We start from the raw sequence: 72,089 nt of genomic DNA, 5'->3' as shown, positions 1-72,089 counted from the left end.
TTGCTAAGGAAGATTTTCTTCCTTTTAACACATGCCACAAAAATGTCATTGGCTGCTCCCTTCACTCTTCTGAGAATGGTTTTCCTCTCTGCCTGTTTGGGGGGGCACTGTAGAGAATACATCCCTGATCCCTTTTTGACCTGTGTGATTCCTGAAAGGGACTGGGTGTTAAAATTCTTTGGGTTTAATTGAGTGTAAATATACCTTATAATTATCATTATAGTTTTCCTTATTCTTTTTTTTTTTTTGCGGTACGCAGGCCTCTCACTGTTGTGGCCTCTCCCTTTGCGGAGCGCAGGCTCAGCGGCTATGGCTCACGGGCCCAGCCACTCCGCAGCATGTGGGATCTTCCCAGACCGGGGCACGAACCCGTGTCCCCTGCATCGGCAGGCGGACTCTCAACCACTGCGCCACCAAGGAAGCCCTTCCTTATTCTTTGTTAAATATTTCAATGACTTATCTTACAGCTTCTGTAATTTTGAGTAAATCAATGCTATGCACTGATGGGGACCTTAGCTAGCTGAGAATGTTTATCTTTCACTGAATCAAAGGTGATTATAATTATTTTCAGGGAAAGCTAATGAAATTACCACGTGCTTGAAAAGGAACTCTAACAAGTCCTGAGTTTCAGAGAATAGAATCAGATCCTCGAGTTATAAACAGAAGAAAAAAATCCTCAGGGGTCCTGTGAACAATAATTTCCAAAAATAAAGCTCGTGTCTTTAATAATGTGTCAAAATTGTACCATAGAGTTGGTAACAGTGCAGAGAAAAGAATGAAACAGTTTTAAGAATACTTTAGTGCTTGAGGACATTTCAAGATGAAAGTCCTTGAGGATGTTGTCACATTGGTAGAATTCCAACGTTATAGTTCCTTTATGAAATGTCACCATCAGAGAGATTAATCTTAGAAGTATAGGATCACAGAAATGTTTCCTTGATGTAGGTTACTTTGTTGAACTCCAAAAATGTGTCAAGAGTAACAAATCTATCTGACATGTCCGGTCAAGGACCTGTTTTAAGCAGAAACCATGGCTTGCAGGACACTGTTACATTTTAATTTTGTTTTTCAACCACAAAAAGGAGTCTTTGTTTGTAGTCAGGATGAACACCTGTGGAATCCTAAAACATTTACAGACATGTCTTTAAAAGCTCTATGGTACAGCTAAGATTTAATCTATCAAAGTGGTATAAATAATGTAGACATAGCCTTAGGTGCCAATTCTCCCCATAGCAGATAGAAAAACATAACAGTAAGAACTTCTTTACTGATTTTTATATAGCTCAAATTAACACTGCCAAGGGCAGGCGGGAGCAGCGTTATCTGGAGATAAAAACTTCTTGATATTAGTAATAATGTGCTGAAGCCTAGAAATGGGAAATAATCAGGATTCTGGCAAAGCTAAAGTTATGCAGAAGAAATAAAATTCAGATAGTTTCATGCTTGAAACCTTGGTTATCATTTTGAAACTCTTATAATTAAAAAGGAAGCGATAAAAGAATGGTCAAGCAGTTCTGGGACTAAGCATTGACCTTCCATATCCTTTTAATCTAAAGGTATTTCAATATTTATTCATGCCATTCAAACACCTCTGGAATAGAGGTGAATAGAATAGAATGTGGAGATTCAATCTAAAATTTAAACATTTATTTATTAAACACGCAGTAGAGTGTGCAAAGCACTGCACTGGCTACCATAAGGGATAGAAAAAAAGTGTAAGATGTGGTTCTAATTCCAAATATGATTAAGATCTAGTAGGAAAGATGAGAAAATATTTCAGCAGTAACTAAGATTCAAGGTGGTATATTTGAAAGGGGAATTTATTTTTGGTTGGGTTGTTCTGGAAATTCTCCTTGGTAGAAGAGAAAGTGAGACTTAATGAAGGCAAAGTTTTGCACAGGTCAGTGTGATGAGGGAAGGAAGTTCTTGACAGCAATACTAATATAGAGCTGGAGAAACCAAGAGACAGTTACCAATTTTAGCTGGAGGGATAGATGTGTTAGAGGAATAGAGAAATAAGTTTAGAGATTTTTCCCCCAGAATGTGGAGGGACTGGAATCCCAAAGAAGTGTAGTCATTTGAAGAAAATGGGTCTTGGGAAAGACTACCTTTATAGATAGAAACCACCATAAGGTAGATGTTTAATGGGTATTTATTGAATGAATGAATTGGGAGACCATCACTGGATATTTATTACCAGTCTTAACAATAAGGTCCCTTATAAAATCAAACAGATAAACCCAAAGCGGATACATTAGAAAAGAGGTCTTTATTCCATTTAGAATAGAATTAGAGTCAAGGTGAGTTACTAAAGAAAAAGGAACTGCCTTTCTGTGGCTATACAACAAGAAAGGTAATAAGCTAGTAATCCAATTCTCTTTTTTTGAGGTGAAAGAACTCTGTTTCCTTGCACTACCTATTTCATCTAGTACCTCCCAAACTCTGTTGTTCCTTACATAATCTTCCATTACGAAATACTTTATCCTTCTTCCCTTTTCTTCTGTCTTTACTGGAGGACAGATGTCTGTGTTCCAGGTCACCTTGTTGGGAAGCATCCCTTGATCCCTTTCAGGCAGTGTCAGTTCCCTCCTCTTCAGTACAACAAAGGTGTGCACTACTCTTGTTATATTGTGCATTCCAAGTACAGTTCATTCCTTCACATGTTTGTCTCATGCTTTACTCTGTTCCTATTAATCTATTTCTAGCATAGTGTGATTGCCAAATATCTAGTGAATTAAATAAATCATTTCCAGTATCATAATTCTGACAATAGAGTAGCAAACTTACAAAGCAATTCATTATCTCTAGAAAAATGAAAAAAAAAATTGGTCAAGGGATTTCTGGCTCTCTGATGATGCTTCCTTAGTACCTGGAGGGAATAGAGAGGTGGTGATTCTAAGTGATTTAGACGTTTAGTCTTAGACATTTCATATCTCTCTCTATGCGCACACACACACACACACACACACACACATATATACTCACATACATATGTTCATATATAATATATATTACATATAATTTTAATGATCTCTTTTTCTACACACATACACACACACACACACACACACACACACACGTACATTCTTAGTTGATGGGAGTATCTTCCAAAATTCCATGCTTCAGCCAACATGGCTTTCCAAACAGGTTCCACAGAAACAAATGAAATAATCAAAACAAATCTTATTCTTCCTTCAGCCACACTCTTACTTAATTACCTGTTAATTATTCTGTGGGGAATTTGTGAATTTTAATAATTAGAAATGAGCAGTAAGTAGATATCCTATGGAACAAATCATACAGTAAAGATACAGTAATTTACAAGAAGATAATTTTCCAGCAGTTTCCTACTTAAAGTTAAGCTTTTCATATCTTTGGGCATTTTTATTTGTTTTATTTCATTCTGGAAATCCACAGTTGGACTTAAAAGAGTCCGTGTGCTCCTGAAATTGTGTGCTATGTTTTGTGATGTGAGCATTTTTCTTGGGAAAGTTTCTTGCTTTTTTCTTGTCAAGGTCAGACTTTCAAAATTATCTAAGACTCAACGTATTCTACTCTGTCCATTATTGTCATGTTAGACGACGAGATATATATTCAGCAACAATAGTAATTATAGTAATAAACATAGATAATTTCAAATTGATTGTATCTTTTAACCTGAACCCTAAGAAGTAAGTTTTTAAAATCTTCATTTTGCTGATTATTAAATTGAAATTCAGATCTCAAAAATCTTGCATAACCTAAGCAAGTTATTCCATGGTAGGCCATGGAACCAGGTCTCCCATCTCCAAATCGGCAAGTAATTTCAGTAGACTTGGTCCTTACCCCACCAACTATATCCTCTTCAGGAATCTCTCTCCTTCCATCTGTTTTCCTCCATGAATAAGCACGATTATTGCTTGAACAGCTTGTCCAACTGTTCCCAATCTCACTTCCCACCATGGTTTCAAATCATCTGAGCTTGGAAGGTTTTAGGACAGGGAAAACTGACTCAGCAGAATTGATATTTTGAGTTGGCCATAAGGAAATCAGTATGGTCACACTTCATTGCAGTGGTCAGAATGGTGGCACACAGGAGTGGGAACATAATTGTCAGAAAGAGATTTGTATTGGAAATTTGGAGGGGGAGATAAAAGAAAGTAAGTGAACTTGGAATAAAGCAAGGAGGGGAAGGTAAAGGAAGAGAGACCACTTGATATCAAAGACCTCAGCTCAAGCAGAAAAGGCTCCACATCTTAGGTCTAGAGGTGCCAGACTCCCATAATGTCAGGAGAGCCTGTTCCCATTAGGTCTCAGTGACTCACAGTCTCGAAATACAGTCTGAAACCATCCTCCCTGGACAAAGAAAAACACTTTCAAGGAAGTTGAAGCCAAACGCATCCAACTGACCCAACTCTTGTAGGGACATTTAAAATGTCTTAACTCATCAGTGCTGCATACTGCTTCTTAGTTGATTGGATCTTTGTGATGCAAAACCATCTTCATTATTTTCTCATTTAAACGTGAAATTCTGTATCAGCATGGGAGCGCCAGTATTTCTCCCCCATCCCCCATTCCTCATCCTTTTCCTGGATGTTTTCACATACTAAAATTAAGGGAAGGTTTTGCAATGTAACTTAAACCCGAAGAGGAAACAATGCTGGCTTCTGGTTCCTAAGGACTTCAGATATACCTCATTTATTCTTACTGTTTAATTAAGAAATTGAGATTCAGGGCATCGGCAGGGGACACGGGTTCGTGCCCCGGTCCGGGAAGATCCCACATGCTGCAGAGAGGCTGGGCCCGTGAGCCATGGCCGCTGAGCCTGCGCGTCCGGAGCCTGTGCTCCGCAACGGGAGAGGCAACAACAGTGAGAGAGGCCCCAACAGTGAGAGAGGCCCGCGTACCGCAAAAAAAAGAAAAAAAGAAATTGAGATTCAGAAATGTCATATCACCTAATGGGAATAGAAACCTTGAGTCCTCAAATTTCTGACTCAGGACCACTCCCTCCGTACTGTGCAATGTTGAGGATACATTTTCTTAATACTGCTGATTGACCAGAAAGGAAGTGGGTTCCTGCTGCTTAATCTTCCTGGTATTAAGCTTGATAAGTATTCTATTACTCTGATCACTTATTGCCATATAAATTCATGGCCCCTTGGTACTTAGTTATTTGTATCAATGCATGCACTAAACTAATCAGGTCCATGTGTATACCTATCATCGACCATCTAGTTCTCTGTCTTCCAGCATTTGGTTCAAGCCAAACATTGTGATTGGGCACATCCTAGGGCACAAACAGTTTTCACAAATCTGTACATAATTTCCCACCACTAAAGGAATAAAATGCTTTGCAAATAGATTCTATTAATATGTAAGAGGCCGCCCAGAGCACTGCAATATCGATCACCAGGATATCTCAACATTCTCTGCTTGCTTAGTCTCCGGATTCTAGGCAGTGGAGGTGAAGAAAGGGTAGAGATGGGAAGGAGAATGGACCAGAGTTAAGTGATACCTTAATTTACCTTTCAGGTCAGAGAGGGCAGATTTCAAGCCAATCTTTAAAGCTAGTGAAGGTTTTCTTTGAACTTTCCCTTTATGGTTCTCTATTTTAATCAGTAAGAAAACTTCTTTGTCTACTGAAGTCCTGGAGTTCTGATCGAAAATGGCTTCTGGCTGACCCACAGCTCACTTGTGGAATATAATGTGGACAAGGAAAGAGCTAAGGTTTTGCAGTCCTCTTTTTCTTCTCTTGAGATGGTCAGCACTGTTCTCTTTAGAGACTGCTCTCAGCGTCCATCCAGTGATGGACAGGTAACATAACTTGTAACTCTAAGCCACCGAAATATTGGTTTAGTTTGTTACCAAAACCTCAGCACAAGCTAGTCTGTCCTTACTGATACGTTTTCCACTGTTTTCCCTCCTGATAAAAAGTCCATGGACCTGTGCTTTTGAAAAAGGACATTGAAGAGTTGCTCATATTTTACAATAGGTAATTCAGGTATAAACAAGCAGTATTATTCTAAGGCCAAACTGGTTGAAAGCAAGACAGCACTTCACATTTAGAGCAAAGCCGACAAGATGAGAAAGAGGAAGGAGTGGTTCTTTCTTTCTGAGATGGCTGTGGGACACAAGAGTGTAAAAGGAAGACTGTAGGTCACCTCCTGGATTGGTATGTTATCCCAACTAGTACTAGCAAAATTTTCTTAACTTCTCTAAGCCTCAGTCTTCCCATCTGTAAAAAGATTTATTACTAATAATATCTTTCTCATATTGTTAATAAGAGGATGAAATGAGATAATGCATGTAAAACACCTAGCACAATGCTTGGATATCAGTAATAAATTAATAAATGGAAATAATTATTTTTATTCCAAAATTTTTTCCATCCTATCGTTTTTTCCTTTTCTTTTCTTTCTTTTTTTTTTTTTTTTGCGGTACGCGGGCCTCTCACTGTTGTGGCCTCTCCCGTTGCGGAGCACAGGCTCCAGACGCGCAGGCTCAGCAGCCATGGCTCACGGGCCCAGCCGCTCCGCGGCATGTGGGATCTTCCCGGACCGGGGCACGGACCCATGTCCCCTGCATCGGCAGGCAGACTCTCAACCACTGCGCCACCAGGGAAGCCGTCCATCCCATCTTAATTCCTGTCTGAGTATAGTCACACTTGCTTCAGCAATGTAAAAATAATTATTTTCATTCCTATGAACCAGCTTACCATTTATGCCTAATGATGTGTATCACAATAGCTGTTATACATATCATTATATATGTGTCTGATTAACTTTGTTGTAATTTTAATTGCCACACAAAATTCCTCTTGTGCATACTCAACTATCAAAGACTGTTGCTCACGAAACATGGTTGACTGCTTTCAGCCTGAAAGAATTACAGGGAACGTTGATCACACATAGTATAAATCATAGACCTGAAAGCAGCAGAGCACAAAGGAAAGAACACAAGTTTGGGATTCATGTAGACCAAGGACTAAAGGCTTCAACTCCACCACTACAATTTATTCAGCCGCCTTCTGAGAGTTTTTCTCTGTAGAACATGGCTAGTGATACCTACCATGTAGGATTTTGTGAGGAATAGAGATGCTATATACAAGATGATCAGCAAGGATCTCGGAACACAGTAGACAGTCAATTTTGGACTTCAGCTTAGAAGAGACTTCTGGAAGCCCATGGTATGAGCCACCTCTGCTTGGTAGGTATAATGTTATCACATCCTCCCCTCTAATTTTCTACAAATGCAGAGTGGGAGACACCAGCATGATTTGCCCAAGGTCATGCAGCTTATAAGTGAAGCAGAGAAGCTGAGCCAGCAATGCGTGCACCACCTCTTCCTCTACTCCCCTCTTTCACTCAGACCATGCCCACTGCTGGCAAAACAACCCAAAGCACACATTCTTCTGGGGTTGGGTCAGTGACATCCTGTGCCTTTCTTCCCAAAGAGAGGAAGCACATTTGAGTCAGGAGAAAATGGAACTGCCAAGTAGGAAAAGACATCAAAGAACAGAGGACAGCCAACCTGTTCCGTGATGTAAATGTGGCAAAAAGCCACGTCAAAATGGTTCTGTAGACTCAAGAAACTTGAGGAAAAAAAAAAAAAAATTGGAAAGTATCTGAGTAACGCCCCTTCTTCAGGAAGGAAATTGGTACTATTTCCTGCTAATCAGAACTTGTCTTCATGGGGCCGGAGCTCAAAGTTTCATAGGAGACCTGCTTGCTTTTGGTAACCATCTCTGAATGCTTTCTTCCTTGTATAGTCCTCCTTCACTTGACCATGACCCAGGGTACAGACAGACTGAGTAATCTGAGCTGTTTGAGATGATGTCTGCACACTGTCACTGTGGAGTAGATGTTCACCACAGGAACCCATCTGTTGTATGCTGTCCCTTCTCAGGATGGGCAGCTGCTTTCTCAGAAGGTCTGGTGCTGGTGAACAAACCTTGATTCAGAGCTCGGTGGGAGATTAATAGACAACTCAGACTTGACTACTGTCTCTCTCTGCTGCCTATTTTCATCTTGGCCTAGTCTTTTCTCTGAGGTCCTGGGATAGTTGATTTTGATCATTTGAATCTTGGTATATTCATTAGGGAGGTGAGTTACTTTACTTCTCATGTACTCCTATAAAAGAGTAATTACAAGGATGAAATGAGAGAATATGGGTGAAAACATGCTAGATATATGTTAAGTATGAAGACAATGATAGTTTTCCCCTCCTTCCTGCAAAATTAAATCTAGGGAAAGAGAGCTATAGTAAATCTAAATGTTTCTGATTATTTCAAAAACTGGAAGGGTAAAAGATGGGAGAGGGTGCTAATTCCTTATCATATGGAATATTTCATTTTTATAATTTTAAAAATTTATGATAAAAAAAGATGCAAATTAAACCCTTATGGAGAAGCAGTGTACCTTTAGTGAATATTGTCTGTATTAGGTATATAATTCATTTTAAAATTACTTTTCAAAAGTCAGAAAAACCTTTGATAGATGAAGCAAAATTAGTTATTTGACATGGTTTGTTGTTAATGAATTCAGAGTATGAGTGAAGCCATTTGAGGATAAATATTTTTCTGGTTATGATAAAATCTGATTATGATTTTTCTGGTTATGGGCTTGTGGTTTAGAAAATCAAAAGCACTGTTGCTAGAGGAGTTGTTTTTCATCAGCTCAGGTAATTTTCTTAGGTTCTTGGGAAGGTCCTGGCAAAAACCAAACCCATGATTAAAGCTGAGGATCCCATGATGCCCAATGACTTTTAAATCTAAGATTTATTATCATAACTAAATAAACTGTTTCTCAATGTCCTTCATCATAGCAGTTGCTGAGTAGTGGAGAAGCAATTAGCTTCTTTTTCTGTATTAAGTGATGTGTCAAAGAAGGGGAAATGGCCTTTTATCTAGGTTCTACAAACTGGAAGTTCTGAAATGTCATTTTCCTAGAGGCCACATCATTTGTATTACTAAGAGTGCAACATGATATATGTATATAGTTTATTTATATCAATAAGCCCATCTATTATACCACTGATGCCTCAAATAGTTTGAGAGAGGAATACTGAGGAAATGTTGGTGTGTGCCAAGATTGCTTGTTTGTGAGACTTGATTATGCTAGGGCTGTCTAGGCCTATGGGGCTGTTCCTGGACCATGATTTCCATCTGTGCTTTTATGTGCAACCAGAAAGGGCTGTGTGAATGCATATGAGGAGAAATCTGTAGCTGTTATACACTCATCTAAATGATTGAATTGAGGCAGTTGTACATGGAGAGCAATGAATGTTGTCTACCTTGCAAGCTACTGAGGAAGATGAGATTGGTCAGAGTGCCAATGGAACATTGATGTTTTATATAGCAGTGCCTAATTTTCGTTTTCTAGGTAACTATAGAGGAACATGAGAAAAATCTCCGAGGTCCCTTATTAATGATGATAATGGAGACAATGGCTTGTATACATGTATATGTGTACACACACACACACACACACACACACACACACACACACACACACACATATGGTGCTTGCAGTTTTCCAGGAATGGTGCTAAGTTCTTTGTATGTTCAATAAGTATGATTGTTGTATAACCATCCAGGTGTGCTTATGTTGCTTATTATGTTTCCTTACGTTAAACTTTCACAAGCTTCTTCCCTTCCCCTATAACACAGATTTCAGGAAGTCTAGAATCATGCTCCTATCTCATTTATCCTCATTTTCAGATAAAGAGACAGTTTCAGAAAATTTAAGTAACTTGACAAAGGTTGAATTCTAATCAATATATTAAATAATGTGAGAGGAATAATTTCTGAGTTAGGTTAGCAAATATTATTCACATAAGAGAAGGCCCTTGGGAACACTGACCTGATTGTTTCTCAGCCTTTCTTTTCCTAGATCATTATTTACTTTAAAAATAAATGTATGTTCCAGCTCCCTTCTTTCTCTTTAAGGGTAAAGCAAAAAGTCTTCATTGAAAAAAAAAATATTTAGCATATACTATATGTCAGGCACTGAACTTCTGCTAAGGATTTAGTTGTGAACCAGGCAGACATGGTCTCTGTACTCAAAAATGCAGCTGTGAAAAGATAAGCAAACAAATGGGCAATTAATACGTTGGGGACTCGTTCTTCAGAGGCAGAATATCTGCTTTGGGAACTTACAGCCAAGAAGCTAATATACAGTTAAATTATCTTTTATAAGATTATCTTGAGGTAACTATATAAATTTGGAATCATAGGTATCCTTTATGACAGGTTTAAGACAGATATAGAAATTCAGACCTGTCTAGGGGTAGAAGGTGTATTAGTTTTCTGTTGCTTAACAAGTTATCACAAACTTAGTGGCTTAAAATATCACATATTACCCCATAGTTCAGGAGGTCAGTAGTCCAAAATGGGTCTTACGTTTCTAAAATCAAGGTATCAGCGGAGCTGCCTGCCTTCTGGATGCTCTAGGGGAGATGACATCCCTTGTCTTTTCCAGCCTCTAGAGGCTACCCACAATCCTTGGCTTGTGGCAATGCCACTTTGAACTCTGTTCCCTTGTTACATCTCCTCCTTTGCCTCTAAATCTTTTGTCTCCCTCTTTCACATACTGTATAAGGACCTCTGTGATTACATTTGAGCCCATCTGGATAATCCAGAATACTCTTCTCATCTAAAGATCCGTAACTTAATCATGTCTATAAAGTCCCTTTTTGCTATGTAACTATTCAGAGGTTCTGGGATTACGATGTGAACTTCTTTGGGATTAAGATCTTTGGGATTATGTTGTCTAACATAGAACATTATACTGAAAATAATAAATATTTGAATTTAATAGTTAATCTAGCTTTTATCCATTTAAAATCGATAAAATATAGATGGACATTTTAGGTTGAGTTGTTAAGAAATTCTCCTCAAACTCATTACTCTCAGGTTTGCAACTTGGCTCTTTTTCAGTTTGTGTGAAACACAGATTATGATTAGATCTTTTAACACTTAGGCCTTGCTTTTTATTTAATAGAATGAGCTTGTGTCTAGGTGTTTGGCCTTCAAATAACTCCAAAGACCAATTTTAAGCCAACTGTAAATCAGAACCACTCTTCTTTTGGAATAAAGTAAATCAAAAATTGTGTGCTCACCCAAGAATAGGATGTTGTTTGCAAAAACAAAATAGACAAAAAAAGTGTCTACTATATTTCAAGCCTGTGCCGGTTATAAGAGTAACTACGGGAGCGTATACCCCAAAGTTACTGGCCAAAAAAGTAAAGCAAATAAAGTCTCCATGGGATTTCTAACTGTAAAAGTGGATATTAGATTTTATAATTTACATTAGATTTGTATATGCTTGTATCAGTTAGGGTTCTCCAGAGAAACTGAACCAATAGGATTCATTTTAAGGGAGTGGCTCATGTAGTTATGCAATTGTGGGGACTGACACCTCTGAAATTTGTAAGATAGTCTGGCAGAATAGAAATTCAGTTAGGGTTTCCATGTTACAGTCTTGAGGAATTCTCATTTTTCTCTGGGAAAACTTAGTCTTTGCTTTTAAGGCCTTCAGCTGAATGAGGCCCACCCACATTATGCAGAGTAATCGACTTTACTTAAAGTCAGCTGATTGTAAATGTTAATCGCATCTGCAGTACCTTAACTGCAAGACTACTGTTTGACCGAACAGCTGGGCATCGCAGAGCCTAACCAAGTGGACACATAAAATCAACTATCGCCAATGGTCAGGGCCAAGAGCAATACTCTTATTCTTTGGTTAGGGGCAGAGAAGTTTCTTATTTTTGTTTTGTTTTTTGCTTGTCTGTTTGTTTTTTAGTGGAACAGTCTTGAAAGTTATCTGTAATTCTCACCACTAAGGATTATATCAAAACAGACTGGCATTTAGATAGAATGAAAGAACTCAAAGGTTTTGAGAACTGAAAACTGAAAAAAAATGAGATTTTGATATTTATTATTGTATATGATTTCTTAATAATGGTTACTCCCATAACTGCTTTATTGCACAGACATCAGTCCATGTAGAAGGACATGGACATTAATCCCTGTGTTGATTAATTATTTTGGGAGCCTGGAATCACCTTGTGTTAATCAGCCAGGTTACTTAAGAATATGATGTCCAACATTAATTTTATTATGACAGCTATGGAGAAACCAGCTGATTTGAAAATGGGCCACCTATCATACTGATAAATAGGAACTGCCCAAATATACAGGAAATGTAGATTTAGAGCAATTTATAGATATTGATGTTAATAAAAATAGTTCTGTCATATTAAATAACTAGATAAAAATTTGAAGAGATTAGGAGCTTAAAATAATTAAATTTAAAGGTAAATAATGAGATTTTTATTAACTCCTTTTTGAACTATTATATTAACTGAAAAAAAGTTTTTTAAAAAGCATCAATATAATTTAAAAATATTGAGCAATGCATACCTTTGTGATGCTTATCTCTGTATCTGTTCAGTTAACTCTCTGCTGCTGTCTTGCAGAGATGGCAGTCCAGAATCAGGATTTCTATACATACACCTTGTCAAATATTCCATGAAAGGGAATATTGGTGATTAAAAAAAAAAAGACATTTATTTCAAGGTAACTGAGATTGAATTTGGATTCTGTATTTGAGTTTTCCAGAGAAACGTAACTACTAACAGGATGTGTGTGTGTGTGTGTGTGTGTGTGTGTGTGTGTGTGTGTGTGTGTGTGTGTGTGTGTGTGTGTGTGTGTGTGTGTGTGTGTGTGTGTGTGTGTGTGTGTGTGTGTGTGTGTGTGTGTGTGTGTGTGTGTGTAGAGAGAGAGAAAGATTTATTTTAAGGAATTGGTTCACGTGATTCCGGAAGTCTAAAATCTTCAGGTAGGCCTGCAGGCTAGAGGCACAGGTTGAGTCCCAAAGCAGTCTGCTGGCCTGATTCCTTCTTGCATGGAAAAGGTCATTCTTTGTTGTATTAAGGTCTTCATCTAACTGGGTAAGGCTGATTTGAGAAGAGCAGATTACCCTCCAACCGCATAGTTGATCCTTGAACAACATGGGTTTGAACTGCGTGGGTACACTTATACATGGATTTTTTTTTTTTAGTAGTATAATACTACAGGATCCAAGGTTGCTTGAATCTCAAGATACGAAGGAATTGCATGTATGGAGGGCCGACTACACGTTATAAATGTATTTTGACTTTGTGGAGGGCCGGAGCCCCTAACCCCCATGTGTTCAAGGGTCAATTGTACATACTTTGAAGGATAAACTGCCCAATGCAAAGTCCATTGACATAATGTCAATCTCATCCAAAAAAACACCTTCACAGAAATATTCAAAATAATGTTTGACTACATATCTGGGCACTGAGGCCCAGCCAGTCTTACGCATAAAATTAACCATCATAGATTCTTAACTGATTTAAACTATGAATTGGAATACCTTGTGCAATAGTAATACCAAGAAGGAAAGAGGCTAGGAATCAATATGTAGTTTTTATAGGCTTGATATTCATAAATTTCACTTCTCAAGATGTTTTTATTTATTATTAATTTTCAGGATTTTAAGGGCAGATAAAATTCTAATATTAACTACAGCAAAAAGGACTTTGTAAAAGGTAAATGATGGTTTAGCAGCAAGTGAAAGGGTGTAAGTGTCAGCTCAAAAGGAGACAAAAAGTTGGCTCTTTTATGCTGGTAAAATGTCCCATTCATCTCCTCCCTGATGGGTGCTCTCTGCCTCTCCTTTACACCATTGAGAGCAGCTGTGGAATAGCCTGCAGAGCTTAGGTTGTGGCTTCTCTGGCACCCACATGGTTTTCCTGAAAGCACAGGGGGAGCTTCAGTGAAGAGAGATTGCCAGCAAGATACAGAGGCAGAGTTGAACTCCCCGATTTGTAATCCAGTCAGATTGTAGATAATCCTTCTTTATTCACCACTGTGAGATCATGCTGGCTGCAGTGATATGGAGATACACATGTTTTTCTAGTTGACCTGTAATCAAAAACCCAAACAATAAAGCATACTAATTCTAGTCAGCCAAGAAGATAGCTGTTTACTTATTCATCTTTTTTCTTCTTGAGGCTTTTTTTTTTTTTTTTTTTTTGCGGTTCGCGGGCCTCTCACTGTTGTGGCCTCTCCCGTTTCGGAGCACAGGCTCCAGACGCGCAGGCTCAGCGGCCACGGCTCATGGGCCCAGCCGCTCCGCGGCATAGTGGGATCCTCCCAGACCAGGGCACGAACCTGTGTCCCCTGCATCGGCAGGCCGACTCTCAACCACTGTGCCACCAGGGAAGCCCCTCTTGAGGTTTTTGATATCTTACCTCCAGTCAGTAAGAGAGTTGGATGTTTGAGTGACTCCATGCTTGTGTGCATTCTGGTCAGTTGCACTAGCCCATTACTAAGCTGTTTTACTATTACTGCTCCAACCTCTATAGAACGCTCCCATGTCCCTCACTGCCACGATTCTCACCTTCTGCCAGTTCCTTGTCCATACAACCAGTGAGACTAAAGCAGAAATCGAAAACTTTTCAGGTTATTTCTATTTACCTTCCAAAATTCAAGGAAGACTTCTACAGAGAGAAACAAAACCATTAATGATATCAATTTATTTACCATCTGTCTTGGGGAATGAACATGGAATTAGATATCATACAAAGATCAGTGGCATTGAAGACCTTTACAGGCACTTTTCTCACCTGAAAAATGGTTTAGTTATATTTGAGCAAATATGTTTTAGAATAATTTCTTGGTATCTTCCTCTAATACTCACAAGGACCTTATGTATTTTAACTTACAGGGGTAAACAAACAAAAATACACAGAATAGGCATGCATTCTATACTATACAAAATTAATTAACCAACTGAATTTCTCAATAAGTAGTTATTTTAACTAATGGGTTCTTTCTTAATTAACATGGCAAAGCAGTCTAGTTTAATGTGTTTACATTTATTCTTCTCTTCCCTAGGCCAATTGTGTTTTTAATCTCCCTTTTATCTTGCCAAATTCTATTAATGAGTTTATTTAAATACACAGAACATTAGGTTAGGAAAAATATTAACATACACCAACTAATCACAATTATCTAGACATACTTTAGCTTTCTTCTCACCATGTATATACTAAACTGGCCCTTTCATTAATGCACAGATTTTTTTTCAAGGTAAGCATTACATTTTTCTCCTAACAGACTTTTTATGTTGCTAAAATAAATTGTGCATGTGTGTATAAATGTTGCTAATTTTGAAGTGGATATTGCAAGTTGAATACCCTGGGAAGCAGACTCAGAAAGATTGGCATGCAGGAAGTTTATTAGGGAGTGCCCATGAGAGCAATATCTGTGCAAGGGAAAGGGAAGAAACAGAACTGGCAGAGTGAGAATTGTAATGGAGACTCTGAAGCTGGGATGGCCCCTCAGAGTTGTGCTCTGTTGGAGTCAAGGGGCTGAGCCTTGACACTTTCATTTGGACAAGTCACCGGATGATGGCTGGCCCAAGAAGAGTACATGACCTGGGCAATTTAGCTTTCTCCATGCAAGGGCAATTTCCAGAGAGGGTTAATAGCTGAGGAATATCAACCAGCATTAAATAAGTAAGGCTAGTCTTCATTCATAAAAATAAATGATTAGAAACTTTAAACAATGTCTCAATAACTTATTTTTATCAATACTTTTTCCTATTTATCATCAAATACCATTCTATCTAAATACTTAGTGCCCTCTTCAATGCTTCTCTGAGAGTGGTTAGATACTACTTTATCTTTTCCCTTTTCGGGTACTGTCTTTAGATAATATTAACAGGAAATTCATGTAAACACACTGTAAATCTAAATCCAAGTTATTTAAGCAACTGGAAAAAAAAAGAGGAAAAAGGATATATATGTATATAAAATCTCTAAGTAATTGCCATGTAAGTTTTACCCAATTTTCACACATTTCCCATCTACATTTTACACATTTCTATTACAATTAAAACAAAATACTAAAATGATTGAGGTAGTGTCAGAATTTTATGGTATACTTTGATAAGGTTTATGTTTAATCTATAATATTATAATCTTTAACATAAATTGAAAATGTGGTTTTGTATAACAATAGCATATTAAATGCCAATAAGAAATTGTGATCAAAAATTTGTTCAGTAGTTAAAAAATAAACTGAAATATTATATCAGTTTAGAAAATAACTTGGTTAAGTTTAAGCTTAATTGAGTTTAACACTAATATGTTTCATTTGGCTCATAACTTTGAAGTCAGTTGGTCGCTATGGCCATACTTTGTGATTACCTACCAGGAGAGTGGTCGTCTCTGTGAAGCGGGGGAGAATCTTGTGATTGAGAAGGGCATCCTGGACCCTTTGTGCTGTAGGCAGTGTTCTTCATACTGTTGGTACATGGATGTTCCCTCTATAACTATTTGTTCAACTCTACATACATGTTTGTGGCAGGTAGAGTGTAGAGGTGACATATATGACTAGTGCTCACTGTATCTGGGTCTCGTCTTCTTTCTAGTTGGGGGGAAGACCTCTCAGCCCTCTTAGAATTAGGCTCGACAGTGTGACTATTTCTGACCAGATAGCTATGAGCAGATCAAGCCCCTTCAGGATAGGTATGAATTCAATACCTCTTATTTCCTCTGCTGAGTGATGCTGTAATCTACATGTTGAGATAGCAGCATTTCAAAATCAAATTAGCTTGGATCCCTAAATCACTGTTTGGAAAGCAGCTGCCCTAGAGAGCCACAGGACATATAATGGACTTTGCACAGACAGGAAATAACCTTTATGTATTAAGCCACTGAGATTCCTGGCTTTTCTGGTTATTAAACAGTGGAGTTATGTTGTCTAATTAAAAAAAAAGTATGTGTGTGTGTATATATATATATATATATATATACACACACACACACTATATTTTACAATATGTGTGCTTGTGTGTGTAGTGTTTAAAAACTGAATGGGAAGTAAAAAATGGAGAGGAAAATATGTAGATAGTTCTTGGTAACTAAATTTCCTGGTTGAGTGTCTGACAGTCTCAGCTTATCTTTCTATGACACATAGTTTGATGCTTGTTAGCCTATGGGTCAACTGTGCTTAGTCTAATAATGAATAGCTGGTAAGTGGTAGAAAGATGACGTGATTAAGTATCGGCCACTAACAAAGGACATTTTCTTCAGAGAAAAAATGGGCAAGGCAATCACTGTTTATAGAATAATATTAGAAGTCAACGTTTCTATCATTTACTATTTCTATGGCTATGATCCCATGATTTGTACACTGTGTAAATTGAAAATGTCAGCAGCATCTTATTTGTCTGTGTCTCTTCCAGTCTTAAGGTTTACAGTTCTTTGATATTGGCCATCTTACTTAACTAAATAGATGAGATTAACATCACATTATTTTTCAAGTAATTAAGTCTATTGGATATTGCTGCACTCCTTGTGTACTGCACAGTTCACATGGACTACAATGTCAGTGCACCTTCTTGTACTGTCTACTACCCAACCTGTATAACCGTATGTATGTATACACTAGATCTCTAAGTACTTCACCGTATACCTGCCTGTGTATCATCACTCAGGGTGTTTCCTTTATTTGGAAAGTCCAACTCTTACCTCAAGCTAAGTCATGAAATTGAACTCCAATATACATTCTTCTATTTGGTTTTCTACAACACTTCTCTCCCTCATAGTGTATACCACAAAATTGAGCCCTTAATATTATAAAGTATCAGTGTAACTTATCCAAGGTTCAGATTCTACAGTCAGCAGATTGGGTAGAAATGCGTGTATATTTAAAACTATCCTTTAAAGTTATGAGTAAAGTTTGTATGTAATGGCATAGAGTTTCCTTATGTACACTAACATTTTGAGAACCATGGAGCAAGATGAAAGGAAGCTTCTAAATCAGATGAGTGGACTTCGAAATTTGTCTTTAGGATAAACATCTTTTTCCTAGATAAGGAATTCTAAAGTTGTTTCTCCTTGCCTCCAGGGTTTACACTCTGTTTTAAAATTTAGTCTTTAAAATGTTATTACACGTCTATAGATATTTGGGTTTCATTTGGAAAGCACTTGGTGCCAGTCCTGACACAGTAGGTGCTCTGTAAATGTCTGATGGATTTGAGTCTGGTTCAGTCTATTCTTTAAAGAATTGTAGAGAAGAAAAAGACCACCTGAGAAAATGTCAAGATTAGCTCAGATAATTTTGTAAACAAGGAAAAATGATTTACTTAAAATTAGGGCTTGCTATTAAACTATAGTATTTAAAAGTGTGCAGTATTGCTGCAGGGTCTGAAAGATGAATGAAAAGAAATGGAAAGCCAAGAAATATATCAACATATATATTGGAATTTAGTACATGAGAAAAATAGCTTTCAAAATATAGAAAGGAATAAAATAGTCAATCCATATTGTTGGGATAATCTGTGTCCATGTTCTTTCTATCAATTTATCTGTCTACCTACCTACCTACCTACGTACACACATATAACTGAGTGTCTTTCTCATACCATGAACCAAACAGTCTACATTGTTTACATAAGTAAATGTTACATAACTTGTTTTTGCTATCTTATATACATATATGTATCTACAAATAAGACTTCTAATGTTATCATACTGTTATTCTTTAGAAACTTGATTTTTCCGTTTCACTGATTTTTCTTTTCTAGATATTTCACTGTTGGTACATATAGATTTGGTACACTATTTTAATGGATATATAACTCATATAAATGTACAATAATTTGTTAGTAGATATATATGTAGGTTGTTTTCTGATTTTTCATTGTTATAATGTTGAAATGAAAATCATCATTTTTTCTTTTACACATGCATGAAAGGTTTTTTCTAGAATGTGTACCTAGACAGTTTTGCCAATTGCTCTTAGTGGAAAATATAACAATTTATGATCACATTCCATGAGAGCTCTCCTCTCCTAAAGTCTCATCAAATACTTGTAACTTCAGCCTTTCAACTTTTTCTTATGAGTGTGAGATTGCACTTCATTGGTGTTTTAATTAGCATCCCTAAAAAGTAGTAAGATTGAACGTGTTTTCATGTGTTTATTGACTCATTTGTTGTTTTTTCTTCTTTAAATTCTTTATACTATATTCTGTTAGTAAACCTTTTCTTATTTGTGGAATTTCTTTCTTGAAACTAAAACTTTGTCAGTTATGAGTTGTAAATATCTTTTCCCAATTGGTGATTTGTTTCAAATTTTATTTAATGGGTCCTTTAGGCAAAAAATTTTAAACTTAAGTCTAATTCATCAAAATTTTCATTTTTATGTGTCTTTTAAAACTATTTTCTTAGCCAGATTAAAAAGTTTATAGTTTCTTCTAATGTTTTATAAATTTTCTCTAAATTTTAAGTGTTTAATCCATCTAGAATTAATTTTAAAATATTTTATGATGTATTATTTTTTGATTTGAGTAGTCAATTTCTGAATATTGAATTTAGTATTCAAATGTTTAATATTACATATGTATTTATTTCAAATTGTGAAGATTCAGTATTTGCCAGTACCTGTTCAGTCATAATGAATGGAATCAGGAACATTTCTGCTTTGTAATAGGCAGGCACAGCATTAAGCTTTGTCAGGAGATGGTCCTTGAAGGGCATTCCAGTAGGAAGGGGACTCCTCTCTCTGGTTCTGTGTGTGTTTCCTTCTGTTGCTTTTTGCCCCTGCTTCATGGCCAGTCAATGATATGGGTGTAGGGGAAATCTGGTGCTCATCTATGTGCCCAGAGCTCTCAGTCCCTTAGCAACTGCTCCAATATGGCCCATGTCTAGTGACCAGCTTCCCAGATGGTTCAGAGGCAGACACTATACATGCTTCAGGCCTGCTCTGGCCTGGGCAATCCAGTGGACCTCTCTGACAGGTAGCCTTCAAGCAAACCTTCTGGATCCCTGACTATAGGGGGGGGGACTCTCATTCCAAGTTTGTTCTTCCTGGGGTACTCTCCCTCAGCTCTAAAGTATCTTCAGAATAACTTTTATAGTTACTCTTCTATTATAAAAGTAATTCTAGTTGACCTTGAACAACACAAGTTTGAAATGTGTGGGTCCACTTACATGTGGATGTTTTTTCAGTCAGTACTACAGTATTACATAATACAAGGTTGGTTGAATCCTAGAATTCAGAACCACAGACATTGAGGGCCGACTATGGGACTTGAACAACCATGGATTTTAGTATCCATAGTGGGTCCTGGATCCAATTCCCTGCTGATACCAAGGGATAAATGTACATAGGTTTCCCGTGTTTAAATTTATGTGTACTTGCTGGCTCCTTATTAGATCCAGACTAATACATCTATCACTCATTTTCTAATTGATTTGTAATGTTCTGTCATATTTTACCTGTTTTATTCATGGGCGCTTTTTTTCTGATAACTTGCCTTTTTTAGTTTTTTTTAAGGTGCCAATTCTTAATCATTTAAGTACTACTCAGTGTCACTTTTCAACCATTCAGTTGCTAAAAAATTTAATTACATTCACTATAGTTTGCATATGCAAACTATATATTATACATTTTAAAATATTAAAATACAAAATATTTTATTTAAATAAATTTTATAATATATATAGTACATAATTAATATATGCATTATATAATTATCTAAATATACTATATACTATAAATTAAAGTATATATATACATATTTTAGATTAGCTATATACAAGTGCTTAATATTTTACAGAGTATGTTCCACCATTTTTATTCTTTAACCTCATCTGGGCTTCTACTTGCCCTTTGTTTTTCACAGTAAACTCAGAATTGCTTCTCAAATTCTTCAGAAGTTTCTGTACTATAGCAAATGGTATTAAAGTAAAGATTCATTTAGGGAGAATTTTCATCTTTACAATACTGAATCTTCCCATTTGTGAAAATATTTCTCTACATTTATTCAGATCCTATTTTTTTCATTTTAATATAAAAATTTTTCAAAAATTACTTGGTTTAACCTACTCTTGGGTACTTTCTATATTTTTGTCCTACTAATGAGTAGAATTCCTTTTAATAATACATTTTCTGATGAATAAGAGACGTTTTCATGTGTTTCTCTTTTATTTAAACTTACTGAATTCTCTCATTAGATTTAAATTTTGTTTGGAGATTTACAAAAAAGTTTTCTAAGAGCACCTTCATATTATCTAGTAATGAGGGCAGTTTCTCCTTACTGTTCCTATTTTTTAAATTCCTCAATATTCTTTTCCTTTACCTTGGTTCTTTAATATAATTAATACAATGTTTAACAGAGGTTGTAATAAGCACTATTGCTTTGTTCCTGATTTAAATGAAATAAATCTAAAATTTTACCATTTAGTGGGATACTTACTATATTTTGGTGTTAAATACCTAGGGAAATTCCCTAGTGTTACTAGTTTACTCTCAGTTTTGAATCAAAATTAAGAGTTCTATTTTTTTTATTACTTTTTATTTTTTGCGGTACGCGGGCCTCTCACTGTTGTGGCCTCTCCGGTTGCGGAGCACAGGCTCCGGACACGCAGGCTCAGCGGCCATGGCTCACGGGCCCAGCCGCTCCGCAGCATGTGGGATCTTCCCGGACCAGGGCACGAACCCGTGTCCCCTGCATCAGCAGGTGGACGCTCAACCACTGCGCCACCAGAGAAGCCCAAGAGTTCTATTTTTAAAAATGCTTTTTCTCTATTGAGGTAAGTATATGGTCACATGATAACTTGAAGTAGAAAATTACATTAGTAGATTTTCTAAATTTAAAATGTTCTTTTATTACTGAGTAAACCCTTCTCATCATAAAATGTGTTTCATAACTTGATTTACCAATCATTTAATTAGGATTTTTGTATATGTGCTTATAACTTTTATTAGCCTGTTTTTTTCCTTTATTATTCTGTTATTGTCCAGTTTTAAAACCAAGGTTTTGGGTTTCCCTGGTGGCGCAGTGTTTGGGAATCCGCCTGCCCATGTAGGGGACACGGGTTCAAGCCCTGGTCCGGGAAGATCCCACATGCTGCGAAGCAACTAAGCCCTGTGCGCTGCAACTACTGAGTCTGAGCTCTAGAGCCCATGAGCCACAACTGCTGAGCTCGCGCACCTAGAGCCCATGCTCCACTACAAGAGAAGCCACTGCAAGGAGAAGCCCGTGCACCACAGTGAAGAGTATTCCCCACTCGCCACAACTAGAGAAAGCCTGCACGCAGCAGTGAAGACCCAATGCAGCCAAAAATAAATAAAATAAATGAATAAAAATAATAGATGAATAAAAGCAAGGTTTTTCTAGAATCATAAAATGACTTGGGAGCACGTTTACTTTTTTCCCCCATAATTTGGAACAATTTGCATAAGAAATGAATTTATTAATTGAGGGCGCTTTTCCATGAGTAGATTTTTGACTAGTAATTCTATTTTCTCCATATGTATTTATATATCTTCTGAGTCTTTCTATATTAGTGTGAGTGAATTTTGGTAATTTATATCTTTCTGAAAGAATATGCAATATATCTGTTTTTGTAAAGTTCTTCATGGTATTTTCAGTCTGTCTTTGTAAATTCCTAATAATTTTTGTATCTCTTGTTTCTTAACCAGTAATATTTCTCTTTTTTTTTTTTTTTTTTTTTTTTTTTTTGTGGTACGCCGGCCTCTCACTGCTGTGGCCTCTCCCGTTGCGGAGCACAGGCTCTGAACGCGCAGGCTCAGCGGCCATGGCTCACGGGCCCAGCCGCTCCACGGCATGTGGGATCTTCGCGGACCGGGGCACGAACCCGTGTCCCCTGCATCGGCAGGCGGACTCTCAACCACTGCGCCTCCAGGGAAGCCCGTATTTCTAAATCAATTTTTTATTGAAATATAATTGACATACAATGTTATATTAATTTCAGGTGCACAGCATAATGATTCAATATTTGTATGAATTGAGAAATGATCATCTATCACCATACAAAGTTAAAACATTCTTTTTCTTCTTATGATAAAATCTTTTAAGGTTTACTGTATTAGCAAAGATTTACTTTCTTTGAAATTTGCAATACCAGATTATTTACTATAGTCCCCATGCTGTACATTACATCCTGATGGCTTATTTTATAACTGGAAGTTTGTACCTCTTGTCCCCTTCACCCTTTCCACCCACCCCTTAACCCCCATCCCCTCTGGCAATCACCAATCTATTCTCTGTATCTGAGTTCCATTTTGTTTTGTTTTTGAGATTCCAAATATAAGTGAAATCATATGGTATTTGTCTTTTCTCTTTCTGACTTATTTCACTTAGCGTAACACCCTCTACTCCATCCATGTTCTCACAATGGCAAGATTTCATTCTTTTTTATGGCTATGAGCAGTATTTGATGGTATATATTTGCCACATCTTTTTTTAATCCATTCATCCATGAATGGACACTTAGATTGTTTCTATAGCTTAGCTACTGTAAGTAATGCTGCAATGAACATAGGGGTGCATATCTTTTTGAATTAGTGTTTTTGTTTTCTTCAGGTAAACACCTAGAAGTGGAATCTCTGGATTATATGGTAGTTCTATTTTTTTAATTTTTGTGGAACCTCCATACTGTTTTCCATAGTAGCTACACCAAGTTACACTCACACCAACAGTGTATGAGGCTTCCCATTTCTCCATATCCTCGACAATACTTGTTATTTCTAGTCCTTTCGATAATAACCATTCTGACAGGTGTGTGGTGATACCTCACTGTGGTTTTGACTTGTATTTCCCTAATGATTAGTGATGTTTTCATGTGCCTGTTGCCCATCCATATATCCTCTTGGAAAAAATGTTTATTTGGATTCTCTGCCCATTTTTAAATTGGAGTATTTGTTTTTCTGCTATTGAGTTGTATGTATTCTTTATATTTTTGGGATATTAACCCCTTATCAGATACATCATTTGCAAGTATCTTCTTCCATTCAGTATATTGCCTTTTTATTATGTTGATGGTTTTCTTCACTACACAGAAGATTTTTAGTTTGATGTAATACCATTTGTTTATTTTTGCTTTTGTTGCCATTGCCTTTGGAGTCAGATCTAAAAAATATATTACCAAGTATGATGTTGAGCTTACCACCTGTGGTTTTTTCTAGGAGTTTTGTGGTTTCAGGTCTTGCATTCAAAATTTTAATCCATTTTTAGTTAATTTTTGTCTGTGGTGTAAGATTGTGATCCAGTTCATTCTTTTGCATGTGGCTGTCCAGGTTTCCCAACACCGTTTATTAAAGAGACTGTCCTTTCCCCACTGTATATTCTTTCCTCCTTTGTCATAAATTAATTGACCATATATGTAAAGGGTTATTTCTGGGCTCTCTACTCTGTTCCATTGATCTATGTGTCTGTTTTTATGTCATTACCATACTGTTTTGATTACTGTAGCTTTGTAGTACAGTTTGAAATTGGGGTGCATGACGCCTCCAGCTTTGTTCTTTCTCAAGATTGCTTTGGCTATTTGAGATCTTCTGTGGATACATACAATATTTAGGGCTTTTAAATTTTATTTCAGTAAAAATGCCATTGGAATTTTGATAGGGATTGCATTGAACCTGTAGATGGCTTTGGGTAATATGGACATTTTAACAATATTAATTCTTCCTATCCAGGAGCATAGACTATGTTTCCATCTATTTGTGCCTCCTTCAGTTCCTTTCATCAGTATCTTAGAGTTTTCAGTGTACAGATCTTTCTACTTGGTTAAATTGATTCCTGGGTATTGTTTTTGATGTAGTTGTAAATGGCATTTTTTCCTAACTTTTTTTCTGATGGTTCATTGTTAGTGTATAAAAATATAACTGATTTTCTACTGTGAAACTTTACTGAATTCATTTATTGTTTCTAACAGTCTTTTGGTGGATTTTTTAGGGTTTTCTGTGTATAAAATCATGTTGTTCACAAATTGTGACAGTTTTACTTTTTCCTTTCCAAATTGTATGATTTTTTTTCCTGCCCATTTGCTGTGGCTAATATTCCTAATACTATGCTGAATAAAAGTGATGAGCCATTTTTCTTATCCTTATCTTGTTCTGATAATAAAAGAAAAAAATTCAGCTTTTCACCCTTGAGTATGATGTTAGCTGTAAGATTGCTATATACAGCCTTTATTAAGTGAAGACACACTCCTTCTTATACTCACTTTGTTGAGAGTTTTTATTATAAATAGATGTTGAGTTTTGTCAAAAGCTTTTTCTGCATCTACTGAAATTATTAAATAATTTTTATCTTTTACTTTGTTAATATGATGTCACATTGATATGCAGATGTTGAACCTTCCTTGCATCCCTGGGATAAATCCTATTTGATCATGGTGTATAGTCCTTTCTTTATATTGTTGAATTCAGCTTGCTAATTATGTTGAGAATTTTTGCATCTGTGTTCATCAGGGATATTGGACTGTAATTTTCTTTCATTTTTTGGGGGGGTGTTCTTGTCTGGTTTTGATATCAGGGTAATGCTGGCCTTGTGAAATGAGTTTTGTAGTGTTCCCTTCTCCAAGTTCTGGAAGAATTTGAGAAAAATAGGTAATAAATCTTATTTGAATTTTTGGTAGAATTCACCATTGAAACTGCCTGTTTTTTTTTTTTTTTTTTTACTGATTCAATCTTTTTGTAGTGATTAGTGTGTTAGATTTTCTATTTCTTCCTGATTCAATCTTAGAAGATTGTATGTTTCTTTGGTGTATAATTGTGTGTAGTATCCGGACCCTTTGTTATTCTTCGGTATCAGTTGTAACGTCTCCTCTTTCATTTCTGATTTTATTTATTTAAGCCCTCTGTCTTTTTTCTTAGCCTAGCTACAGGTTTGTCAATTTTATTTTACTTTCAAAGAACCAGCTCTTAGTTTTATTGATCTTTTCTATTGTCTTTTTTGTTTCTTTCATTTATTACTGCTCTGATCTATATTATTTCTGTAGATCTGAAACAAATAGACTGCCAAATATTTCTCCAGCAAAGATGCATTTATTCAGGATCAGAAGAGAATTTCAATTTGGGGTCAAGCTGTGAGCAAGTCCCTGCATGACAAGGGAAGGAGAACACTTCTACAGAGAGGGAAAGAAAAAAAAAAAAAGATAGGAGCGTTTTATTGAACAAAGAGTTCATAGCTTTTCATTGGCTGAGTCCTTCCCAAGCAAGAAGAGGAGTCTTTCTTCTTCCTGTTAGGCTTTGTTATTTTCACAGGGCATGAGAGTTCCCCCTTCTGTTCTTCCAACTCTATTTAGTTGAAGTTTCGGTTTATTAATTGTTTACATTTCCCTCCTGCTGCTAACTTTGGGTTTTATATGTTCTTTTTCTAGTTTCTTTGGGTGTAAGATAAGATTTTCTGAGATCTTTCTTGTTTCTTAAGGTAGGCCTGTTTTGCTATACAACACCCCTCTTAGAACTGGCTTTGCTGCATCCCAAAGATTTTGGTATGTTGCATCTCCATTTTCATTTGTATTCTCAAGGTATTTTTAAATTTCTCCTTTGATTTCTTTGTTGACCCATTTGTTTTTCAGTATCATGTTGTTCAATCTCCACATATCTGTGATTTTTCCATTTTTATTTTTGTATTTGATTTAGTTTCATACCACTGTTCAAAAAAGATGCTTGACATGATTTCAGTCTTCTTAGATTTATTGAGACTTGCTTATGAGCTATCATATACAACTTCCTTATGAGCTAACATATGATCTATCCTGGAGAATGAATGTTCCATGTGCTCTTGAGAAAAATGTGTATTCTGCTGCTTTGGATGGAATGTATCTATTAAGTCCAACTGGCCTAAAGTGTCCTTTAGTATACATCTTATAATCAATAAGATGTTTCCTTATTGATTTTCCATCTGGGTAATCGATCCATTGATGTGTTAAAGTCCCCTATTATTATTGTATTGCTACCCATTTCTCCCTTTAGATATATAAATATTTGCTTCATATAGTTAGATTCTCCTATGTTGGGTACATAAATATTTACAAATATTATATCTTCGTGCTGGATTGACAGCTTCATCAGTATGTAGTGCCCATCTTTGTCTTTTATTACAGACCTTGTTTTAATGTCTTTTTGTCTATGTATGGCTACCCAAGCTTTCTTTTGATTTCCATTTGCAGGAAACATCTTTTTTCATCCCTTCACTTTCAGTCTATGTGTGTTCTTATATCTAAAATTAGTCTTTTGTAGGCAGCATATTGATGGGTCTTGTTTCTTTATCCATTTAGCCACTCTATGTCATTTGTTTGGAACATTTACGCCATTTGCATTTAAAATAATTATTGATAGTTATGCACTTATTTTGTTAATTGAGTTTTCTAGCTGTTTGGTAGCTTTTCTCTTTTCCTTTCTTCTCTTGCTTTGTGTTTGATGAATTTCAATAGTGTTATGCATAGTTAGTTTCCTTTCTCTTTATGATTTGTGTACAGGCCTATCTCTGTTTGTTGTGCTTCTCCACTGTATTGCACTTTGCAGGTATTGCATTTTAAAAATTGAAGGTTTGTGGCCACCGTGCACTGAGCAAGTGTAGGTGCAGTTTTTCCAATAACATTTGCTCAATTTATGTCTCTGTATCACATTTTGGTAGTTCTTGTAAATTTCAAAATTTTTCATTGTTACATTTTTTATGGTGATCTAAGATTAGTGATCTTTGTTACTATTGCAAAAAGATCACAACTCATTGAAGGCTCCAATGATGGTTAGCACTTCTTAGCAATGAAGTATTTTTAAATTAAGGTATGTACATTGTTTTCTTAGACATGATGCTATTGCATATTTAATAGACTATAGTATAAATACAACTTTTATGTGTACTGAGAAACCAAAAAAAACCGTGTTAACTCACTTTATTATGATATTCTCTTTATTGCTGTGGTCTAGAACTGAACCTGCATTATCACTGATATGCCTGTATCTACCATACATTTTTGCTTTTCAGTTATTATGAAGCTCATCTCTAACCACTTATATGTATATAACAGTCTATTTTATGTTGATAGCAAGTTAAGTTTGAAGGCACTCTAACTCTACGTTTTTACCCCCCACAAGTTTTGTTTTGATATCACATTTTACATCCTTTTATTTTGTGTATCCATTTTCTAATTATTATAGAGTTATTTTTACTACTTATGCCTTGTAACTTTCTTTTTTTTATATTAAGTAATTTATTTATTTATTTATTTTTGGCTGTGTTGGGTCTCCGTTGCTGTACGCGGGATTTCTCTAGTGGCAGCAAGTGGGGGCTACTCTTCATTGTGGTGCACGCCGGTTTTTCGTTGCGGTGGCTTCTCTTGTTGTGGAGCACGGGCTTCAGTAGTTAGGCTCGCAGGCTGTAGAGCGCAGGCTCAGTAGTTGTGGCGCACGGACTTACTTGCTCTGTGGCGTGTGGGATTCTCCCGGACCAGGGCTCGAACCCATGTCCCCTGCAGTGGCAGGCGGATTCTTAACCACTGCGCCACCAGAGAAGCCCCTTGTAATTTTCATACTAGCTTTATAGTGATTAATTCACTACTTTATGTATATTTACCTTTACCAGTGAAATTATAACTTTCATATGTTTTCTTGTTAGTAGTTAGTGCCGTTTCTTCTCAAGTTAAAGAAAATTCCTTTAAGCCACAGAAAGGAATCCAAATCGGAAAAGAAGTAAAACTGTCTCTGTTTGCAGATGACATGATACTATATATAAAGAATCCTAAAGATGCTACCAGAAAACTACTAGAGCTAATAAATGAATTTGGTAAAGTAGCAGGATACAAAATTCACAGAAATCTCTTGCATTCCTATACACTAATGATGAAAAATCTGAAAGAGAAATTAAGGAAACACTCGCATTTACCACTGCAACAAAAGGAATAAAATACCTAGGAATAAACCTACCTAAGGAGACAAAAGGCCTGTATGCAGAAAACTATAAGACACTGATGAAAGAAATTAAAGATGATACAAACAGATGGAGAGAGATACTGTGTTCTTGGATTGGAAAAATCAACATTGTGAAAATGACTATACTACCCAAAGCAATCTACAGATTCAATGAAATCTCTATCAAACTACCAATGGCATTTTTCACAGAACTAGAATAAAAAATTTCATAATTTATATGGAAACGCAAAGACCCTGAATAGACAAAGCAGTCTTGAGAAAGAAAAACGGAGCTGGAAGAATCAGGCTCCCTGACTTCAGACTATACTAAAAAGCTACAGTAATCAAGACAATGTGGTACTGGCACTAAAACAGAAATATAGATCAGTGGAACAGGATAGCAAGCCCTGAGATAAACCCATGCACATACGGTCACTTTATCTTTGATAAAGGAGGCAAAATATACAATGGAGAAAAGACAGCCTCTTCAATAAGTGGTACTGGGAAAACTGGACAGCTACATGTAAAAGAATGGAATTAGAGGGCTTCCCTGATGGCGCAGTGGTTGAGAGTCCGCCTGCCGATGCAGGGGACATGGGTTTGTGCCTCGGTCTGGGAAGATCCCACATGCCGTGGAGCGGCTGGGCCCATGAGCCATGGCCACTGAGCCTGCACGTCTGGAGCCTGTGCTCTGCAACGGGAGAGGCCACAACGGTGAGAGGCTTGCATACTGCAAAAAAAAAAAAAAAAAAAAAAAAGAACACTCCCTAATACCATACAGAAAAATAAACTCAAAATGGATTAAAGACCTAAATATAAGGCCAGACACTATAAAACTCTTAGAGGAAAACATAGGCAGAACACTCTATGACATAAATCACAGCAAGATCCTTTTTGACCCACCTCCTAGAGTAATGGAAATAAAAATAAACAAATGGGACCTAATGAAACTTAAAAGCTTTTGCACAGCAAAGGAAACCATAAACAAGACAAAAAGATAACTGTCATAATGGGAGAAAATATTTGCAAATGAAGCAACTGACAAAGGATTAACCTCCAAAATATACAATCAGCTCATGCAGCTCAATATCAAAAGTCAAAAAACCCAATCCACAAATGGGCAGAAGAGCTAAATAGACATTTCTCCAAAGAAGATATACAGATTGCCAACAAACACATGAAAGGATGCTCAACATCACTAACCATTAGTGAAATGCAAATCAAAACTACAATGAGGTAGCACCTCACACTGGTCTGAATGGCCATCATCAAAAACTGTACGAACAGTAAATGCTGGAGAGGGTGTGGAGAAAAGGGAACGCTCTTGCACTGTTGGTGGGAATGTAAATTGGTACAGCCACTATGGAGAACAGTATGGAGGTCCCTTAAAAAACTAAAAATAGAACTACTGTATGACCGAGCAATTGCACTAATGGGCATATACCCTGAGAAAACCGTAATTCAAACAGAGTATTGTACCACAATGTTCATTGCAGCACTATTTACAACAGCCAGGAGATGGAAACAACCTAAGTGTCCATCAACAGATGAATGGATAAAAAAGATGTGGCACAAATATACAATGGAATATTACTCAGCCATAAAAAGAAATGAAATTGAACTATTTGTAGTGAGGTGGATGGACCTAGAGTCTGTCCTACAGAGTGAAGTAAGACAGAAAGAAAAACAACTATGCTAATATATATATATGTGGAATCTAAAAAAAAAAAAAAAAGGTTCTGAAGAACCTAGGAGCATGACACGAATAAAGACACAGACATAGAGAATGGACTTGAGGACATGGAGAGGGGGAAGGGTAAGCTGGGACGAAGTGAGAGTGTGGCATTGATATATATACACTACCAAATGTAAAGTAGTTAGCTTGTGGGAAGCAGCCACATAGCACAGGGAGATCAGCTTGGTGCTTTGGGACCACCTAGAGGGGTGGGATAGGGAGGGTGGGAGGGAGGCTCAAGAGAGAGGGGATATGGGGATATAAGTACACATATAGCTGATTCACTTTGTTATACAGCAGAAACTAACACAGCATTGTAAAGCAATTATACTCCAATAAAGATGTTAAAAAAAAAAGTTCCTTTAATATTTCCTGTATGGCTGGTTTAGTGGTGATGAGCTTCTTTACCTCATTTTTGTTTCTGAATGATAACCTCGGCAAGTAAAGTATTCTTGGTGGACTTTTTTTCCCTTTAACACTTTGATTATATCTATGTCACTCCTTTCTGGACTGCAAGGTTTCTGCTGAGAAATCTGCTGACAGTCTTATGGAGGCTCACTGGTATATAACAAGTTGTTTTCTCTTGCTGCTTTTAGATTTTTCTCTTTATCTTTAATTTTTGACATTTTAATTACAGTGTTTCTTAATGTGCATCTCTTTGGGTTCTTTTTGTTTGGAACTTTCTTGGCTTGCTGGGTCTGGATGTCTGTTTCTTTCCCCAGGTTAGGCAAGTTTTCAGCCATTATTTCTTCAAATCAGTTTTCTGTTCCGTTCTCTCTCTCTTCTCCTTCTGGGATCCCTACATGCAAATGTTATTCTGCTTGATTTTGTCCCATAGGTCCCTCAATATATCTTAACTTTTTAAAATTCTTTGTTCTTTTTGTTGCTCTGTTTGGATGAGTTCTACTGTCCAGTCTTCCAGGTTACTGATTCATTCTTCTGCTTCATCTAGTCTGCTGTTGAAACTCTGTAGTGTAATTTTCAGTCAGTTATTATACTGTTCAGCTCTGTGACTTCTGTTTGGTACTTTATTATATTCTCAGTCTCTGTTGAATATCTCACTGTGTTCATCCATTTTTCATCCAAGTTCAGTGAGCATCTTTATGACCATTATTTTAAACTCTTTATCAGGTGAATTACTTATCTGTTTCATTAAGGGTTTGTTTATTGTTTTTTCTGCCGGGGTGGATTATCTTGCTTTTTGTTTCGAATATACTCTTTTGTCGCCTCATTTTGCTTGGTTCTCTGTGTTTGTTTTTTATGTATTAAGTGAAAGTGCTCTCTCTCACAGTCTTGAAGGAATGGCCTTGTGTAGGAGATGAAACTTATCATTTAACCTTTCCCTAGTCACTGGTTGTTTCTTGAGCCTTTGTGATTGTCCAAGCAGCCTGATATTTGTCTTGTTAGGGCCCAGTTTGTGATGGTGTCAAGAGCTGTCTCTTCAATTATTTCAGATCCATGAGACCCAGAAAAGCAGTACCTCTGGCACCCAGAGCCAGGTGGTCAAGGGGCATCCCCTATGTGGGCTGCATGTGCCAGCTGATTTGGGGTGGGGGGACACTGGAGCAGCTCAGGGCCAGGGCACTGGGCCAGGTGGCTTTATCAGGGCTCTGGGAGTGGCATGGGGGTGGGGCACATCTACTCTAACAAGTTAGAGGGAGAGTATAAAAGTGGTGCCTGCTAGTGCTTGTGCTAGCAAGGTAGAGGGAGAACGCAAAAATGGTACATGCCATCACCTGTCTCCCTGGAGAGAGTCCCAACAGGTTCTGATGTTCTAGTAGATGCTCTAAGACTAACAAATAAATCTTCTTCACGTATGGTCTAGGTGCCTCCCAAACAGCTGCTTCTGTGCTAGATTGCCTGGTGAATGAGTCTGCATGCAAGTCCTTTTAAGAGCAGAATCTCTGTTTCGTATGGTCCTATGGTCCTTCTGCCTCCAAGCTCTATTGGTTTTCAAAGCCAGTTGTTTTGGGAGCTCATCTCTGGTGCAAGACTCAGGGGTTGGGGTCTGTGAAATGGGGCATAAACTCCTTACTTCTCAGGGAGAAGCTCCATTTTCATGAGATCCCTCCTGATTATAGATCGCTACACTGGGGGTGGGGTTTTTGGTGAGACCACATTTTTCACATGTTTTTCCTACCTGTCTGGATGTGGCCCCTTTATCCACTGTTATGGGGGGATTCTTCAGCTAGTTTTTTAGTCCTTCCCAGATGGAATTGTTCCATATGTAATCTGTTGTGTAGACACAACACATTTGTTGTGTCTGTGGGAAGAGCTAAGTTCAGGATCTTCCTACACCGCCATCTTGAACTGCCCCGTCTCTAAATCAGTCTTTTTACTTGTGTTTTTCAAAGACTTCTCTTGGTTTTACTGATACTTTCTACTAATTCTTTCTTCTGTTTTCTTTGGGCTTGCTCTCTTCACATTTTTTGTGTTAGTATTTTTAATCCAGTATTTAGGTCACCAATATGTCTCTTGAAAACTTTAAATTCTAAGTCAAGTGTGTCCCACAAGTTTTGATTCATTGTAGTTTAATTATTGTTCAATTCTAAATATTTTATGATTTACATTGTGATTTGACCAAATAAATATTTACAGATGTTATTTAAATGTTCAAATGTATTTGTGCGTAGACTTTAAAATTCTAATTCCACTGTGTTTTGGCCAGAGGATTTGGTCTGATCAGGAATTTGGGTTTGTTTAGACTTGTTTCACAGATAGTACATAGTCAATTTTTGTAACTTTTATGTATGTTTGGAAGAGTGTACATTCTATAAATGTGGTCTCGTGTATAAATGCACATCTGTTAGATCACATTTTTTATTGTGTCATTTATGTGCACTGTGTACTTTCTGTCTTTCAAATAAAACCTTTTACTATACATAAATATGCATATCCAAGTATGTTTTAGGTGTATATAATTACTAATACATATCTGAGAGAGATGTATTTAATCTCTGTTAGTGGATTTACTGAGTTTTTCTTTATATTTCTATGTTTTCTATATGTATTTTGAGACTGTCTTGTTAAGCACACGCAAAAATTTATCATACCTTCCTAGTAAATTGTCTCTTTTTCCTAAGAGTGATTTCTTCTAATTTAAAATCAATTTCATAGTTATTAGATGAGTATATTGGCTTTCTTTTGGTTAATATTTGCCAGTTGTATGTTGTTCTGTCCCTTTCTTTTCAGTATTTCTGAGTTACATTTAAATGTGTGTGAAAGTGATAGTGTTCAGAAAATTATGAATATCATCTCTTTTTATTCCAGCTTCATTTCAATTGTGACCAGACCTGGCCAGTGAGCCATAGTAACCTCTGGTGTGGTGACTGTGTCTCACAGATAGAGAATAGCTGACTAATGTATTTCAAGTTCATGGGAGAAATAACAATTTATTTCTTTCAGCCACTGAGATTGTAGAGTTAATTTATCACGGCACAGTCTAGTCTGTTCTGACTAGTTTTATGGTCAGATTACAATTGAATTTCTGCTGTTCTTGTTAATTTGAGAATCTGTCCTTCAATCTTTGAGTTGAATTTGATAACAAATTTTCTGTAATTGCTGCTGTATTTGGCCTTATGTCTATGTTATTTTGTGCTTTCTTTTGACCATATATTTTTCTTGCTTGTTTTTTCCACCTTTCTACCTTCTATTGGGTTGTTGATTTATTTATTCCTCCCTTTCCAATTCTGCTTGTTTGGTAATTATTTTTTCATTATTTTAGTGATCTTAAAATTTTAACATGCCCCGTTGTCTTAATGTTTACATTCAATCAGTTTATCTCTACCTTTCAATCAGAATCTATGAGTAAACATTCACAAGTAAATGATCTCATTTTCTCTCTTAACTACCTTTATTTTGCATTAATATTTGATATTATTTCATTGGAACTTTAGAATTTTTGTCTAATGTTATTTTTTGTCAGCATTTTGAAGATATTTTCCACTGTCATCTTACATTTTTGCTGAGAAACAAGCTGTTATAAAATTTTCATTTTAAGTGATAAATTTTTTTCTTTAAAACTTTATTTTCTTTAATACTTTTACCTATCTTTAAAAATATATGTATATCCTTCATTTTCACCATAAAATGTATCTTGGTTTGGATTTATATTTATTTCTTAGAATCAGGACTCATTTTGCTTATTTAATCCAAGGTTCATGTCTTTCACCTGGGAACTTTTTAGCTTTTATTGAAATTTTGTCTAGCTCCAATTAAATCTATTCTGTTCTCTTGAAACTTCTATGCAACATAAGTTGGATCCTCTCATTTAAGCCTCTGCAATTCCTATCTTTTATTGTCTACCTTCTTTTGCTTCCTAGATAATATAGTTACATCTAATTTCCAGTTTAGATAGTCTTCCTGAATCAAAATTTATTTGATGTTAAACTCTTTATTAAACAAGCTCTTAGTTTTAATAACCATATTTTTAATTTCTTTAAGTATAAATATCTATAAATACGCATACATATAAATATATGTATGCGTATTTATAAGTATATGTGGAATCCTAGTCAGACTTAGGACTTTTCTGGGCCTGAGGATGTAATTTCTATAACTCCATTTTCATTAAGAGAAAAGATTTCCCAGGGTCCAAGCCTCAGTTAGGGACTACAGTTCCAACTCTGTGGCTTTTCTGGAACCAAGACCATGTCCCTTGCCCCTGTCTATGTAGTAATGTCCTGCTCTTTTCATGTTGGGCTTATTTTAGATATTGTATTTCCCTCATCTCATATTTTAGATCTCTTATTTAAGTTTTACCTTATGCTTTGCTCTTCTGACTTCGAGATTTTTTTTTTTCTTTCAAGGTCACCTACTATTTTTTTTCTTTTGTTTAATTGTTATATTTTATTCAGGATTTTTAAGTGTTTGAAATGAGGTAGAAGCCTATATTGCAGTCCACCATGTTGTGAGACTTTAGTCAGTTTTCATGTGCATGTTTTATTATTTTTTTGCATAATTATAGATTTTCATATACTATGAATTTATATGGCCTTTTCCTTTTAATAACATTTTTGCCATACATGAAAAACATTCCTTTCCAAAGTATTTGTCTTTTAGGTGTCCCCCATCATTCTCTGAATGATATTGATTTGTTCTTTTATCACTTAGCATTTAGTATTGGGTAGTACATTGATTTCAGTTGTTAAATTAAGACATAAAGTAGGATACAGATTTACTATATATTTATACATATTACATATATATATTGTGATGATTTGCTAATAGGCTAATGGATTGTATGATGTTTGAATTGTATTAGGAAAAAAATCACACTTAAAGCGGTTTGGGTGTCAAAAAAGAAAAAGTGGTCAAATTCTAAGAACGTTTTTAAAGCAGCATTTAAATGAATTTAATATAGGCCAGAGTCTGACTTTACAGCATAAACTGTTGTACTTTTTGATGTTGAAGTCTTGATCAAACTCAGGTGCCGTCTCTTGCTGTCATCATTCACAGAGACTGAAGTAGAAGTCCAGAATGTTAGATCGTTGATTCACAGTAAGTGATGTATCAGGCAGAAGGAACAAATTCTCTTGTTAGACTGATTATTACATTTTCTCTACATAGATAAATACATGAAAAGAAAAATTATCAGATAGTTGTCTGACTATTTTGGAATAACAAGAAGTGTTGTTTTACAATTTTTTGAGTTTTAACGTCATCAAGACCTCATAACTTGATATGTCATTTCCTTTGATAGGAATGTACCTGTCTGATAGGCCTATACTCACATGTATCTGACACAACCTCTCTCATGTTGATAGTGCTTACTTGGTCAGTGCCTGTGTTTTTTCAGTGGCTGTTCTGTACCTATGCTTCTATTGCTGAATAATCTTGCTTTGGTATAACATCTGCTTTTTTGAATTATGTTCCTATCTTCACTCAGGTTCTAAGTTTTGTTAACCTTAAAGGCATTCTCTTTCCTTAACGTGACTGATTTTGGTGTGTTGCTGCTACTACTATGTCTTTGCCTACCATTAGTATTACTACAAATAGCTGCTAAGATTCATTGAACTGTTCTATTACTTAGTCACCATGCTATCTTTTTTATATGTATTCTCTCATTTAAACTTAGAAAACAAGGGCTTCCCTGGTGGCACAGTGGTTGAGAGTCCGCCTGCCGATGCAGGGGACACGGGTTCGTGGCCCGGTCCAGGAAGATCCCACATGCCGCGGAGCGGCTGAGCCCGTGAGCCATGGCCGCTGAGCCTGCACGTCCAGAGCCTGTGCTCCGCAACGGGAGAGGCCACAGCAGTGAGAGGCCCGCATACCTCAAAAAAAAAAAAAAAAAAAAAGAAAGAAAAAAACCAACCTATTCTAAACTTAGAAAACAGCTCTAGGAAGCTGAAATTGTTATTATACCTATTTGACTGATGTACAAAGTTCTAAGTTACCAACTTACCCAGTGAGAAAGTGACAGGTTCATAGTTTATACTTAGGCAAGTATATTAACTCTGGAGCACTTCTACCTACTTTAATGTTCACTGATTCCTGGAATAAAGAGAGAAATACCTCTCTCACACTTCTTAGTAGCACCAAATCATAGCATGTTAGATCTGGACTACAGTCATCATCTTCATTTTAAATGTGAGAATATAGATCCAGATGGTTAAGTGTCTTAACTAAAATCGAAAGCCAGTCAGTTCCTCATCAAGCTGGGACCAGAACCATGATCTTCAGACTATTTGTCCTGGGATCTTTCCAGTGCTATTTTCCCCTCATTTCCCTTCCACATCTTTTCTTCTTATGTGAACCATTTCATTTACAGGATTGCCTAGGAGAGATCAGTCATGAAAGTATTACAGTTATATCTTGATTAGTGATATTTACATATCTATATAGATACATATAATTACATAAATATGAAGAAGTAACTATTTCTATCATTACTAGGATATGGATTCTGAATTTTTGGATGTGATGGTCAGTTTTTTTCCCCCAAACTCTATATCCTTTTTACTCCATTGAGCAAGTATAGATATTTATGACACAGTAAGAATTAGGTGTACAAACTCTGAGCTTCAAGTAAAACCTTAAACAAAATCTATGTGAAAACTACTATCTAGTTCTCATCAGGCTATAACTAGCTAAATAACTAGTTCAGAGAGACATCTCACTGGGAGAATTCTCTTTTTCTTATATCCTGAATGGATATTTTGTGGCTATGCAAAGCATGGAGACTTTCTTGTTAAAATTCAGAAGCTTTATCATTGTCCAACTGAGTTTCTGTGTGGGGCAATCATCCCAAGACTCCATCCTCTTATTTTTAAAATGACCGAAATAGCATGTTAAAGAATTCAGTCTTTTGAAGCCAGCAAGATATAGAAATTATATGACAGTAATGCCAGATGGGAGGGTTTTGTTTTTGTTTTGAAATTTTTTAGGGAACATTATGCCCATGAGGTATGTCAGCTTGGCAGAATTGAAGATCAAAGTTCTTTTTTCAGGTACAGCATATATGTCGAGACTAAGACATCTCCCCTGGCTTATCGTGCCCATGTGTACTGACTCTTAATAATATCTGCCCGTTCCAGCAAGAGAGAAAGCAGTTAAGTGCCCATGCTCATTCCTCCTTTATTGAGCCTGACAGGCAAGGTGACATTGTGATGATGGAGTCACAAGGAATTGAACAAACTAAGCATTATTATCCTGAGTAGCCAAAAGAACATTCTTTAAGAACACAATTCATCAGGTACTCTCAAATACTGAGAAGCTTATAGATTCAAAGTTAGAATTTCAGACTTCAGAAGTAAATAATATAAAATGTAAAGGATTAGAATAGTTTATTTTTTTATTAATGCAGTCTCCTTTTGCTTTGCTTTTCATTTTAAGGGGATTTATTCTAGCATTATGATATATTCAGTATTTTTTAGATAATACTTAAACATAATTTTCCATTAATATTTGATGTCTACTCAGTTATATAAATTTAGCAACTGACAAAGATAATGACTTTAGACTTCGGTCTCCTCATTTAAAAATTTTGGAGGCTTGGTTTTTCCTAACATGAACAACCAGTATTTTAAAATTTAGGCTGAAATGAAACAAAATTCATCAACTAAAAAATTGTTGTAGAACAAGGTCTGGCAAATTAGAAAGGTTCATTCTTTACCAGTCTCTCTTCTATAAAGAGAGTTTTCACATGGTTAATTAGTAAATCATGTTCCATGTCCTGTGTTTTGAACTGAGGTTATCAAAATAGTTCCTGCTTTTCATGAGTTTACTGTATAGGTGGAGAGACATACAGTAACTAAGATAATAACACACTATACCTACAATTAGAAAGAGGTCGGTGACATGCCCCAGATTGGAGGAATCGGGTAACATTATGTACTTGAGGTGACATTGAATTACTGGATAAGACTCACACTGGCCATGCAGATGGGAGGAGAAGGAGATGCCAATCCTAAAACAATCATAAGACCACAGGGCAAGCACTAATTCTAACAGTCTCATCTAATAAAATCATCCCCACCCAGCACTCTTTTACAGCTGCAGTTACTTTCATCACTTGAAAACCCAAGTTGGTTTACCTGCAAAATCATATAATAAAACAGTGTTACTGGTAATGCACTTGTTTATTTGTGTTGCAATAATTATTTTCTTCTGTGTTTTTTTGCTTTTTGGTATTGTCTTCCTTGACAAGGAAGAAGTTACTTTTATCTTGTTCAGCATTTTATAGGCCCTACTGTGTGTTATGCCTAACCCAATCGTATTTTTTTCTTCCCTGTAATGATCTGAATCCAAGGATTTTTCTACAAACTTTATCTGTAATTAAATCTTAAATATTCCTTCAAGGTGAACTGCCTATATATTTAAATCTCAAATTTCCTAATGTCAACATTAATATTTTAGCCAAATTATTGTGAAGAAAATGATACCTTTTATTTCCAATGGAAAGAAATTCACTGAGATTTTGCTGTCATAATGCACATGATTATAGCGCTTGGTTACTTTTTCTAGTTTTGTCTGTCCTTTTTTCACAGCTCAAACAACAACTTGCCTTCCATACAAAATCCAGCTGCTTTCATCATTTACAAAGCATATAGAACAAAATATTATTTCTTATTCACAGATTAGTTGGAAAAACGTGAAAAGTTACTTAAATTTCAGATTACTGAAAATATTAACACTTACGGGGTTTCAAAGCTTGTAGATACTAATGCTTTGAAATTTCTCATATGCAATTCCCAATGGTGCACCATATAGAACTTTAAAAACTCAGAGGCTTTTTTTTTTTTTTTTTGGTTAAACACAGCATTTTAGGACAATGCGTGCTAGCTTCTCTGTTTGTGTAACTGTTGCTGAAGTGGATCTTTTCAAGCATAGTAATGGGTATGAACTGTGCTTGCCTAAAGGCTATGAAACCCAAAAACTGTGAAATGGAGTTGCAGCACAGCCCTTTATTGACGGCAGAAGTTCAACCGTAGTTTGGGGTATTTTGATCAGCAATTTCAACAAATGCTTTGAAAACCTTACTTACATATGAGCATTCTAGTACTGTGCTGTTTCAAGTATTGAAAAGTGAGTTCTTTATTTTTCTATCCATTATGCATTTCCTACTTTGCGGAAATAAAGACTACTCATTGAACATGTTTGCTGTTTTCACTACCAATTGAAATGTATGAATAATTGATACACACTGGATTGACTATCTTTCATTGCAAAGCCCTTTATTATTTCAGTATTTTGGTTTAGGAGATAGGTGGATGTGAACTACATTTCAGAAGTCCAATTTTATTGTCCATAGCTTCAAACATTTCTACTTAATTTTTTTCAAAAATTTAATTCAACCACAGATATGACTAAACAAACAAAGATCTACTCAAATTGCTATCTTACTCTATATTTCCTCTAGTCTTCTGATTTTGTGTTTGGAAATGAAAGCTCATGGTCAAATCCATTGGTTGAAAAGATAACATAATGAAAACCATGGCAAAACCCCATTGGATTCACTTTAATCCAAAAAACCTTTAGTAAAGGCCTGATTTTGACCCAAAGCCGTTAGAATAGATGGTATCACTCCAGGAAACAGTGTTGAGTAAGTTCTCACTGAAAGTTCCAAGGATTATTTCTGATTTCTTTTTTGAAGGGAATTCCAAAATTTCTCTTTAAAATTGTATTACGTTACCTTAAATATCTATTGTGAATTACAATTTATAAACCTTTTCACATATAAAATTTTATTCATTTCATAAGAAAGGAGTTAAAAGGATCTGGAGATCAATCCTAAATCTTCTGCTTACTGGCTATTTGACCTCAGGAATGTAACTGTACCTCTCCCGCTCTAACTTCAGTACCTTCCACAGTGGCTGCATATTCTAAGGCTTTAGTTCCCTCTTAACGGCTCCCTGAGGAAGCTCATGCAGGATGGCCCTGGTTCTGAGTGTCTTCCCTGTTGATCTCCAACCTTGGGTGGGGAGGAAGGGTGTATCTTTTTTTTTTTTTTCTTGTGCTAATTCCTAGGTTCTCTCAGCTACCCGTGAGAGCTTTTTCTACTTTTCCATCACCTGTGTAAATAATTCCCAAGTTTAAATTCCCTCTGCTGGAAATACTTAGAGTGGTATATATTTTCCTGACTAGACTCTGACTGATATATCTTTATAAACTCCCATTTGCCCCTTTGAAAATGGAGATAAAATTACCTACTTCAGAGGGCTATTTTGAGGATTACAATTGTAAAATATCTAAATGATGAAGTCAGGGAATAGAATAGGCAAACCAGCCGTAAGGGAAGGGTGAGGAGCTAAGAAAGGCTGATAGAAGGAAAGTAACATTGTTTCCCTTGTCCTAAAAATCCTAATACTGCAAAATAATGATCATTATTTTCTTTTTTCTTTTTCTTTTTTTTTTTTTTTGCAGTACGCGGGCCTCTCACTATTGTGGCCTCTCCCGTTGCGGAGCACAGGCTCCGGACGCGCAGGCTCAGCGGCCATGACTCACGGGCCCAGCCGCTCCGTGGCATGTGGGATCTTCCCAGACCGGGGCATGAACCCGTGTCCCCTGCATTGGCAGGTGGACTCTCAACCACTAAGCCACCAGGGAAGCCCTATTTTCACTTTTAAGATGAAGAAAATGAGGTTTGTAGACATTAAGCACAACACAGTTAATATATGAAATCAGAACCCAGGTCTGTCCAGAATCGAAATTTATATTTTATTTTGTTTTCTGTTTGCCATAATAACTCCTGTTGGAAAAGTTTCAGATATAAACTGGCTACTAAACAGTGTTGAATTGTGCAGGCTCTGTTTTCAGGGATGGGATCTGTAATCATTGACAAAAGGCAGAACAAAATTTCTTAAGCAACACATCTGCTTTATTTACATGAGTTGAAGAAAAATACTCATTTAAAACATGTACTTTTTAGAAGAAGGATAGGGTTCTAACTTTGTCCTATCACTCAGGTCTAGAAAATCTCGCATCTCCAGTTATTTGCATTTTTAGCCTTTTTCAAGATGATCAAGATAAGTCATGGATCAGAAGTGTTTTGCTTTAAATTGCCCATAGTGTCCATGTAACTGCCACTTTGAATTACCATCTGTTTCCCTTTTTACTGTAGGATGTTTTTATCCACGGGGTCTGGTAACCTGTTTTCTATCATCAAAAATAAGTCAGGTGGCAAGGCTCAGAAATTATTTGTGGAAAAATACAAAATCTGATATGAACAGAGAAAGGGATACCTTAAAATAAATATTCCTGGTGTGGAAGTTAGGCACCACAGTAGGTGCTCGTTCCCACCTCAATTTTTAAGTTTGTCAACTTTAGAAGGACTCGAAGTTATTTCTGTATGATGAAAATAAGGATCTTTGAAATTTGTTAGAGACATTCCTTTGTGCTTTGGCAGTTTTACAGGCAAAACAATATAGTTTATTTAAGGAAAATAACACGTTAAAACAATTTAATAGCATGACAGGATACATGAAGAGAACTTCAAAAACTCCTGAAAGCTGTGGAGGGTGAGCTCGTATTTTATGGAATGTAGCGGAGAAGACAGGTGAGCACAGACCTCAAATTTCCCACATGTAAGTTGCTTGGGAGGTCTACTACATAATACCGTGGGAAGCAGTAGTTTAAAGAAGGAAAACTTCAACTAGACACACATAAATGAGGGGACCAATATTGATAAAATATTGATAAAAAGGAATCTCAGGGAATGTGGATATCACTTCCAAGAATTTTGTTCACATTCACTTAATTGATTTTTACTTTGTTCCTCATAAGGTATTTATTGTGTTTTATTGCATTCATTTGCCTAGGGACATACCAGCCTGCACTGCAGTCTCCTTAGATGTGATGCACTGAGCAAAGTTTAGTCCAAATTTAGGTTGTGGGGGGCAAAAAGACCACCTAGGAGAGTTGTGCATGTGATCCCTTAAGTCCACATTTACTGAGGCAATAAGAAAGCCATGAAATAATATGGATTCTTAAGCTGGAAACGAAAAAAAAAACACCTGAAATTGAGATAGGGAAAGTTAGAAGACTGTTTGATGACCTTTGACTATACATGAATTATTTTATTTAATCTTTATTTGGTGTTTATATTATAGGATACTTAATAATTGAGCAAATTAATAGGTAATGTTATTAATAGCTACTAAATGCCTAGCACAGGCTGTGTAACTTACATGACTATCTCATTTACTAATTTTTTTAAAGACTTTTTTTTTTTCTGATGTGGGCCATTTTTAAAGTCTTTACTGAATTTGTTACAATATTGCTTCTGTTTTATGTGGCATGTGGGATCTTAGCTCCCCGACCAGGGATTGAACCCTCAACCCCTGCATTGGAAGGAGAAGTCTTAACCTCTGGACCACTAGGGAAGTCCCTCACTTACTCTTATAACAACCCTCTGAAAGGTACACCTCCCTTTTGCACACAGGAAACTGAGTCTCAAGTGTGCTAATTCATTAATACAGAGCTCCCAGAGGAAGAAAAGAAGCAAAAAGTGTGGGATTGGTGAACAAGATTTAATCTATAAAATAGTGCCAGTTTTTAAACTTTTAGGAGTGTAATGATTTAAAAACATTTCAAAAGTTACTAAAGTGAAGCATCTATTGGGTGAAACATACTTCAGGCCTTTGATACTCCTTGAAGAAATGTGGCAGCGTTTTGACTGTAAAGAGATAGAGATCCAGGATTTATGCCAATCTCCAGTTTATGTAAAAGTCCTCCCACAGTCTCAACATGCTACCAGCACTGGCTGTGAATGAGTATGGCTATGAAAATACATAAAGTGTGGCTATGCCATTCATCAGGTGCGATCTTTCAAAGTATTATAAATTTCAGTGATCAATGCCAAGTCTCATTTTGATGACTTGGGGACTAAACCCATGGATCAGCCTGACAGAGACAAATAAGAAACTAAATAGGAACGTGATAGTCTGTTAAGAGTGGTAGCTACTTGTTAGATTTTCAGACATGTCATTTGTGAAAGATGCTGGATAGTTTGCAATTCTACATATCCCTCATCTATGATTCCTTAATGCTTAAAAGTAGAATTTTGTATCATTCCTAACAGACTTTATTTTGTTTGAAACAAAAACATCAGCATTTAAGTAATTCAAATCTTGTTATTTCTGCCTGAGTTTCAGATGAATTAAAATCAATAAAAACAAATCTATATTACCCATTTCTTTCTTGTGGGTTTATACTTAGAGATTCAGTGAGAAATTTTAGGTTGGTTTCATAAAAATATTTTTCCCGACAATGTAATACTATTGATAACTGAATCATAAAAATATGAACAAAAATGTATACTTAAATTTTTGTTATTATAGTACTTGCAGTTCTTCTTACAGGTATTTAAGTAGTAAAAAAAAAATAGATCTATTTCTTGAACAGCCATAGAATGTAATCTGTGGTACATGTCAGATGTCTTCCCCATGGTTTTCAGTATTACTCAGGGTATCAGTCAGTGTTTGTTTAGAAAAACAGAAGCCATTATACCTGTCTTTGATAATACACAGAATTAGAGACATCCACAGTTGTGGAATGCCAGAGAAGAGAAAGGCAGAAGCTGTCCCTAACTTGCTTAGCCTGCAGAATGGAAGTGGTGGATCTCAAGAGCTTGTGGTAGAGCTGCTGCAGAACTCAAGGTCCTCTAAGAAGCGCCATATGATTGTATCAGACAGCTGCACTGAAGTGAGAGTGAGTGATTCCCAAGAGGCCTTATCAGCTGTGTCAGCTGCCTTTAGCACCGAAGTGGATACGTTGCAAAAGCGCACCTTGAAATACCTGCAAACTTCACATCTGATACCTGCTCATGTGTCTGGCTGCATCTGCCTCCACCGAATAATACCTTCTTCCCTTTCATTTTCCAAAGTTCACACAGGTGACTGTTGGTGACAGAATCTAACCCTACAGGACACCATACAGGAAAAAGGATTCTGAGGAATGTGGCACTAGTCTCTCTGCTATGCAGAGAAGACCATCAAAGGCGATGATGGTGATGTTGACTTGACAGCAGTTAATCCAGCACAGTCCAATCATATCTCATCTCAGCATCCCGTGACATTCTTTCACCCACATTTTAACTTCTGACCACCACTACCACTACCACCAACAAATCAAGGTATTAACATGACACATATATGCACATATCCCTCATATGATCAAAAGTATGATCACCGTCTCTAGAATAAGGGAGGACACCAAGTCCTGTATGTCACCATATCTATCTCTAGGTGATGTTCATTCCTTTCCTAGACTAGTCAAAACCTCCTGTAACTTAAAGACCAAATGACAGAGTCAAAGTATGAACACACTGTATGTTAGAAAGTAGTATAGTAGTTTTTTTTTTTTAACTTCATGCTGATCACAAGGTGCTATAACTGGACCTGATGAAGAGGCATCAGGCATTATCTGGAGATTCTGGACTTTAAGCTTGAAACTATGACCACATGGATTGTTTCCTTTGGCGAGGGTGAGTGTATTTACATGCAGGAAAAAGAGTGAAGCAGGCTTTTTAGTCATTAGAGTTCTTTATCAAATATTTCTGGTCCATCTGAGCAAGTGGTGGTATTATATTTCTCCCATGCTTATAAATAAGTATGGCTATGTGACTGGTTTTGAACAATGAAATATGAGCAGAGATATGGTATATGCTACACTATTTGTAAGCTCTGAAAGCCAGTGCAAGATTGGCCATGCTGTCTCTCTCCCATGGCTAATGGCACTATTACAAACACCAGCTGCTGTGAGCCTGGGTCTTAGAATGAGCATGATAAGTAACAGAGCCTCTACCAAAGCTCTGATGGGCATATAATGTGTGGGAAAAAAAAAACCCAGTATATATAGGATAGTGATTACAGACAACAATATTGTGGTATAAACATCAAACTTGCTAAGAGACTAGATCTAAATTATTCCCACCACAAAAAAGAAGTAACGATGTAAAGTGATAAAAGTGCTAGCTATTGCTACAGTGGCAATCATACTGCAATATATAAATCAAATCAGCATGTTGTATACCCTAAACTTATACAATAATATGTCAAATATTTCAATGAAATGAAAGAAAAAGTGTTTAAAAAAGACTGACTATGTTAAGCAACTGAGATTTGGGGGCTGTTTATTATTATAGCCTAACATATCCCATTCTGAATAATGTATCCAATATTAAATATGAAAAAAATATATTAAGTTTTAAAGTCCACAACTTGTCAGACACTTAGAAAGCAATAGTTATTAGAAAATGATCTTAACATTTAATGCATCTTAGAAAATAGAAGATTGAACTGGTTTAATATGTTTCTGATTATATCAGGGTTTATTATATAGCATAAAACTTATAAAATTTCATCACATTCCAGATTGTGAGGCATGGAGGGCTAGCCATTACCATGGTGGTGATGTGTCTACATAATATCTGGTAGGGTTGCTGATCAGCAGTTTTCTCTCCTGAGGCTTACAAGCATGATATGAACCAGTCCACTGAATGTAGACATACGCCTAGCTCTGTTCAGGTGCTTATAGATATATCTTATTCACTTCTAAAACTGTCTTGAAAAATTGATACTATTAGAGAGAATCCAAAGTATTTATTTATTTATTTATTTATTTTGTGGTACGCGGGCCTCTCACTGCTGTGGCCTCTCCCGTTGCGGAGCACAGGCTCTGGACGTGCAGGCTCAGCGGCCATGGCTCACGGGCCCAGCCGCTCCGCAGCATGTGGGATCTTCCCGGACCGGGGCACGAACCCGTGTCGCCTGCATTGGCAGGCGGACTCTCAACCACTGTGCCACCAGGGAAACCCCCAAAGTATTCTTAATTCTTCAAAATCAGGCTGTGTAAGATTAAGGCACTGACTTATCTGGGGAAAGTATACTGCAGTGAAATAAATGAGGAAATGAACAAAAGGGTCAATCTAGTTCTTAATAGCTGTATTACTTGGTTTAAATACTAAGTTTTAAATTCCAATTTTAGCTTATAAAAACTGAGGATAATAACTACTTCATAAATTTGTTGTGAGGTTTGATCAGCTTGTCAAAGTAGCTGCTCAATATATATGCTGGGTTTTTATTTAAAATTTTATACTCAATATTACAAATGAGGTGCTTTGGATCAGAGAAGTTTCTTAGTAATTACTTCATAGTATTGAATAAATAATAAATGAGTCTATCCCCTTGCCCCACTGCCTATTACTTGGACAGTGTGATGGCAGCCAATGAAGATTTTTCCCACATGAGTAGCTAGACAATTCACAGGCAAAGGATAAGGAAAAATGATTTTCTCTGCATATATATGGAGGTAGTTGTCCCCATCCACTCTTGAAATGATCTCTTTGGAAATGTAATGGGTCTCAATACTATCTTTTATCTTTTTGGTCATTGACCAAATGCTTTGATATATTTATGTATGGATACTTACATCAATTGAATTTTGGAATATATATGTCCATTTTTTCTTTTTTGTTTGAAAGAGTGGCTGACTTTTCCAATGTTTCCCAGTAATAGAAAGCCCTCAATCACCCAAATCCAATGACACCACCTTTTCCTTCTAACAGTCCTGTTAACTCAGCTGTTTGGCAGAATTAAAAGGAAAAGTTTCAGCAGCTGACAGTGTCTAGAAGGCAGTGATGTGTGGCCGTGGCACAGGGCAGTAGCTGCAAGATGTTTTCTTCTGAATCCAACTAGAAAGTCATGGAGCATGAGAAACCCTTTCCTAGACAATGTGAAATCAAACAGGAAAATACACTCCAATTACTGTCCTACGTAAATATCCAAAGTGAACAAAGCGCATCAGTCAGGAGGCTATTGTCTGCCTAATTATGTTTCAAATTGGAAATGGCAACTTGTTTTCTTCCTCACATAATAGTTCTCTAAATAAATTGTCTTCTGCTGTCTGCAGCTCTCTTGAGGATTCGGTTATTTAGGGATAAAGAACTTGTGGTTGTGAAAAGCATGGGTTACAGCCAGCTCCCTGCCTGAGAAAATGGAAATGAGCACTGGGGTTAAGACGTGCTGAAAATCAGACACATTTTAGCAATTCATTTGTTGTGATTTGGGTACTGTGGAAGACTTTTACACATTTTATGTGCATCTCTTCTGACTTAGAATATTGTCTTGGCATACTCTAAAGAATGGCTGTGCTTCCTGAGCATCCCATATGGAATATTTGATTCCTCTGTCTTAAATTATCTTGATGGATCTTGAAAATAATATTTTATTTGACGGGGATTTAAGAGAAAAACTTTCATTAGTATTAGTACATCTTTACCATAAGTTATGTTTTCTTTCTACATATTTTTCTTTTTTTGCGGTACGCAGGCCTCTCACTGCTGTGGCCTCTCGAGCCATTGAGGAGCACAGGCTCCGGACGCGCAGGCTCAGCGGCCATGGCCCACAGGCCCAGCCGCTCTGTGGCAAGTAGGATCTTCCCGGACCGGGGCACGAACCCATGTCCCCTGCATCGGCAGGCGGACTCTCAACCACTGTGCCATCAGGGAAGCCGTCTACATATTTTTATAAAGAAATATTTATTACCTTCAGAATGTTTTCAGAAGTCAACCTGAACAAAATTTGATGCTGAAATATTTATTTTTTGCTTAATGACTTTTTTCAATTATGAAATACTTCTATGACTTTTTTTCAAAGATTTAATTTTATTTATTTTTGGCTGCATTGTGTCTTTGCTACACGCAGGCTTTCTCTAGTTGTGGCGAGCAGGGGCTACTCTTCGTTGCGGTGCATGGTTTTCTCATTGTGGTGGCTTGTAGAGCACGGGCTCTAGGCGCACGGGCTTCAGTAGTTGTGGCACGCAGGCTCAGTAGTTGTGGTGTGGTTCTAGAGTGCAGGCTCAGTAGTTGTGGCACATGGGCTTAGTTGCTCTGCAGCATGTGGGATCTTCCCGGATCAGGGCTCAAACCCGTATCCCCTGCATTGGCAGGTGGATTCTTAACCACTGCGCCACTAGGGAAGTCCCTTTCTATGATTTTCCTTAAGCGAATGTTACAGTGTTTAAGGTTTGTCAGTGAAATGTCATCTCAACTGTAAGGTGAAAATTTCAGTGGTGGAAGTTACATGAATAATCTATCCCCAGTTTTTTTTTAATTTGTTAGTATTTTAGTCCTATATTCATAAAATCTGCTTTTATTCTTGAAAATGGTTTTCAACTCTTATTACCTTCTATGAATAAGACCATGAAATGAAATCCTTATTATAGTCCTAAACTAATTTCTTCTGAGTCCTTTCAAGCATTTTTAATTTACTAGGGATGTAAACTGTTCATGTTTTTTGATGTATAGATATTGTCCTTAGGAAGGTTTGTTTACTTTGTGGTCTAAATATTATTTAAACCTTCTGTATCAAAAGTAGTTAGTACTTTATAGAGTTTTATCTTCATAATATCCTTTTAGTATAAATAATAATATATATAATATTTTAACCAAGTGAAATTACAAAAACTAAGGACATAAAACACTAAGAAGCAAAAGCTTGAGACACCTTTAAATGAAAGTTACAGAAGCTTAATTCTCAAGGAAGGTTAGTATGTCAGTGTCATTTTCCTGAGAGTAAATGTAGCATAGAACATATTGTGATAAAAAGTAAATTAATCTAACAGGGTACTGTCAAGTAGAAGAGTACAAATAATAAGTATGTTATTATTTGAAAACGTTTTCTAATTACTTTGGATTTTTCTTTTTTATATATTTCCTCTTTTTTAAAGTATAGCTGACTTCCACCCTTGGTTGATCAGAAAGGCATTTTGCACGGCTGTCTGTTGAAATATGTTTCCATGTAAAAGTATAAATCTCCTAGTGCCTTTTCTATGCTGTTGTGGAGAATTCCGTGTTTGATCAACAATCTTAGAGTTACTAAGAACTAGCAAAATCCTACATAGTCTCATTTGTCTCCCCCTTTCCCAATTTTGGTTTTATTTTCGAATTGTTCCCCAAACTTAGGCAATTTTTTCCTTTGAGATTTACATGCATTTGTTCGTTTATTCCTCAAAATAATTCTGCTGATTACAATTCATTTATCAATTTAATAAATAACACAGTTAGAGTTTCAGAAACTTTAGTAATTGGACAAAATTACATATATACAACATGTGCATATAAGCATACAATAAGAAGTGAAACAGATATAATTTGAATTTTTCTCTTAGGTATTTCTTTTTTTTTTAAAGAATTATGTTTAACAAAGTACCCATTTTTCTTCAACTTCAGAGTAAAGATTTGGGTTTCTGGGCAATCGGTGACTTTTTTTAGGTAAAGTTCTCTAGATTTTAATTTACAACTCATAAAGCAGAGTGAATCGTTACAGATAAATGGCAAGAATGACTTTATTTTTGAACTTGACGTAATAAAACTGTATATGAGCAGGTGGGAAGCAAGGGACAGTGTTGAGGAACACCACTTTTGCTCATAGGTGTTCTTAATGTTCCAGAACGTGTTATGTTTACAAATGGAGTGGGATGCATCAGAAACCCTGGTTAGTTAGTGATGGGAAGTAGAGATGAAGTTTCCTTCCATTTATTACTCCCCACCTGAGCTATAACAGATCATCTCTTGCTATCCAGTGAGTAAGGATTGACTAATGTAGATAAGGGATGACATTTTCATCTGAGGTTTCTGATCATCTTCACATCTGGCTAAACCTTTTTAGACATCATGTCAGGTTCACCTTAAACAATAATAGCAACAAAAGAAATGGACACCCTCTTTTTCTGTTAAATCAAGTATAATGACACTCATTTGCCTAACAATTGGAATGGGACTGAGTTAGGAACCAGAGCACTATCTAAATTTTAAGAAAAATCTAAAATCTATACCTAAAATATAAGCAGGCCTAATAACTACTCTGTTAGTCATTGACAACTAATAAATGCTTCTTGAATTTCCCTATAGCCAGATGTAACTCCAATAGGCTAATATATAGTTTCTTCCTTCTGTCCATATGAATACTTAAGGCCAAATATTCACGGAAACAGACAATTAGGGATCATGCTTAAATAATACCTATAAACACCATACTGCCTCATAATGAGAATGTACCTTGAGGTCTCAGTAAATAAACTATGTGTTATGATATGTATAACTGAAATATTTTCTAATCTTTATACAAAATGGGTCCAGTGAATTAATGCTAGATTTAGCTTCAGTTAAGAATGTACAAATTCGCATGAATAGGTCAGACAGTAGAGCATTCAGTTCTTTGCTAAAATATACTTTTTATTTATTTATTTTAAAATAGATCTTTATTGGAGTATAATTGGTTCACAATACTGTGCTAGTGACTGTTGTACAACAAAATGAATCAGCCATATGCATACATATATCCTTATATCCCCTCCCTCTTGAGTCTCCCTCCCACCCTCCCTATCCCACCCCTCTAGGTGGACACAAAGCACCAAGCTGATCTCCCAGTGCTATGCTGCTGCTTCCCACTAGCTATCTATTTTTTTTTTAACATCTTTATTGGGGTATAATTGCTTTACAATGGTGTGTTAGTTTCTGCTTTATAACAAAGTGAATCAGTTATACATATACATATGTTCCCATATCTCTTCCCTCTTGCGTCTCCCTCCCTCCCACCCTCCCTATCCCACCCCTTCAGGCGGTCACAAAGCACGGAGCCGATATCCCTGTGCCATGCAGCTGCTTCCCACTAGCTATCTACCTTACGTTTGTTAGTGTGTACATGTCCATGACTCTCTCTCGCCCTGTCACAGCTCACCCTTCCCCCTCCCCATATACTCAAGTGTATATATGTCCATGCCACTCTCAATTTGCCCCAGTTTCCCCCTCCCACCCTGTGTCCTCAAGTCCATTCTCTACGTCTACGTCTACGTCTCTATTCCTGCCCTGCCACTAGGTTCATCAGTACCATTTTTTTTTAGATTCCATATATATGTGTTATGAATGGCTAAAGATGTGGCACATATGTACAATAATATATACTTTTATATAGCATTTTAAATCATCAAGGCAAACTCATGTGGACCTCTTTTGCTGGTTTTCTTCACAATGTATTAGTGTGATAGGTATGTGTATTTCTGATGAAAACTCAGAAACCGGAAGCCTTTTGCTCACTAACCCTAACTATCAGTTGCTGCACTCTTTAGGAGTCACAAGCCTTGACTGTGTTGCAGATTTTCTTGAAAGATCTATTCAGATGTACTTTGGACTAAAGATGTTTTGGTTGATGAATCTGCTATTTGTGTTCAGAAAATGGTTATCTGTGCAGAGGGTTTTATGATAACAACCAGTGGTGATAAACCCAGGTAAGCTGATGAGCTTTTTTGATGGGGTGGTTTTGATCTTTAGCTTTTTATAAAATGGACCTTTTTTCAGATGTATTCCTTCATATAATTAGTTAAATGTACATACAGCTCTGTGTGTGTGTGTGTCTGTGTGTGTGTGTGTGTATTAGAGAGGCAGACATAAACAGTGTTACACTCTCAAGAATGAGTTATGGATTAAATATCAAATTCACTCCTTCTCCAGAATATGAGAACACGTGGGACAGTTCAGACTACTGTTTCCGCAGTGTCTTATGCAGTGTGGATTAGTCACTAATGCAGATGGAAAACTCAAACCATAGCTTATGCACTTGCTGTTATCTGTTCGGACAGATCCTCAAGTTTTTATGGATGCATCCACTGGCTTCAGATTCACATTTTATTTCAGAAGAGAGCATTGCGAGTTAGTTTTTTGTTTTGTTTATTTTTTTGTCAAGTCAACTAGATTTGAAAGGAGTTTGTGTAGAACATAGTCTGTAGTTAAACTGGAAAATACTTTCCAGCTTTTAAATAAGTAATGGATTAACCAAAATTTGAGTAATTTCTGTTAGTTTGAATATTTATAAACTATACTGGGAAATGATACATAGTGTCTGAAGCATTTTCTGCATCACTTGTGATATAAAACTAATAGTATGGAAAATTACTTTGAGAAGAGAGTGAGTTCCATGTTAGATAATTGGCCCCTTTTATTTAAAATTATTTAATAACTGAATGACAATTTGGGAATTCAGCATTTATGATGCTGAAATAATATCTCTGTAAAAATCTTTATATTTAAACAGGTATAGTTTTTACTATGCAAGTGTAATATATTACATGGTAGCAGGAAACAAATTTATCTCAGATTTTTTAGAAGTATACTTTATTGGGCATCACACACTATGAAATCACAATATTTTAATTTTATTGTCGTTTTTCTTTCTGGTTTTATGAAAAGTAAGATGCCCCCCTTTTTCTATAACACTAACTTTATTCTGAAATACTAGTAAGTTCAAGGAAGATAGAAGTTTTGTTTTGTTTTGTTTTGTTTTTTTTGCGGTACGTGGGCCTCTCACTGTTGTGGCCTCTCCCGTTGCGGAGCACAGGCTCCGGACGTGCAGGCTCAGCGGCCATGGCTCACGGGCCCAGCCGCCCCGCGGCATGTGGGATCCTCCCGGACCGGGGCACGAACCCGTGTTCCCTGCATCAGCAGGTGGACTCTCAACCACTGCGCCACCAGGGAAGCCCAGAAGATAGAAGTTTTGAAATATTTAGGCAAATATAACATTAGTTTAGAAAATTGGATGCTCCTTGATGTATTAATTTTCTACCTCCCTAAAACAATAAACTGTTTTAAGTTAAATTACTAGTAATTTATAAATTCTATATATATGCATATCTATATTCATACTGGAACTTAATTCAATTTTTTGACGGTTTGATTGTCAATAAATTTGCTTGGAAAATGGATTACACTAAGATTATGGTCAAATCTACTAACTGGAGAATTTGGTCACAAGGGGGAGAAGCTCCCCTCTTCCCTTTTATTCTTTCAACCCTCTTCTCATTGCCCAGAATTAAGAAATACTGAGCAACTATCTTTTTTTTTTTTTTTTTTTTTTCTTGCGGTATGCGGGCCTCTCACTGCCGTGGCCGCTCCCGTTGCAGAGCACAGGCTCCGGACGCACAGGCTCAGCGGCCATGGCTCACGGGCCTAGCCGCTCCTCGGCATGTGGGATCCTCCCAGACCGGGGCACGAACCCGTGTCCCCTGCTTTGGCAGGCGGACTCTCAACCACTGCGCCACCAGGGAAGCCCTGAGCAACTATCTTTAAAATTAATCAACAAAATATTGGCTCAGTTGATCTCCAGAGGCATTTTTTAACTTCTGTGCCTAACCAGCTCAGCTTCTTTCTTTCACTACAGTCTGGTTCTACTGGTAGTCGGTGACAGCTTTCTGACCACCTTGCTAGTAATTCCTTCTATAGCTTGTTAGCTAGAGTCTGTTTTTCCTGGCTGACCTCCTTCTACTCTACTTCATTCCTTTTCTCAAACTTCCTTTGATCTCTGCTAATTATTATTCTTCAGTTCCCTTCAATCTCACCCCTCCTCCAGAACTGACCTCAGTTTATTTTATCCTGGTTACTGCTTCAGCCTAGAATATGAATGTGTAAGCCAGTATTCTCTGCCTCATTATCATCCATTTTAAATTGACTTTTCAGTCAGTACTAGACTAATCCTAATAACGGTAATAATAAACAGTTAGTATATATTTAGTGCTTACTTGTACCAAGTCTAAACCAAGTGTTTTATATGGATTTGCTCATATGACTCTTTCAACCACATCATGAAGTAGCTGCTAGAATTATCTCCAGTTTATAGCCTAGGAAACTGTGATCACCAAGATTGGAATTGGCAGAGACAAAGCTTGAACCAGGATTATTGTTTTGCAGAAGCCACATATCTCACATATCTATGCAGGAGGGACCTGTGCTCTACAGAGGCAGGGTACCTATCTGGTAATTTTTTTTTTTTTCTTAAGACCTCTAAATTTTATTACTGTTTATAGGGATCCTCATTCCATGACCACATCCAAATTTATACTTCATTAAATAAATACTTAGGGGCTTCCCTGGTGGCACAGTGGTTGAGAAGTCTGCCTGCCAATGCAGGGGACACGGGTTCGATACCTGGTCTGCGAGGATCCCACACACCACGAAGCAGCTAGGCCCGTGCGCCACAACTACTGAGCCTGTGTTCTAGAGCCCGTGAGCCACAACTACTGAGCCCACATGCCACAACTACTAAAGCCCGCATGCTTGGAGCCCGTGCTCCACAGCAAGACAAGCCACTGCAATGAGAAGCCTGCGCACTGCAACGAAGAGTGGCCCCAGTTTGCCACAACTGGAGACAGCCCATGCGCAGCAACGAGGACCCAGTGCAGCCAAAAATAAATAAATAAAATAAATATTTATTGATCACCTGCTATGTCTCAGGCACTATTCTAGGTATTGAGGTAAGCAGTGAACAAAACCGATAAGTCACAAATATGCTGCTTGCATTCTAATGGGGAGGGACAGGTGATAGCACAAGTATAATAGTTATGTATAGTAGAAGTAAGTTCTATTAAAAAAATAAAGCAGGGTAAAGAGAAAGAGTGTAACTGTGCAGATGAATAACATTCTTCCTATTTGTCCTTTGTGATAAAGTGACATTTGAATAGAGTCAAAAATAAAGTTAGGAGTGAGTCATGAAAATATCTAAGGAAAGAGAATTGCAGATTGAAAAAGTAGTACATGCAAAGACCCTGATGTGGAAATATGCTATGCTTGGCATTAGTAAGGACAACCAAGGAGGACCTTCAGACTGGATTGAAAGGAACAGGAGAAGAATAACAGGAGCAGAGGTCAAGGAAGGAGAGGAGCCGTAGGTCATACAGAACTTTGTAGGTCATAAGCAAGCTCTTCAGAGTTGGCTTGGAGAGAGAGACAAGAAGCCACAGGAAGATTTTGAACAGATTCATTGAGTTCTCTTGCTGCTGTGGGGAGAATCAACTCTAGGGAGTAAAGAATCTATAGGAAGCTATTGTAATAATCCAAGTGAAAGATTCGGGTGGTATAGAATAAAGTAGTGGTAGAGGTGATCCTTATATATGTATATATGTGTGTGTGTGTGTGTGTGTGTGTATACACATATATATATACATACTCATTTACACACACCGAAACATTTTTTGAAATGTAATATACATATATAAAAGCACATACCATAGGTGTATGGCTGGATGAACTTCTTTTCACTGAACACTAGTGTAAGTAGTTCTCATATGAAGAATCAGAACATTAGAACTTTAGAAGTCCCCTTACACTGCCTTCTAGTTATTACTCCTACCTCCCTTGGCAAAGATAAGGGCTGTTCTTCTAAAACAGAGGTTGGCAGACTCTTTCTGCAAAAGATCAGACAGTAAATATTTTTAGGCTTTAAAGGCCACATGTAGTTTCTGACACATACTGTTTTTTCCAACTGTCTTGATAGTTTTGCTATGTGTAAAATTCTCTGTTGGCAATAAGTATGCCATTATAATTTTGAGAGCCTTCCTCTTCAGTCTTCTGCTTTCTAGAAGAATATAAAATTTTGAGTCTGTAGTCTTTCATTTCCAGCTTGTAAGCCCTCAGATGTGGCACCTTTTGATCTAGAGTCTTTGAACTTTTTCCCAAAAAGAAAAATTATCTGTCCTACGCCCTATCCCCAACATATAATGTGACTCAGGGACTCAGTTTTATCTTCATTGAATTGTCCTATCTATCAAATAACGAATGATCAAATGCTTTATCACACAAATGCTATTGAAATATTGGTCTCATTTTAGGAAATTAAACAGTTTCACTATGTTTAGATTTCTCAGATTTCACAGCACTCAGAGAACCAGATGTTTCTAATGTTATACCAGAGGCTATCCAATCCCAGGACAGTCTTTATCTAATCCAGAAGTATACTTTCCTCAGGCCCAATATTATAAAAGAAAAGGAGAGCTTGGCTACCAAGATTTGCTACTTGGTAGCCAAGTTTTGGATACTTAGAGGGATTTCCTAGACATGTTGCAGCACCCTTCACTAGGGATTTAGTAACCATACCTACACGATACATTTGCTGTTTTCTTTCCTTTGCCTGGCAAGTAATCTGGTTTCAAGAATTTATGAGGCCAATAATATTGTTAGGGATCCCCAAGACCACCCTCAGTTTCAGGTGTTTGCTAGGAGAGCTCATGGAGCTCAGAAAATCTGTTATGGTTTATTAAACTGGAAGGATACAGATCAGTATCAGCAAAGGTGAAAGGCATGTAAGGCAGAGTGCAGGATAGACTAGGTGCAAGCTTCTAGGTGGCCTTTCCTAGTGGAGTCTCACAGCATCTAATTCTTCCAGCAACATTATGTGACAACACGTATGGGTTTTCTTAAGCACGGAAGTGCACCCAAGACTTGGTGTCCAGGATTTAATCTGGGGTTAGTTATGTAGACAAGGAGTGCCCATATAGTTGATCTTAGTCTCCAGTCCCTCCAAAAGTCAAACTAATACCCTGTGACCCAAAAGCCCCCACCATAAACTATCTAGATTGGACCAAGGCACCAGATAAATAAAGACACTCTTTGAGGCAGAACCTTTCAAAGGCATAGAGGTTATCTCCCTGGAGTTAGTCAAGTACCAAACCTTTATCTGGAAAGTGTGAGGTTTGAAAACCCCAGACCCACTGAATCAATTCCTCTATGCATAAGCATATTTTATCGCTCAAAACTAGGAATCTAAACTTCTCACAAGATATCTATCCATAATTTCCTAAGCAAAATAGCTCAAACTTGAGACTAAAATTTTATCTCACATATGGAAGAACTGTTTTCCCCCCTCTGGTTGACATTCACTTATCTTCTGTCTACCTCCACCAGATTATAGAATATTTCAGGCAATGAAATGTTTCGTTATTACTATATTATTCAACATTTGAAGACTCTAGAAAGCTGTGTCAGTCAGATTTTGCTAGGCAACATGTGACAACAAAAATCTCCATGGCAAACAACACTCAGTACTTCTTGCTCATGTAAGAAAGGACATACTTGCAGCCTGTGAATTGGCTGTAATTGTTCTGCATCTGTAATTTGGGGCCGCTCTGCTGCATTTGTCTCCTTTAGAGTACCCAACTGGAGGGGGAGCAGATACCTGGGGATTGTTCTTCTCGTGGCTATGACAGGAGCACAAGAGGACAAGAAGAAATGCCTAATCATATTTCAAGCCTATACTCATGTCACATCTGTTAATCATTGGCCAAACCATGTCACATGGCCAATACCAGTCACAAGGGGTAAGGCCATCTACTGTAAGGCCATCATAAAGGAATGGATGAATGTTAACAGTGCAGGGGAGAGAATTGGGACCATTATTTAATATACCACAGAGGTCATGGTATAATAGAAAGATTCAGAATGATTTTCAAACCCTGACTTGATGACTGTCTTGGTCATAGATCTGGAAGTAGTTAATCAACATTTTTATTACTTGATTTTCTCATATGGAAAAAGGAAATCAAAATAACTACTTAGAGTTTTGTTGTGAGGATTAAAGATAATGTGTGAAGTGCCAAGCATAGTGGCCTGATCATAGGTTTATAACAAGATTTATTATTATTGATATAATATTGGTGAAGACCTATTGCTTTCTCCTTAAAAACACTAATAAGGGAACGTTTATTGTATACATGGTATTATCCTAAGTGCTTAACGTAATAGGTAGGTACTCTTTTTTTCACCATTTTTTGGGTGAAGAAGAGAGACTGAGAAAAGTTAGGAGATATGCCCAAAGTAAGGAGACATGCTCATTGAATCTCAAATTCCCTCACAATCAAGTGGCTTAAAATAACAATTGTTTATTTAGATCACGATTTTATGAGTCAACAATTAGGGACGGGCTCAGCTGTATGGTTTTCTGGACTCAGCCAGGTCCAGGCATGAATCTGTAGTCAGATGGCTACATAGTTGGCTAGAGCTACATAGTCTAGAATGGCCTCAGCTATGATGGTTCATTGTTGTTCCATGCAATTGCTCATCAGCCTGGGCTTATTTACCTGGTGGCTGAGCAGGGTTCCAAGAGAACAAGTGGTAAACAAAGCTTGCTTGAGTCTTATGCTTCTAACTAGTACATCAACCCTTTTACTTTATTCTATTGACCAAAGCTGGTCTGGTCACAAGTCCAGCCCAGACTCAAGACAATGAGAAATAAGAACCAATCTCTTAAAGAGAAAAACTGTATAGTCACATTACAATTAACATAGATTACAAGGAGGAATGATTGAGTATTACCAATTTTGGAATCTGCCACAGTTTGTCTTCTGGCTACAATTTTCACATCCATTCCCATGAAAAATATATTCTTCCTTATCTGAGTATCCCTAAAAGTCATGCCATGGAACTGTGGCATCAGACTTAAATTCTAGAATGTAAATTATCCATGTAAAGTCCAGATGAAACTTATCATATGTGGATTTCCTTGACCCAGAGACTCATGAAATATAAAGTTATCTGTCCTACAAACATCTGATGTAAACTGTTGATATAGGGATAGGGTAAATTCAATAAACACTACCATTCTAAAAGAGAAAAAATGAGAGATACATAGCAGTGACTGGTCCACAGAAATCTTAAAATCTAGGTGGGAATATTGTCAGGCTCCTTACCTTGGAATAATGAATACTCTTTGATTAAAGCAAGATTATGTTCCTTGGGACATAATGTTCCCCCTTTTGTTTTTCGTGGCTCTTGGCTCTACCCTCTGGGCTCCTGGCTCCTTCCTCTAGAACATCTTTCCTTTACAATTTCCTTCCTTAGCCCTTCGAAAAATTTTCTTAGCCAGCTTCCTTATTGTAGAAAGTTGGGTGTCCAGAGGGCTTTTGTAATTTGAGTAAAGTCATTCTTTCTTAAAGAAGCTTGATGTCACTTTTACATATACAATTTCCTCCAAGTCATGTGGACTTAATGAGTTCGATTTGTGCCTATTCCATTTGTTAAAAAACCATAGCCATGATTGTTTTTAAGATTTGTGTCTCTATATAGGCTTTTTTACTGTCACTTTGGAATTGGGCTTTTGTGAAACCATGCTCTTAAGAATCTGAGGAGCAGTTTTGTCTATTTGAGAGAGTCTATTTGACAACATATTCTTTCAGATTTCTCAGGAATGTGTTTTGGAGCTACACACTTGAATAAATCTTTTTCCTCAGGCCTCGTTTTACTTTGAGAATTTTTACTGGCTGGGAAGACTAAAGATAAGAAACAAATTCCTTTATATCCCAGAAAATTTTGTCCCCTCTAAATTCCTTTAAATTTCTCCTTGCAAACTGGCTAGTTCTTTATTTAGCCCATTTCTTTCTTCCTGTACGTATATGCAGCTAGGACCAACCAGCTGACATTTCAACATTCTGTGGAGATCTCTTTAGCCAAAATCAGAAGTTAATTATATACATTTGCTATCTTTCAAGTTCCTGTAGGCAGCTCTTTTGCCAATTATTTTATTCTAAAAAACACAGATTGCCATTTTTTTAACCTCCAATAACAATTTGCTTTATTTTTTCCCAGCATTTGCTAAGAGTTTGTTTCCCATTTTCCCAGCCTCTGCTTAGTGCTCACTGCCAAAGGTGCTTATTTTAGATTTTTGTCATGGCAGCACCTCAGTTCTAGGAACCAATTATTTCTGCATCAGTTAGTTTTTCCCATAAAAAAAAATCACAAAACTTACTGTCTTAAAATAATAACCACTGAAAAATGTTTTAGCTCATAATCCTGTTGGTTGTTAATCTAGGCCGGGCTCAGCTGAACCTGTGTTTGCAGTCAGCTGCCGGGTCAGCCGGGGGCTGATTAGTCTAGAATGGCTTCTGCCGGGGCTGCTCATCTTGGTTCTATGTATTCTCTCATCATCCAGCAGGATAGCCTGGGATTGTTCTCACAGTGGCTGCTCAGGTTTCCAAGAGAATGAACAGAGGCAAGCAAGGCATTTGAGGATTTGGATTGTACTGGCACACCGTCACTTCTGCTGCACTTCCCTGTCCAGAGCAAGTTAAGGGCCAATCAAGATTTAGGAGAAGGGAAAATGGACTCTAGCTTTTGATGTGAGAAGCTGCAAAGTCACACTGTAAAAGATATAGATATAGAGAGTAGCAGAAAGGTCCCTGCTGTTTTTGCAATATACCATACTATACTATACATTACTATCAGTAAATTTTGTTACAATTACTATTTTATCAAGAAACACAACAAAGTAATTACGATTCCTTCCAAAAAAGGATGGCTGTAGCCTCACTAAACTTTTCTGCTTCTGTAGGACTTACTCTTCCTAACCATACAGCTCACTTAACCCCTGCATGTATTATTAACCTACTCCTGAGTCTCCTCAGTAGTCTGCTTGTTCCAGTAGACTGGGATTGGGAGTTGGCATCTCTCAATCTGACTCTTGCCTACCTGCCTGCCTCCAGTCTCTGAACAACACGAACAGGTTGGATCCAGACTTGTGGATTTGTCTTTGGAGTGGCTTCTGATGCTTCACCCACCTTGTAGTCTTTATTAGCACTGCTTAGCCTGTTGTTGGGAAGGACACCCACCTACCTAACCTCTGTGAGTCCCATCTCAGTGGTGAACATGGTCTAAAGTCCCCTCTTCTCATCATGCACTTCCTTTTGATTAGCTTCGTGATTGGGCTTCTCTCATGAGATACAACTTATCTAAAAAATACATGTAAAAAATATAACTTAATTTTCTTAATTTTTATAATCTATGGGTAATGAAGTCTAATGTTGATTATTGAGGGTCTTGAATTTTGTCAAGGTGAATATCCTATGTAGAAATTTCGAAGGTACATGGGTAAGATTGGATCAGTATGAGGTGACAGGGCTTGAAAAAGGTAGAAATTGCCTTTATTATATATTTTATATAACAAATTAGTAACTACTCAATTTATCATATGGTCATTTAATTAATAATTTGGTAATAATTAATTGACCTAACTGCTGGTCAATTTTCTCAACACTCTACAAGTTTCTTATAGTGGTAGAAGTTTGTTCAAGAAAGAGAACCTCCTCCACCAATCACACAGAAACATAGTGGTCTCAGTGGTGCAACCATCTATAAATAAACATATTGGGAGAGTTGCTTGCTGTCCTTTGAAGAAGCACCCTGAGCTGAGTGATTTATCCTGTATTTCAGCTCTGTAAGAGGATTCAATCAGATTGATTTGACACTCCCAACATTGGGTAGAGTTTATGAACATTCTCTCAAAGGGGACCTGTATTCAGATATGCTTGTTTAACCATGTAATGTCTTAGACATTTAAAAAATTGCTGTAGTAATTGTTTATATGACTTTGACAGTAGTATCCAGCCTAATCTAGGGTAGCATCTAGTTTCACGTCACATACAGTTGGACTCCCATATGTGTGGGTTCTGCATCTGTGAATTCATCCAACCATGTATGGAAAATATTTGAAAAAAAAATTACAGAAAGTTCCAAAATGCAAAATTTGAATTTGCCACACACTGGCAACTATTTACATAGCATTTACATTGTACAGTGGACCCTTGAACAAACTCAGGTTTGAAATGCACAGGTCGACTTACACCAAGAGTTTTTTCATAAATCATACTACAGTACTACACAGTCCGTGGTTGGTTGGATACATGCATGTGGAAACGCAGATATGGATGGCTGACTCTAAAGTCATATGAGAATTTTCGACTATGCAGGGTTTGGTACCCTTAACACTTGCATTGTTCAAGGGTCAACTGTATTTACAACTATTTACATAGCATTTACATTTTATTAGGTATTATAATAATCTAGAGTTGATTTAAAGTATATGGGAGGATGTGTGTAGGTTATATGCAAATATTATGCCATTTTATATAAGGGACTTGAGTGCCACCATATTTTGTATCCTAGGGGGATCCTGGAACCAATCCCTGTGAATACCGAGGGACAAATGGATATATCCCATTGTGACAGCAATTATTAAAGTAGGGAAAATTTGTTGGAGACACTTGCTTCAAAAACTAGCCATGCTGACAAGAGGAATAGAGTACCTGTATAGGTCAATGGTATCAACTCTGTGAGTTTCAGTTATTAAGAAAAAGAGTATATTGTATAGAAATGTTTGAGTTATATAATACAACCTGCGAATTCTTTTTCCTCCTACAGTGAAAGTAAAACCTATTTTGACTGAGAAATTTCACATGAAACATATAGTAGCAGGCACGCAATATTTGATGAATGATAGATTAATAATCACCCTCCACGTTTGTTAGATAATTGACCTTATTTTAAGGATGGTGAGAACTGTATTTTTACTTTTCCTGCAGTGATGAAAATGATGAAGAGAATGAAACAGGGATATGTTCATCTGATGTGTCAGTGTTACCCGGTTAGCTGTTAGGCCCTCCAACCTGCTGAGGCCATTCTATATTGAACCATTCAAATAAAAATGGTTTCAGCCCTCATATCATGTATAGTAGAAACCCCCAAATCATTTTAGTATGTCCCATGATTTTTTAGGAGATTTTCTGATAATGTGAGAAAGGTGGTAGGATGGAAGTTTTCAATAGTGTTTATGAAAATTAGAAAAGAGAGTTGACTAAGAAAACCAGAAGGATTGTCAGGCAGGTGTGAAAGTCCAGTTGAAATTATGGCAATGAGTTTTAAAGTTGAATGAATTTGTGACGTTGTATGATTTTTATTTCAGTAGTTTGATAGCAGAAGTAAAGGCAGCAGATGACTAATAAACACAAGTGTGTTTTAACCCAATGGGAAATTAGCAAAACAAATAATGATTTTATAATAAAGATAGCAGATTTATGAAATCATTACTTTTTTCATGTTCTTTGGCTTTTATTAAGAAGTTCTATGTGAACAAATCTCTAGAATTTCTAACCCAATGCCATTCTAACAGAAGCCTTCAGATTATTCTGAGAGCCAAACTATTTGTTTCAAAAAACCCCAGAAAAGTTGAAGCCTAAAGACCTGATCTTAAGCCCAGAAATTACTGTAAATTAGTGTAAGTCTTTAGTTGTTTCACTACTTTGACTCTCAATTCTCCGATCATTATTAAGTTTGCTTTTTGTACTTTCATTTTGTGTTTTTATGGAAAATTCTTCTACAAAGGAGATATGGAATTTAGTTGAGAATGTTCAAAGAACTCAAGGCTGAAGGTACAGAATAATAACAAAGGCCACACATTCATTAGGATGGAGAGCAAAATCACAGTGTACCTCTCAAGAACCATTTAAAAATCTGTCATGGGTTTACTTGTGAATAATTGCTTATTCAGTCATTTTTTCATAAACGATGAAATAATTTTGAGATGATTCTTGAATTTTTTTAAAACATCTTTATTGGACTATAATTGCTTTACAATGCTGTGTTAGTTTGTGCTTTATAATAAAGTGAATCAGCTATATGTATACATATATCCCCATATCCCCTCCCTCTTGCGTCTCCCTCGCCTCCTCCCTATCCCACCCCTCTACGTGGTCACAAAGCACCAAGCTGATCTCCCTGTGCTATGCGGCTGCTTCCCACTAGCTATCTATTTTACATTTGATAGTGTATATATGTCAATGCACTCTCTCACTTTGTCCCAGCTTACCCTTCCCCCTCTCCCTGTCCTCAAGTCCATTATCTACGTCTGCGTCTTTATTCCTGTCCTGCCCCTTGATTCTTCAGAAACGCTTTCTTTTGTTTTTTAAGATTCCATATATATGTGTTAGCATATGGTATCTGTGTTTCTCTTTCTGACTTACTTCACTGTATATGACAGATTCTAGGTCCATCCACCTCACTACAAATAACTCAATTTTGTTTCTTTTTATGGCTGAGTAATATTCTATTGTATATATGTACCACATCTTCTTTATGCATTCATCTGTTGATGGACACTTAGGTTACTTCCATGTCCTGGCTATTGTAAATAGAGCTGCAATGAACATTGTGGTACACGACTCTTTTTGAATTATGGTTTTCTCAGGGTATATGCACAGTAGTGCTATTGCTGGGTCGTATGGTAGTTCTATTTTTAATTTTTTAAGGAACCTCCATACTGTTCTCTATAGTGGCTGTATCAATTTACATTCCCATCAACAGTGCAAGAAGGTTCCCTTTTCTCCACACCCTCTCCAGCATTTATTGTTCGTAGATTTTTTGATGATGGCTATTCTGACTGGCGTGAGGTGATACCTCATTGTAGGTTTTTTTTTTTTTTTGCGGTACGCCGGCCTCTCACTGTTGTGGCCTCACCCATTGTGGAGCACAGGCTCTGGACGCGCAGGCTCAGCGGCCATGGCTCACGGGCCCAGCTGCTCCGCGGCATGTGGGATCTTCCTGGACCCGGGCACGAACCCATGTCTCCTGCATCGGCAGGCGGACTCTCAACCACTGTGCCACCAGGGAAGCCCCTCATTGTAGTTTTGATTCGCATTTCTCTAGTGATTAGTGATGTTGAGCATCCTTTCATGTTTTTGTTGGCAATCTGTATATCTTCTTTGGAGAAATGTCTATTTAGGCCTTCTGCCCATTTTTGGATTGGGTTGTTATGTTTTTTTGATATTGAGATATATAAACTGTTCGTATATTTTGGAGATAAGTCCCTTGTCAGTTGCTTCATTTGCAAATATTTTCTCCCATTCTGAGGGTTGTCTTTGTGTCTTCTTTACGGTTCCCTTTGCTGTGCAAAATCTTGTAAGTTTCATTAGGTCAAATTTGCTTATTTTTGTTTTTATTTCCATTTCTCTAGGAGGTGGGTCAAAAAGGATCTTGCCGTGATTTATTTCATAGAGTGTTCTGCCTACATTTTCCTCTAAGAGTTTTATAGTGTCTGGCCTTACATTTAGGTGTTTAACCCATTTTGAGTTTATTTTTGTGTATGGTGTTAGGAAGTGTTCTAATTTCCTTCTTTTACAAGTAGCTGTCCAGTTTTCCCAGCACCACTTATTGAAGAGGCTGTCTTTTCTCCACTGTATATTCTTGCCTGCTTTATCAAAGACAAGGTGACCGTATGTGTGTGGGTTTATCTCTGGGCTTTCTATCCTGTTCCAATGATCTATATTTCTGTTTTTGTGCCAGTACCATACTGTCTTAATTACTGTAGATTTGTAGTATAGTCTGAAATCAGGGAGCCTGATTCCTCCAGCTCCATTTTTCTTTCTCAAGATTGTTTTGGCTATTTGGGGTCTTTTGTGTTTCCATACAAATTGTGCAAATTTTTGTTCTAGTACTGTCCAATTTTTTGTTGTAGTTCTGTGAAAAATGCCATTGGTAGTTTGATAGGGATTGCATTCAATCTGTAGATTGCTTTGGGTAGTATAGTCATTTTCACATTGTTCATTGTTCCAATCCAAGAACATGGTATATCTCTCCATCTGTTTGTATCATCTTTAATTTCTTTCATCAGTGGCTTAAAGTTTTCTGCATACAGGTCTTTTGTCTCCTTAGGTAGGTTCATTCCTAGGTATTTTATTCTTTTTGTTTCAACAGTAAATGGGAGTGTTTCCTTAATTTCTCTTTCAGATATTTCATCATTAGTGTATAGGAATGGAAGAGGTTTCTGTGCCTTAATTTTGTATCCTGCTATTTTACCAAATTCATTGATTAGCTCTAGTACGTTTCTGGTAGCATCTTTAGGATTCTCTATGTATAGTATCATGTCATCTATAAACAGTGACACCTTTACTTCTTCTTTTCTGATTTGCATTCCTGTTATTTCTTCTTATCTGATTGCTGTGGCTAAAACTTCCAAAACTATGTTAAGTAATAGCTGTGAGAGTCGGCAATCTTGCCTTTTTCCTGATCTTAGAGGAAATAGTTTCAATTTTCGCCATTGAGAACGAAGTCGGCTGTGGGTTTGTCATATATGGCCTTTATTATGTTGAGGTAAGTTCCCTTTATGCCTACTTTCTGGAGGGTTTTTATCATAAATGGGTGTTGAATTTTGTTAAAAGCTTTTTCTGTATCTATTGAGATGATCATTTGGTTTTTCTCCTCCAATTTGTTAATGCGGTGTATCACATTGATTGATCTGCATTTATTGAAGAATCCTTGCATTCCTGGGATAAACCCCACTTGATCGTTGTGTATGATCCTTTTAATGTGCTGTTGGATTCTGTTTGCTAGTATTTTGTTGAGGAGTTTTGCATTTATGTTCATCACTGATACTGGCTTGTAGTTTTCTTTCTTTGTGACATCTTTGTCTAGTTTTGGTATCAGGGTGATGGTGGCCTCATAGAATGAATTTGGAAGTGTTCCTCCCTCTGCTATATTTTGGAAGAGTTTGAGAAGGATAGGTATTAGCTCTTCTCTAAATGTTTGATAGTATTCGCCTGTGAATCCATCTGGTCCTGGGCTTTTGTTGGAAGGTTTTATAATCACAGTCTCAATTTCAGTGCTTGTGATTGGTCTGTTCATATTTTCTATTTCTTCCTGATTCAGTCTTGGCAGGTTGTGCATTTCTAAGAATTTGTCCATTTCTTCCAGGTTGTCCATTTTATTGGCATAGAGTTGCTTGTAGTAATCTCTCATGATCTTTTGTATTTCTGCAGTGTCAGTTGTTACTTCTCCTTTTTCATTTCTAATTCTATTGATTTGGGTCTTCTCCCTTTTTTTTTTTTTTTTTTGATGAGTCTGGCTAATGGTTTACCAGTTTTGTTTATCTTCTCAAAGAACCAGCTTTCAGTTTTATTGATCTTTGCTATTTTTTCCTTCATTTCTTTTTCATTTATTTCTTATCTGATCTTTATGATTTATTTCCTTCTGCTAACTTTGGGGCTTTTTTGTTCTTCTTTCTCTAATCACTTTAGGTGTAATGTTAGGTTGTTTAGTTGAGATTTTTCTTGTTTCTTGAGGTAGGATTGTATTGCTATAAACTTCCCTCTTAGAACTGCTTTTGCTGCATCCTATATGTTTTGGGTCATCCTGTTTTCATTTTCATTTGTTTCTAGGTATTGTTTGATTTCCTCTTAGATTTCTTCAGTGATCTCTTGGTTATTAAGTAGTGTATTGTTTAGCCTCCATGTGTTTGTTTTTCTTTACAGATTTTTTCCTGTAATTGATATCTAGTCTCATAGTGTTGTGGTTGGAAAAGATACTTTATACAATTTCCGGTTTCATAAATTTACCAAAGCTTCATTTGTGACCCAAGATATGATCTATCCCGAAGAATATTCCACGAGCACTTGCGAAATAAGTGTATTCTGTTGTTTTTGGATGGAATGTCCTATAAATATCAATTAAGTCCATCTTGTTTAATATTTCATTTAAAGCTTGTGTTTCTTTATTTATTTTCATTTTGGATGATCTGTCCATTGGTGAAAGTGGGATGTTAAAGTCCCCTACTGTGATTGAGTTAATGTTGATTTCCCCTTTTATGGCTGTTAGCATTTGCCTTATGTATTGAGGTGCTCTTACGTTGGGTGCATAAATATTTACAATTGTTATATCTTCTTCTTGGATGGATCCCTTGATCATTATGTAGTGTCCTTCTTTGTCTCTTGTAATAGTCTTTATTTTAAAGTCTATTTTGTCTGATATGAGAATTGCTACTCCAGCTTTCTTTTGATTTCCATTTGCATGGCATATCTTTTTCCATCCCATCACATTTAGTCTGTATGTGTCCCTAGATCTGAACCGGATCTCTTGTAGACAGCAGATACATGGGTCTTGTTTTTGTATTCATTCAGCCAAGTCTATGTCTTTTGGTTGGTGCATTTAATCCATTTACATTTAAGGTAGTTATTGATATGTATGTTCCTGTTACCATTTTCATAATTGTTTGGGTTGGTTTTTATAGGTCTTTTCCTTCTCTTGTGTTTCCTGTCTAGAGCAGTTCCTTTAGCGTTTGTTGTAAAGCTGGTTTGGTGGTGCTGAATTCTCTCAGCTTTTGCTTGTCTGTAAAAGTTTTAATTTCTCCATTGAATCTGAATGAGTTCCTTGCTGGGTAGAGTAATCTTGGTTGTAGGATTTTCCCTTTCAGTACTTTACATATGTCCTGCCACTCCCTTCTGGCTTGCAGAGTTTCTGCTGAAAGATCAGCTGTTAACCTTATGGGTATTCCCTTGTATGTTATTTGTTGTTTTTCCCTTGCTGTTTTTAAATATTTTCTCTTTGTATTTAATTTTTGACAGTTTGATTAATATGTATCTTGGCATGTTTCTCCTTGGATTTATCCTATATGGGACTCTCTTCGCTTCTGGGACCTGATTATTTCCTTTCCCATTTTAGGGAAGTTTTCAACTGTAATCTTTTCATATATTTTCTCAGTCCCTTTCTTTTTCTCTTCCTCTTCTGGGAGACCTGTAATTCGAATGTTAGTGTGTGTAATGTTGTCCCAGAGATCTCTGAGACTGTCCTCAATTCTCTTCATTCTTTTTTCTTCTGCTCTGTGGTAGTTATCTCCACTATTTTATCTTCCAGTTCACTTATCCACTCTTTTGCATCAGTTAATCTGCTATTGATTCCTTCTAGAGAATTTTAAATTTCATTTATTATGTTGTTCATCATTGTTTGTTTGCTCTTTAGTTCTTCTAGGTCCTTGTTAAACGTTTCTTGTATTTTATCCATTCTCTTTCCAAGATTTTGATCATCTTTACCATCATTACTCTTATTCTTTTTCAGGTAAACTGCCTATTTCCTCTTCATTTGTTTGGTCTGGTGAGTTTTTACCTTGCTTCTTCATCTGCAGTGTGTTTCTCTGTCTTCTCATTTTGCTTAACTTACTGTTTTGGGGATCTCCTTTTTACAGGCTGCAGGTTCGTAGTTCCCATTGTTTTTTGGTGTCTGCCCCAGTGGGTAAGGTTGGTTCAGTGGCTTGTGTAGGATTCCTGGTTGAGGAGGCTGGTGCCTGTGTTTTGGTGGTGGGGATAGATCTTTTCTTTCTGGTGGCCAGGGCTGCGTATGGTGGTGTGTTTTGGGGTGTCTGTGAACTTAGTATGATTTGAGGCACGCTCTCTGCTAATAGGTGGGGTTGTGTTCCTGTCTTGCTAGTTGTTTGGCATAGGGTGTCCAGCACTGTAGCTTGCTCATCGTTGAGTAGAGCTGGGTCTTAGCGTTGAGATGGAGATCTCTGTGAGAGCTTTCACCGTTTGATATTATGTGGAGCTGGGAGGTCTCTGGTGGACCAGTGTCCTGAACTCGGCTCTCTCACCTCAGAGGCACAGCCCTGAGACCTGGCCGGAGCATGAAGACCCTGTCAGCCACACGTCTCAGAAGATGAAAGAGAAAGAAGGAAAGAAAGAAAAATATAAAATAAAGTTATTAAAAAGAAGAAATATTAAAAATTAAAAAGTAATAAAAAAGAAGGAAAAAGAAAATAAGAAATAAGAGAGCAACCAAAGCAAAAAACAAATCCACCAATGATAAGAAGCATTACAAACTATGCTAAAAAAAAAAAAAAAAAACAGACAGAGAGAACCCTAGGACACATGGTAAAAGCAAAGCTATTTAGACAGTCACACAAAGGAGCATACACATACACACTCACAAAAAGAGAAAAAGGAACAAAAAAAGAGAGAGCAACTAAATCAATAAACAAATCTACCAATGATAATAAACTCTAAATACTAAACTAAGATAAACATAAAACCAGAAACAAATTAGATACAGAAAGCAAACCCAAAATCTACAAGTTGCTCCCAAAGTCCACCTTCTCACTTTGGGATGATTCGTTGTCTATTCAGGTATCCCAGAGATGCAGGGTACATCATGTTGATTGTGGAGATTGAATCCGCTGCTCCTGAGGCTGCTGGGAGAGATTTCCCTTTCTCTTCTTTGTTCGCACAGCTCCTGGGGTTCAGCTTTGGATTTGGACCCGCCTCTGCGTGTAGGTCGCCTGAGGGCATCTGTTCCCTGCCCAGACGGGACGCGGTTAAAGGAGCAGCTGATTTGGGGCCTCTGGCTCACTCAGGCTGCGGGGAGGGAGGGATATGGAATGCGGTGTGTGCTTGCGGCGGCAGAGGCCAGCATGACGTTGCAGCAGCCTTAGGTGCACCATGTCTTCTCCCCGGGAAGCTGTCCCTGGATCATGGGACCCTGGAAGTGGCGGGCTGCACAGGCTCCCGGGAGGGGAGGTGTAGATAGTGACCTGTGCTTGAACACAGGCTTCTTGGTGGCGGCAGCAGCAACCTTAGAGTTTCATGCCTGTCTCTGGTGTCCGCGCTGATAACCATGGCTTGCGCCCATCTCTAAAGCTCGTTTAGGGAGTGTTCTGAATCTCCTCTCCTCACGCACCCTGAAACAATGGTCTCTTGCCTCTTAGGCTGGTCCAGACTTATTCCTGGACTCCTTCCCAGCTAGCTGTGGTGCACTAACTCTCTTCAGGCTGTGTTCACGCAGCCAACCCCAGTCCTCTCCCTGGGATCCGACCTCTGAAGCCCGAGCCTCAGCTCCCAGCCCCCACCCACCCCAGCGGGTGAGCAGACAAGCCTCTCAGGCTGGTGAGTGCTGGTCAGCACTGATCCTCTGTGCAGGAATCTCTCCACTTTGCCCCCTGAAGCCCTGTTGCTGCACTCTCCTCCATGGCTCTGAAGCTTCGCCCCCCCCCCCCGCCACGCCCCCGGCTCCACCAGTGAAGGGGCTTCCTAGTGTGTGGAAACTTTTCCTCCTTCACAGCTCCCTCCCAGAGGTGCAGGTCCCATCCGTATTCTTTTGTCTCTGTTTTTTCTTTTTTCTTTTGCCCTACTCAGGTAGGGGATTTTCTTGCCTTTTGGGAGGTCCGAGGTCTTCTGCCTGTGTTCAGTAGTGTTCTGTAGGAGTTGTTCCACATGTAGATGTATTTCTGATGTATTTGCAGGGAGGAAGTTGATCTCCACGTCTTACTCCTCTGTCATCTTGAAGGTCTCTTAATTTTTTTAAGTTAAAAAGTTTGCAAATTAAAAGCACAAGAATCCTTTATAGTTCACACACACATATAGTATGTATGATAAAAAGTATTTATCCCCTGTTATATTAGATAGCTTCACTAAGAATTTTACCACAAAAGAAGCAAAGTTTATATATATGTACATATATATGCAAATTGGCCTTTGCTTACTTTAATTTAAATAGAAAACAGCTCTAATTTCTAATTGATTCAGTAAAGTATACCATTATAAAGCCAGAAATAATTGAACAATAATTTTGAAAGTTGGTAATGTAAAACCAATATATTAGGTATTTTTCTTACAGTCGCTGGTGCAGCATTTAGGAAACCAATATTTATTTTGGAATAGTGGTAACAGAATCAATTACACATTTGAGATAAACAGATATGTTTGTGTATATAAGTTGTAGGAATTATACCCACTTCAAGTTGAGATCTGGGAAAATCAATGCTTAGA

The sequence above is a fragment of the Orcinus orca genome, chromosome 7, assembly GCF_937001465.1.
Source record: "Orcinus orca chromosome 7, mOrcOrc1.1, whole genome shotgun sequence".
Classification (NCBI taxonomy): Eukaryota; Metazoa; Chordata; class Mammalia; order Artiodactyla; family Delphinidae; genus Orcinus; species Orcinus orca.
The sequence above is the reverse complement of the archived record's forward strand: the minus strand, read 5'-3'. Positions refer to the sequence as shown.